Genomic DNA, 72,089 nt, shown 5'->3' with positions numbered 1-72,089 from the left:
CATTGGTCTTCTGACTCCATGGTGTGTAAATTATGTCAGTTGTAGGCTCCCTACGACTTCATTGTGTTGGCATAAAACATCAAAATGAATCTGCCTGGGGCATTCTTCTGCTCACAGGATATAAACAGTTGGCAGTGACTGATCTGCCTCTTGTCAATGCACTCTCCTAGCCTGATCCTGCAAAATAAACTGCATTAGCCTAAGCTACCTCAAAGGTGCAGTAAAGCCATCCCTGGAGTTAGCTTGTTCTTCTCAATGAAACTTGAACTGCCTTAGATCTTATTTAGCAAACAACTTAAATACACAGCAACACCAGTGCAACTACACTTAACTCAGTCCTAGATGTTGGTTCATGCTGTGGATACAGGTTATGATGGAGATCCTTGTCCTTCCTGAGCTAGCTGAGAGTTTAACCACAAGATGCTCATTGGCACCTCCCTAGAGAGGCTGCCACCCCACAAACCCGCTGCTGGATGTAATCTTTTCAAGCTGAGGTGGACAAGAACCAATTGGTTGTGGGTATGGTAACATTTCAGCTATCACAGCTGCTTACATTGTGAACACCTATCCAAAGATTTGCAGTTACTACCAGCACCACCTACAGCAGTTTTAAATAAATTTTGAGATGCCTATCCAAGAACTTGTACTATATTAGTTTAAAAATACTTTAGTGGTTTTTTACACATTTGTGTATAGATCAGGATATAAAGGTGTCTAAGAACTCACAAGTTCTACCTCCCCCAGGCCTTGTCACTTTTAGTACAGACTTCTACATAAGCAGAGTTTAAGCTTTTACTTATGTGCAGGTGTCAGTCAGCAATCTGGCTATGCCAGTGTAGCAGTGCTGGTTTAATCCGGCTGAGATTCTGGTCCTGCACTCAGGTATGCCATGAGTTGCTGAGCCTGGACAAAGATTCCAGACAACAGAAATTAATTCCTGATTAAGCTGACTCCTTGAAGCATTTTTCCCATTTGACTGCCTCCACACTCAGCTTTCAATTGCTGTGCAGTGATCTACTACAGAAAAAAAACAATAATATCCTAGTATTTACTTCACTCCCCACATCTGGAGTTGTCCAAACTGGGAACAACTCTATCTTCAATTTTGCTATTGTGGCTTAGCAAATGGAGTCACTCAGGGCTTTTCTATCTTTCCAAAATTTTCCTATCTCTTTCCTGAACCCTCTCCAGCATTTTGGTGCTTTTACTCATCACAGCAGCACTGCCATGAGGAGGAAATACATTAGAGACACTCTATGCTCTTTCTACTTCCAAGTGTCCTCCTGCTCAGTTACAGCTCAGCACCAAGAACATCCAGTCAACCGATTTTGGCTGGTGAAAAACTTTTCAAAAAAAAAAAAAAAAACAAACAAAAAACCAAAAAACCAAACCAAAACAAAACTTCCCAAAAGCTTCTTCAGGCTCCTTCTTCCTGGAGTTCACTGTCTTAAAAACACAGCTTTTATTCTTTGTTCTTGCATTCACCTGCATCACCATATTTGTTGTTTGCTTGGGCCTGGCTCCCCAAGTGCACTGTATTCCTCCCTATCAGTGACCTCTCCTTTCCATTATTTACTCTTTCCGTCTCATCACACCATCAACAGACTACATCAGTGGTGATTTTACCTTTTCTTCCATGTCATTGATAAAGATATTAAAACCAAGAATACTGGAGGGACTTTGCTACAAACACAGCTGGCAGATGATTTACAGTTACATTTGGAGACTTGTCAGGGAGCCAGGTTTTAATCCATTTAATGCACACCCTCTTGATTTTATACTGCTCTAGATCCTTAATCAAAATGTCATGTGGTACCCAGTCAAATGTCTCACAGAAGTCTTGTATGTTACTATCACTTTTATCAACTAAACTAAAGAGAGGCATCCCATTCTATTTTCCATTAACTCATGCTGATTGGCATTAATTACAATTTTCATCCTTTAATTGTTCATGGACTCCCATGAATAAGGGCTAACTTGCACCACCCAGTGCACCACTAACAGCATCTGTCTGACTCATCCTTGGCACAGCCCATGTGTATTTTGGGAACAGCAATCCTGTAAAATCTGAAGCTGGACCTGGGCACAAGCAAAGCTGGGCACTGTCGGAAGCGGCACAACAGGGGACCATGGAAACAATCATGGCTTTGCTGATGGCTTTGCCTCTTCCAGAGGGCTGGAAGGGCAGGTGAGCTGCTCATTTTGGACACTAAAGAAAGGATATGAGGAATGCCTCTGTCAAGTGAATCAACCAGTCTTTGAAATAGCACTGACCCACACTGGAATCACTTCCATAGGAGTGGTCAGGAGAGTCTTTTTCACGGTACAAGGGGTGATTCAAAATGATTCTCTCATTGCAAGGAGACCAAAGCTGTTTATTCAGCACACACATGAGACTGGAACATACTTCTAACAATAACATAGCACGTGTTACCTTATCATCACAACTATTTGGTTTTTTCCTTGAAGGCTGGATGTAATTCATTAGCTTACCACTGAGTCACTGCCTTGGTTCTTTCAATTCTGCTAGTGAAATACAGGAAGAAGTCCCACAGCACCTAGCCACAATACTGACACATCTATGACCCTGGACTCTTCTCTTTTTATCCTTTAACTCTGAAAATCATTGTCTAAATAACCCAAGTGGAAGTAATTCCTTACCAAGAAACTACAGAGAATAAAAGGAAACAAGAATTTTGCTTCAAACATCCAAGTCATGTTGGTTTTCATTTTGATGCAGTTGGCATTTAAAAAAAAATGGAGCAGAACAAAAGTACTGGCTTAACTTTAAACTTTTTTCTTTTTTTTTTGAGTGAGGTATTTTTAAAAATTGATTTAAATAGAAGGTTCTAGGAATAAATGTCTCATGTTTTGCAGGAGAGGACAGAATATAAAAGCTGAAGTCCTCCCAACACAATAGTGTAGGCACATCAAAGTGAAGTCACTAAATATTTCAGCATCATTAAAACAGAATTTGTTTATTTCCTATAAATATCTTAGCTAAGGGATTTTTCCAATCATCAGTCTTGGTCAGTTACTACCAGAATTCAACTGCAGCCTGTCTCCATTTCAAGTGAGCAAGCCCTAGTAAAGGGTAGAGATGAAAATCTCATACTACCACAAAAAGTAATTCCCATAACAAGACCTGCTTGGATGGAAATGAAGCATCTTGTGTAAATACCTAGAAAGCCCTTCTGAAACTTGAGTTTGGGAGCCCCATAAATCCAAGCACCAGAAGCAGAGGAGGATGGGAGATGTAAGATTGCAACTCCCCAGACAGGACCATTCTCAGTGGCTTTTTTCCTTTTTCCACTTGTCCAACACCAAAGAAAATGACTGTGCTGGACAGTAGGAATGTTTCCCTGCTCAGTGGTGATTATACACAGGCTCTTCTCTGTCCCAGGGAACAACACACAAGACAGCAGTTTTCAGCTGTGAGACACTCTAGTTTTCATCTTTTCTCTGCTTAAGGCAAAATCTTGGCAGAACATGCTGGAAAAACACAAAGGATATTGCAGTCTTGGGGTTAATGGCTGTGCTGCTGAAAACTTTGCAGAGCCTTTGACTTATCTCATTAGCAAGCCAGAGATCTGCTTTGGCATTAGATGTCACCTATGCATTTGGAACAATCCCCAGCATCAATAAATCTCAGCAAACATCCCCTCACTGCAACCCAAGTGCCTGCAAGGGTGCTAATCCTCAGCCAACATTCACTTGGCTAAATTATTTTTAAAAGATGATGCAGCTAATACTCCTTATTCCAGAGAATCCTGCATTGTTTTCCTTGTAAATTGCTCCTCCAAAAGGATAAAGGCTACAGCTTCTCGCTTTTCACTCCAAAATAACCCTTCTCCGCTGGAGCAGCAGCCTGTGAACTTGCCCAGGAAAAGTGAGATGCATCTGGTGAGTCAGAGCCCAGTCCCCAGCCCCAGCCAGAGTGATGGTCAGGGGCCGTGGCTGTGTTTTATCAAGCCTTGCTCTTTGTGCTGTGCCTGGCGTTTCTGTCTGTTTCCCTCCTGGATTTGGACGTCCCTCCCGCCGGTGGGGCTGGGGGGCAGGAGCAAGGCCATGCAGGAGTCAGCGGCATTGAAGGGCTCTGTGCTGGCAGAACAATGGGTTTGCTCCAGGCACAGCTACTGACTTTTAACAGCTCTTTGCCAGTAACCCCATACGGGATTGCATCATGGAAAATCCTAGTGGAAAGCTAGGAACAAAGGAAAGATGTCAGGCTGCTTTTAAAAGGGACTTGTTCTCAGAGCAGAGGAAGCCCTTTGGTGGCCAGAGTGGGAGGCTCAACCAGAGGAACCTGAGCTCTCTTAAAGACTGGAGGCAAATCTGGAGACATACACCAGACGGGAGAGATGAGAAAAGGGCAATGCTCAGGAGGCGACAGCTTTGCCTCACTTTGCAGCGTTCCTGCATTGTCTAGGGATGAAGTGTGTGTGTCTGTGTGGAAAAAATTCCTACGCAGATGTTATGTCCCTTTATTGAATTGTCCCCACGGTCGCTGAAGAGTCCAGAGTGCCGGTCAGGACAGACGATGCAACAATGCCCACGGGCTACTGTGCTCTCTTCTCTGATCCAGCATCCCCAGAAAGGGAGCCAGGCAAGAGACATGTCCCTGAAAAACAGGGCTTGGGACACTGCCTGGACTCTGTCCAGACTCGGGTAGCTGAAAAGCACCCAGAGCTGATTGTACAATGTATGACAAAAGATTTTGGTCAAGAGAGGCTCTGTTCTTCAATAGAGAAGCACAGTGAAAGGTACAAACAGGATCACCACTCCATTTCTGAAGGGATCACAGCTCTAAGTGGTATCACATTGCAAGCCCAATGAGAAACCTTTTGATGGGGGGTTAGAAAAAACAACACTTCGTAAGTATGGAAGAAACTGCTCATGAGAAGAAGGAAAACTCCCAAGGAGAACCCAGCAAAGACACTCTACAGTGCCCAACCATGGGCTCACTGAAGTCCATATACCGTGTGACTGTCTCTGATGTGATATCTAACTTACAAAGACGGACCTTCTTGTCTGCCTTTCTTATTCTAAACTGGTCTTTCTTTAACTCTCCAGGGACAGCATGTGGAAGGATAGTGCACAGCAGGTGCTTGAGAGGCTCTGCTTCCTACTTTGTCATTCCACTCAAAACACTCCATTTCTCATTGGCAACACAAGGACAACCCCAGCAGCCAGTGTGATGTACTTAGATCACATGGCTAAAGGAAGGACACTTGGGTACCATCCACAGAAAGGAAGCAGCAGAGGCTGTAAGCAAGCCTGGAAAACGAGCACATTTGCATTCTCATTAGCTATATGGAAAACAGCTAGGAAGATTTTTTTTGGCAATACAGCTAGCCATTGACTTGCTTACTTGGCTGAAAGACTGATGCCAAGGAGCAGCAAAGCAAAGCAAGAGAGCTGGCCTTGAACCAAGGGATTTTGCAGAGCTCTCATTTTGCATTCATTCCCCTTAGTCTAGGGGTCTTAAGTGTTGTCAATTTTAGGGCCTGATTTGGAAACTGGATTGCAGAAGGAGCTCTTCCCTATTTGTGTATGGGTGTCTCTGCCTTTCCTTTTCACTCCATCCTTGGCCAAACAGTCCAGATTTTGGACAGAAACTCCCACCCAAACTCCAATGCTCCCATGCCTGTGATTGTACAGGGCTGGCTGACTGGAGCAGGGCGTGGGGCAGGGCTGGCCCTGCTCTGGCAGCACAGTCAGTCTGCAGTGCCTGGCCAGTTCCCCTGCTGCTGGCTGGGGATGGCTCTGCTGCCACTCCTTGTCACTAAAGACACGCTCTTTGCTCAGCCAGCAGTGCTGGACACCACTCTGGGCTGTCTCAGTCCCAGTAATACTGGCAGTGCTGCTGGATGATAAATAACTGAGGGCACAGCACCTTGCCTGAGAGCCCCAGCACGGACTGGATATCTCAATCACCTTGTCCCAGTCGTCTCCAGAAACAGCAGCCACAGCAGGAACAGCACACCTCTCTCCTGCCTGTGCCAAACACCACCAGCAGGGACAGGACAGCCCCATGCAAACACCATGGAGAAGCCTATCCCAGAGTGCCTGAAGATTGGAAATGTTCCTGGTTTTCCATTACTGTGGCATTATGTGGGACTTTGCTTGGAAATGTTTGCTGCTCTGGGTTGCCCTCAGAAATCCTTACAAGAAGATGGAAAAGAGTGAAGCAGATATCAGCTGTGAAGAGAAACCCTTCTCCCACCAACTTCTTTTAAGGTTGGAGGTGGTTATATGTTTCAAACCTTTCCCCCACCATCATTTCAAATAAATGGTTCAAATTTGGTCTGCCTGCATTCACAGGCTTTTATGTTTGTTTACCAATAATATTCAAACAATGGCATTTACTTTCAGGAACATTTACTGAAATGGCAAATAATAGAAAGCTCATAAACACAGCAATTCAGACCAGAATCTGGTTCTGAAAGTCACGTACCAGTATTTCAGAGAAGAAACAATGCCGTGTGAATATTCACCTAAGCCAAAGTCACCAGCACAGCTGAGATTTCAACCATTCACTAGTAACACGTTCATTATCAAGATATATTGCCTGAATTATTCTTAGATGCTATTCAGAGAATTATTTCAAATAATTAATATATGTAAGAAAATTACTGGCTCTGAACAGAAGAATTGAACTTGTCATATTAGAGCTGAATAAATGCCCTGCAACTATTCACTCCTCTCTTTTGGATACACTAATTTAATCAGATTCAATCTTTAACCCTATTGGGGCTGAAGGAGAAGTTCTATAGCTCTGCTTGCTGTGGTTTGGGACACAATCCCCAGGAACTCCATCCCTCTTTGTAGGGGGACTGTGGCCTTGTCTCACGGGCTCTCCATTGTATTTCAGGAAATAGAGTCATAGTTTTACCTTTCACTTACCTCAGGATAATTTCTGTGGTCTTCAGCAGAGCTGTGGTTACACGTCCATGCGCAGGACAAGAATTGCACCAGGTTTAATCTTGTCCACAGTTCATTGTTTCAGCATCTCAGAGGAGGTGCTGGCAAGAGCTGGCAGGACCTGGTGGTCCATGGCCAGATGGTGGGGACAGCCAAACCAGGGCAGGCTGGAACCTGTACTTGGATCTCCAAGAAACAAAAGAGTCCTGACGCTATTTGGGCTGGTCTCAGGTAGAGAAAAGTGAGTGCCACCAATTTGTCCAGACATAGACATGAGAGGAGTCAGATCCAGAAGCTGAAATTGCCGATTTGTGCTGTTACAGAAAAATGCGGTGTCACGAACCACAGATCCTCAGCAGTCATGCATTTTGCTAACACCTTCAACAAGTGTTGTGGGGTTTTTTCATTGGTTTGTTTGGGGTTTTGTGCTGGTGGTGCTTTCCAGACACCAGAAACTCCTGTAGCCCTCTGTAGCCCACAGAGCAACACAACCCAACCAACCTGCACTTGCACCATAGGTGACTCCTCTCCCACAGCTTTTGTCTTTCACACTCACACAATGAACTCCTGTTACCTGTAAGAACAGCCTTGTCCCTAGAATCGCTCCAGCACATGTGGTGGAGCTTCAGGATTAAGGATGCAGGATCAGGCTTCACGTGGAGAAGAAATAAAAATATAGAGAGACATGTAAGACAAGTAGAATAACTAAGGGAAGAGGCATATTTACATGAAAGTTGCTAAATAGGTGTCTTGTTAACTGCATTGTGGCATTGTTCCCTGTCCTGTTATTCCCAAGGGCTTAATCCCTTCTCATGCAAGCCCAGGACAGGCTTAACTTGACTGAGGGCAGGGTCTAGGTTTTACCGGGCAACAGAGGTCAGTGTGGGGAAAAAGAGTCTGCCTAGCAGGGTTTGAAGAGGGATTTGGGTGAGGAAGGGGCCCAGGGGTCACAATGGGATCTCTTGCAAGACCTCAATGCTGCAGCTCATGGCATCCTGGCTAACCCAAAAACATACAGAGCCTCAAGACCCAGGAGAACTTTTCTGCATCAACAATCAGCACAAAAAGTAGTAGCAATAACTGGGAGTATCTGAAAGGGGTTCTTTGCTATTCTCTCCCCCCTAACTCCCCCTTTTTTTATTTGCCTGACTGACAGAGGATTTAAATGCAAAGTGGATCTAATGCACACCCTGAAGTCGGCTGGCAGTATGCAAATGACCTGTCAGATTAAAATCTGAATGAAAGAGATAACAAGCTTATCTTCATAACAAAAGACTCTTAGGGCAAACTATTTGACGCAGTGTTGATGTTTGTTTTAACCCGTAGACTTTGGACAGTGCAATATTTCAGGGGCTTCACTCTCCTCACTCCCCGGTGCTTGCACGCCTGTGTGTGGTGTGTGTGTGTGTATTTGTATTTGCACTGGCAACAAAAGGCAAGTGCTGTGATAATAAAAAAAAAAGAAGCCTACTGAGGGCTCTAACAGTTGATTTTGAAGTCTTTTTTGGGGGATGGCTCTGCAGAGCCAGTGCCAAACAAACCAGCAATAGGTCAACTCACGCTTGCGACCAGCACTACAGCTGCAGTGAGAAATAAGCAAACACAGCAGCAGGGGAAAGAATTAAAGGAGGGGGCTGGGGGTGAGGCGGGCGATTTATTCTTCTGGCACGTGCAGAGGGGCTGGAGATGGATCAGCTGTATTTATTCTGTGAAAAGGGGAAAGAAAAGGTGGCAAAAAAGCAAAGCAAGTTTCACTGCATCAGAGAAAACAAAGATTTTCAATAAACTCCCCATTGCCACCCGCTCCCTGGAAAAAGGGGGAGAGGAAGGAAAAAAAAAAGCTGCAGGTGTTTGCGAGGGGTCTGTATAGAAGCCATGCAGGGAATTAGCAACTGAGGCAAGTTGCCTTTGGAAAAGGAATCTGCCCTGAATAGATTTGCATTTCTTAATTTAGGGATCATCAGCAAACAAGAGCCAGAGAAAGCACCCCTCTGCAGCACCAAGGGCTTCAAAGTGAGCAGGGCCATGTGCTGGGCGGCCCAGGAGGCGGCTGGGCCCAAGACTGAGGCCTGCAAACTCCCACTGGGGCCATGCTCCTGGGCTGGCCATTGAGGCTGGGAGCTCCTGCTGGGGCCGGGCTCCTTGGGCCAGCCATTGAGGCTGCGAGCTCCCACTGGAGCCACGCTCCTTGGGCCGGCCATTGAGGCTGGGGGCTCCCACTGGGGCCATGCTCCTGGGCTGGCCATTGAGGCTGGGAGCTCCCACTGGGGCCATGCTCCTGGGCTGGCCATTGAGGCTGGGAGCTCCCACTGGGGCTGTGCTCCTCAGGCCGGCCATTGAGGCCTTCCAGCTCCCACTGGGGCCGCGCTCCTTGAGCCGCACCCTGAGTCCGGCTCCCTCCGGCCACCCCAACTTATCCTCCCCACACAATAGGGCTGTGCGAGCATTGAGGAAGTGCCAACAAATCCTCCCCTTTCAGCTCCTTCCCAATCCTCTAAAGCCCCTCAGTTAATGCCCTGCTGCTCTGCTCTCTTCCTGCTGGCCTCAAACCACCAAGCAATGTTGACAAGCTTTTCCCCAGGTTGCAATTCACCCTGGTGCTGACCCCTTTGCTGCACGGAACAGCAGAGGTGTGCCCATGCCAAAGGGACAGTGGCAAGAGTAGAGTCCTGAGATAGAGCCTGGACCTGCACCACCAAGCCAAGGCAATGGTCTCTGCTCCTTGCAGTGACAATGAATCCCAACTGCATCCCACACCCAAACCATTTCCTATTATTCATACATGTTCTTGTGTAAGGGCACTCTTTGCACAGGACACCTTCCCATGCATGGTTTTTAGTACTCCCCAGTCCTGCACTACAGAAATGTACCTACTCCAAATTACTCGGTGGGAAATAGGCTGGAAGAGAAATCCCAAATGCAGTTGTCTTGGATGAGACTGCAGAGCATGAAACCACAGGCCAGGGAGAGCCCTCCAGGGCAGGTCACTGCACTCCATGAAAAGGCCTTTCAATTCTGGAAGGGAAAAGCAAAAAGAAATGTTACATAGATGTTAAATGAGGAGCAATTTGAGCACTGTGAAACTTTGCCATTACTCCCCTCCCAGCTCTGGCAGAACATGAGATGGGACTGCAGCAGATAAACCAGGAGATGCAAAAGAATAGATGGAGTAGAATATGTCAGAGATACAGAGCCACAGAATTGTTTAGGATGGAAAAGTCTTTTCAGAACATAGAACTCAACTGTTTACCCAGCACTGCCAAGGTCACCACTAACCCATGTCCCTCAGTGCCACCTCTACATGTCTTCTAAATTCCTCCAAGGGTTCCCTTAAACCAGGAACTTCTTGAGAAAGGGCAGTCGTGACTCCACTCAAATCTACAACAAAGCTCCATCTGGCTTAATTATATTCAGCATTTCATGCCATCATGTCTGTTAAATGCCTTAGAGTGCTCTACTCAACCTCAGTACTGTATAGACAGTAAAAAGCCATGAACAGAACATTTATGCCCTTGTCCTTTGCATCATTTGTCTGTTAGTGATTTTGGTTTTAAGAACTAGCAATGAACAAAAATCTGTATATTAATTAAGCCTATGAGGCACATAAGGCAAAACCTCCCTTGTGCTGGGCATTCACTTTTGGTCTTTTCTCAGCAATAAATCCAAGCAGCAGGATCCTCAGCTGGCATGACTCAACACAGCTCATTTGAACTCACACAGTGACACGCTGCTCCTCTGCAGCACAGATCCTGGCTCCATCTACATAAGCAAGAGTCTGTGTTTGCTCCAGAAAGGTAAGATAGGATCTAGAGAGATGACACTACCAAAATGAGGGTAGGAGGGTAAAGCCAGACAGCTGAGACAAGGCAGACAGTCCACGAAAAGCTGGAATTAATATATTAATTTTTAAATCTCCTCTTTTCTTTTCTTTTCTTTTCTTTTCTTTTCTTTTCTTTTCTTTTCTTTTCTTTTCTTTTCTTTTCTTTTCTTTTCTTTTCTTTTCTTTTCTTTTCTTTTCTTTTCTTTTCTTTTCTTTTCTTTTCCTTTTCCTTTTCCTTTTCCTTTTCCTTTTCCTTTTCCTTTTTCCTTTTCACTGATGGGACACTGATGTGTAGTTGAGACTGTGCTCACCCCAAAAGATTTTTAAGATGAGTTGCTTCTAACAGTTTTTTTCGGATCCATATCTGGAGCATCCTGCTCCATCAGAGACCAAGCTACAAAACCTTAAACTCACGAGGCACACTCTCTTCCTGCCCTTACCTCCTGCGTGTGGGCAAACTCCCTCAAGTGAAGAACTTTTGGGCTGCTCTCCTGTTATCCTTGTGCACAGGGAACATCTGCCAGTGCCATGACGTGGGAGCCCTGGGCTCTGTTTCCAAATCCTCCACTGCTTCACAGGCTTTCTTCAGTCACAAACCTCCAGGACCTCTCTGTGCCTCAGTTTCCCTGACACAAAAAAGAAACTCCCACTTCCCCGTGCTTTTTCTTTAAATTATTATACCTTCCTTTTACAATGGCAGTGAACAGATGCAGCCAAAATAAAAATCACAGAGTAAAAATATACAAGAAAAGACAGTCCTGCTCCAGACATGGCTTTGAACACAGACTGCACTCAATTTGAACTGGCTCTGCTCATGTTATTTGCCAAAACATCAGCACTTTGTAAATAATACTGTGATTCCCTGCCTCATAGGGTTGTTTTAAACCCTCTGTCATCCTGTGTGGAAGAGCAGTGTGAGCATCAGCCTTTCCCATGTGAGGTAGTTTATACTGGTAAATCAGGGCACGTGGGAATAGACTCACAAGGATTTTACCTGTAGCTTCCATGGATTGCCCTGTTTCCAGTCGATGCCTGTTTTCCCCCTTTGCTTACAGAAGGATAGTGGTCAGGGGGAGTGCACTGCACTGCTGGCAGTGTAGAAGTAGCTAATATACAAAGCCAGAGATAAAGAGCTTTATGAAATAAAAAAACAATACAGAAAATCCCCTTGCATTCCTGAATCATCAGGAATTGACTGGCTTATACTCTTAGCTGTACAAGTATGAAATAAATAAAGACGATGTTGTTCATTTTGTGCGTGTGTCTAATCCTATATTCTCAATAAAATGCATTTAACCTTGTTCCTTTAAAAGAGCTCTGGACAATCAGAATCATCTTTACAGAAGACTGCGTCTGCTTCTAAATTAGCTTTTTAAAACGCAGCCATTCTCTCTTTCTCCTTTTCCAATTCCCATTCACACTTGGCACAGATAAACACAGGCAGGCCAGAGCTAGGAGCTCTCTGAATGTTTAAATGGAAGCCCTACTCCAGAAGAGCAGTGCTTTTCCTCCACAGCAAGGACACAGTTTGCTGTCTGCCCAAGCCATAAGAGATTCAAAAGTTTTGTTTGTCAGCAGCCCCTCAAATACCAAAAGTTGAGATAAACAAGGTTGCAAAACGACTACACCAGTCCATGTGACCACTCGTTACACACCTGGGAGATGGTTTTACATTCCAGTAATACCACAGAAAGCACCTCTCTCCCTCAGAAACATTCCTATCAGGTGCAGGTCAAATCTATTTAACCTAATTTTTGCCTATCCTTGCTTTACATCCAAAAGTCAAGTCCAGCTCCCAGCCTCATGGGGAGTCGTTCACAAAACTGACCTCCGTGTCAAGCACAAACTTGGGAACTGGTGTGGAATTTGACCTCTAGCATTTGTTAATAACCTCCTTATTAATCATCTTTGTCACCTCTCCTGTGCCTCCCCTCTGTAGATGCAGCAGCACCTTGTGAGCCACGGTGAACTAAAGTGATGGTGTGGATTAAGAAGGGTATCTTCCTTTTCCACATGGGAACAGAGGAGCACATGGGGCTGTGTAATTAATGCTCAGGAGATGGGGGCTGCTGGCATTTTCCCAGCTGCAGATAACTCCTGCCAACACTCAAAACCTGCTCCCACTGTGATCCTGAATGCACAGGGATGTCCTCCCATGGCAGGGCTGCAGTGTGGGAGGGGAGCCACAGTGCTGCTGTGCTGGGGGGATGGAAATGATAGAGGAAAATGAGCACATTTATGGTTGAGGATGGCATGTGTGCTGGGTGGGGGAATCACAACACAGAAACCATCAGGGAGAAAGTTTCCATCCTGCAAATGCTGGAATTGAACCACCCTTATCATCACCGGGGCTGCGTAACGGCGCGCTTGAACGATCAAATTACTGTTCTGTCTGTGAGCTCAGGTTAAAATCCCAGCAGAGATGAAGTCTGGCTTTAGCACAGGGCTTTGCACTACTTACAGGTGGGTCAGCTCAGGCACTGCTGTGCAGCTCTGCTGCCGGTGACACTGGCACAGCTGATGGGACTGATGTGGGAGGATGTGCCTCGGTGACGTGAGCAGGAGCCAGCAGGCAGGACCTCAGTGTCCAGGGCCCCTCCTGGGCTCTGTCTCTGAAACCCTTGAACCAGCAGGTTTGAGTCAGAGCCCTAGACAGACCCAGGGAAAAGGTAATGTTATATCCAAGTCTGTAATCCCAATTTTACCACAGTGAGATCCCGTCCTTACCCCTTTCAGTCCCTTACAGCTTTGAAAAATAAGTATTATTCACTTGACGTATTTCATCCTCACATTCAGCAGCAAAGCAAATCCACAGGGTGAGGTTTTCCCTTTTATTAGACCAGCTGGAAGCACTGGAGGGGAAAAGACAGACAAGTTATCAATGTCTAAGCTCCTCTTCAAACAGTGTGTGTAAGAATATTCCAAACTGTGGTCTACAACTGAAATTTCTGCTGATTTAATAATATCCTAGACAGATTTCTTACATTCTTAGTTGAGTATTTGTAGATCAGTACTGTTTTGCATGTCTCAGGAAAACAGCCCCACACGTTAGCCATGGGGAAAGTGCAGAAGCATCTCCCTGGGTGGTCACACATTACATTGCACAAAACCATACTGGGAGTGAGAATAAAAGAACTCCTTACCTCACAAAATCAGCTTTTCACATAAAAATGCTTTTTGAATAAAAAGTTTTGAGTTTTTTTTTTTCTTTTCAAGCAAAAAAAAAAAAAGTAATTGTTTTCTCAGTACTAATTCTGGTTTTTAATCAGTAACTGTTTTATAATACTAAAAAGTGCTTTGCCTTCTTGTGAACCTCTAAAAAAATAAACACCCCTTTAAATTTTAAGGCAAACAGTATTCCCCCCCCTGCTCCTGGCCAGCAGTTTTCAGTACAATACATTTCTTAAATGCAGGGGGAAGCATCAGCATACTAACATACATAGAATACAGCAATGTGTATTTTCAGTAACACTGGCTTTATAACTCACCTTGGAAGCCTCAGATTGCTGCTCAGGGCAGCTCAGATGGCAGAGCACCAACAGCAGAGGTGCCACTGGGTACAGACAGGCTGGATCATATATCCACAAATTGCTCTAAGTGTTCAGATTGAAACACTTGTACTATAAAACATGGCAGGGAGGAAAAGAACTCCTGCTAGCCCCAAGCATTTAAGAAAGGGCAGATGATTTTGCAGAGGAGATGAGGCAGTGCATAGGCAGGGCTCTCTGATTCAAACTCACGCATTTCTGGGCTCTTGCACCGTGTACTCAATGAGCTCCTGCTTAGCGCTGCTTTAAGGTGGAATTAACCAGGAGTTTTTCCACCCTGAAAGGTAGTTTTAGTACAGCAGGGTTTGCACAAACCCATGCTTTGGTAAATGGGAACAGTTGTCTGTTTTTAAGGGTTGTTAGGGCAAAACTTGGGCAACTGGATGAGTTTGATGAGCAGGGTGCCAGGAAGGTGTTTGGGGACCTGGATTTTGTGGCTGACTGCACGCGCAGCTGGGGGATCCCAGTCAAGTGCACACACTATCTCTGTATCTCACTGAAGCAGTAAAACTAGAGCATTTCTCAAGAGCATTAGGAGGCTAAATTCACAAATATTTGAAATTTGGCTTGAGAGTTCTGAGGGACAGGACTGTGGCGTGCCAAACTATGGCAGTACTGTGCACATTGGAGGCATGGTGAACATTAGCCAATTAACTGCAGATTATTATGTTTAGAGGAATTAAAATAAACCCCTCGATTCTGACTTGGTACAGCCAGGAGAGTGTAACAGCCCGTCTGCTGTGTCAATATCATCCCCAGGTCCATTAGTGCAGGGTCTCTGGTACAGAAAAGCCGAGCCCCACACCAACACCATTCAACAATTGGTCGTGGACAAAAACTGTCCCTACCAGAGGCTGTCTGGGGAGAGCTGGAGGCATTTGGTTTTTATCTGACCTGATTCTGAGGCTCTCATTTCTTCTCACCGCCCAGTATTTCCCTTCAATATTCCCTTCAGTATTTTGGGAGAGGTGAATATAGCAAACAGCACATCTGATCAAGAACTCTGTCACCCCTAAGTATTTGCTTTCCAGTCTGCCTGGCCACAGTGGGAGCAGTGGTCAGTTCCCGAAGGACTGGATATCTCTGACTCCGGGAGCAGGAATCAGAGCCATGCAGATAAGGCTGTCATCAGAGATAACAGCAGTCAACAACCCTCAGCATCATTATCTCAGCAATGGGAAAAAGCAGGCAGCCTCCCTTAATATACAAAGTACCGTGGTTATATATGTCTCCTTTACAATGATAGATGGAAAGGGATAAAGGGAGAAATCTAAGAGAAAGCCTTCAAAGCCAGCCTGCTTCACATCCTCGCTCTCCCAAACTGGAGCATGTTTCCATAAAAGCAGTAAACAGCCTCCCCCCAGCCCACACCCACGCTCGCCCAGCAAAGTGGCTCCAGCAAAACAATTTAACCGGCATGGATCTGAGTGAGGGCCGTTTTCCCCTCCTTTGGTTAGTGGAATTTCTTAAGAAGGAATAATGAAGCAGTGATTGCCAAACACACCTTACTGGAAGGCAAACAAATTGGCTGGATCAGGCCTTTTTAATTTGAAAAAATAAATAGAATAAACCTGAATTTATTTGCAATGGTTTGATTGCAGTCCAAAGCCATTGCACTGTTGAGCTCCTTTTCACCTTATAATCAAACTCCAGGAGCATGACACGATCCAGCCTGTCACTGTGCTGTGTGAGCTGCCCCAGGATTTACCCAGCTGCATCCTCCCCATGGCACACACAGACATGTGCAGTACAGGACCCAGCAGTTCCCTGCCACAGCTGGCTGCTGCCAGACAGGGACCTGTGTGTCACCATCACCAAAACCCCAACACCAGCGTGACACTCTGCACTGCCCCTTTCAAACATGCAGGCCAGTTTGCAAAGCCCCAGACAAGCTGATCCTCAAAGAAACACCTTAATCAAAGCCGAAGAGGAAGCAGGGCAAATTAATAAGCAAAGATGTAAGGAAAAGGAAAAGTGGCAAAATCCTAAATAAAACGTCTGGGTCTGATTTCTTTATGTGCATTTCTGAAGTGAGAAGAAGCACACAGAAGGGCATTTAATTAAATCAAAGGGTAAAGGAAGGGGTTGCCATGCAGCTTGCTATTATGTTACAGTTCACTAAAATGAAAACTTATTTTTAAACCTCTGGTATTAATTTGAGATTATTCAGATACTTAATTAAAAGTGCAGCATGTGTTAAATATTATTTCAACAAAGATTATCATCAAAACCCTATGTAATAAGATCCTTCAATGCTTAGAGCGATATTTTATGCAAATTTTCTATGCCACCAAATGAAGGTCTCTTCAATTTTTTCCCCCCTTCTTCATTTGCTGCAGCAAAATGTTCCAGGCAGTGGAAAAAAAAAAAAAGGTTTCTAGAATAACAAGGATACTACAGATAATGTAGTGCAACAAATAGCAGCTCGGTGGTAGTCACGTTTCTGTGCTCAGCTCCCTTCCTGATACCACTCGGCAATAAAGGACGAGATCAAACAGGCTCCCATTAGAGCTAAAGGGCTGAATTTTGCTCCCACTGAGGTTACAGATGGTGTAAGCCAGGAGTAAATTTGCCCTGGCAAAACCCTGTCGGGGTAAGAAAGGCAGGAATTCACTCCTCATGCATCAGGAATGAACCAACAGTTCATACCTGGAACACATAAGATAACAAGGTTTCCAGGGCAAAGAATATGTTTTCCTGTGTGGGATTTCTCCTGTGAATGAACTCAGTGAAGTTGATGGGAACTAATCCTGTAAGACCAAGGTTCAGTGCTAAGTTTTCAGTGTCTTTTGCAGTTTGATTTCTTTTAGAGAAAAAAAGATTAAATACTTGCTCTAAGTGACACTATCCTGCCTGAAAACCAGCAAATGAAACCCTTAAGAAAATAATCAAATACTTAAATGGATTTCCCTCTTATATAATGGCTGTGTTAGTCCTGCCACAAGCAAACTTCATTTATTGATTAGGGCCAGCATTGCACTGATTCCCTAACAAACCCAGGACTATTCCTGAGCAAAGACCTCATTGTTTAGAGCGAACGTACCAGTCGTGAGGAATTGCACACACTGGTTGGAACATACGAAACACTGCTATTCCACAATGCAGAACAACTTCAAAAATAGTTTGTTCTTACTATTCAGCATGCACTCAATATATTGATTTTCTAAAGTCTGGGAAGGACTTCCATTTGTTAGAGGCTGCTGTCAAAAGATAGGAAAAGGAACTACTTTCAGTTTGGGGAATAGTTCATTCCATCATCAAAAAACAGAACAAAAATCTTCCAGGAACCAAAAATGAAAAATAATATTTTCAGTGTATTAAAGAGTATGTCTATATCCTACACCCCCAGCACCACACACACACACTCAGCTTCTCTCACAGATTCTTCACTTTCACGGCTGCCACGCTGTTTGAAAGCCCCCACTGAAACAACAAACCATGTATTCTGCTGAAATCACAGCCCTAAAAATCTAGGGATAGGAAATGCTGAAGGTATGTTATAGCAACTGTTAGCCAGCCTCGGATTGTGGTTGGAGGTAAACTGCACCAGCAACACGAGCAAGAGATAATATGGAAGAATAATTAAAAATTATCCAAGTCAACATATCAGAGTAGCAGAATGCCAGCCGCGGCTTCAATCTGAGAGCCAGGAGGGGAATTCCTCTGCCCTGGATAAGGATTATCAGTGTGGCTGTCCTCAGAACAAACTGCGGGAAAGGTGCAATAAAGTGCATTTAAGGCAAAGAGAAAAATGTGGAGCCGAGGAGCAGTGCTCGTTTGTAACCATTTGCTCAGTCCTTCCTGCGCCTCGGTGGCTGCTGCGGCAGCTGCAGCGGGTCTGGCTGCAAACTCACACGGGCAAGCAGCTCGCCCTTGTACTTGCCAGAAAAGTTCAGAACTGGCCACTGATGCTACCAACAAATCCACATGGCATCTAAAAGGATTTTGGTTTAGTTTGGTTTTTAAAGGATGTTGTTAACAGGCAAAGAGAGAGTTAGAAAAAGTAATAATCACGGGATTTTAGTACTGAGTGTGCATGTTCTGAAAACAGAAAAGTTAGAAGTGATTAAACAAGAGGTAAAAGATGTTCCATCATGAAATCTACTTATAGCTGTATCTTGAAACAAAGATCTGAGCATAACATGATATATCATCTTGGGTTTCATACAGACCTGCATGCAAACAAAAAGCTGCTTTTACAGCAACTTATATATTCTATACACGCATTTACTCAGATGTTCTTTGGGGTGCATTTTTGCACAAGCAACACAATATTATTTCCAGGCATTTAAGTGGTTGCAGGTTTTGTTTTCTTTTTAGTAGGTCCTTAGGTTTGGTTTTGTTTTTTTCCATTAGGGGTAAGTTACCTAGGAGAGCACATCAGAGCCTCCTCACTCCTCACTGCAATCATGCACACGCAAACAGAGAAAAAGCAAAAACCGGCAAAAACAAAAAAGCCCCGATGGCTGCAGGGGGCTGTTGCTGTGAGGAGCAGGGGTGCGCGGGGCTGGGGGTGGCTGTGCGGTTTGCGCGGTGCGGGTTTGGTGCGGGCTCGGTGCGGGCTTTGCGCGGCACGGGCGGAGCGCGGCCCGAGCGCAGGCGGCTGCTGCCCCCTATGGGCCGCGGCGCGCAGTGCCCCGGCGGGCGCGGAGCGCCGTGCGCGGGGCCGGCCCGCACAGAACAGCGCAGCACAGCGCGGCCGCGGCTCCGCGCACACACACCGCTCGGAAAGGCCGCTGAACCACCGCCCAATTCCCGCTATTGGACACGCCAGGCCGGACAAAGCCAGGCTGGCAGGAGCAGCTCTGCTCAGGGCATCGCTTTCCCAGAGCCGCTCCCGCCAACTTTCACTATCGGAAGTGTTCGAGAAAAGCCCGGCTTTATCGCGGGCTCTTTGTGCTTTAGCTCACTGCTTTATGGTTGCAAAAAGGGATCGACACAATGTGGGAAAAGAAGAGGGAGTGCAAGTTTTCCACTAGAGCAGATGACTAGGTATTAAGAATAATTAAAAAATTAGGAAACAAAAAGGGGGGATGGGACTTTTTTCCCCAAAGTAGTGGGAAAAAAAAAAAAAAAGAGCATAGCAATGTACAGATATTGACGTGTGAAGCCCCACACTTTGGTGCACTCATTTCTCAGATGGGCTAAAGCAGTGCCCTTACCCAGTCCCTTACACAAGTGTGTCCACGCGAGCGCTCACCTTCAAGGAGCACAAGTGTTCCTCTCAATCCTGTCCTCACTTCCACTGGTTTTGAAAATCTGGAGAAAAGCCACAAAGTTAAGTTAAACCAGCAAGAGTTTAGAATCAGATTTCCAAATATAGTCATTTTAAAGGATGAACTTGCTCCTCCTAATAATGCATAAAATGTTGGTGTCAGTCCTGTTTCCATTTAAGCCCTTATAAATACGCATATACAAATTGTGTATAATATGATGTGTAAGTAGGAAGAGAATCATGTATGTGTGTATCCAGACTGTATTAAAGACAATTAATAAGCATGTTCTCTCTGACCAAAATGCATATTGGGATAAACACTGAAGCATAGAAGAAAATATATTTTTTTTTTCCAGGCACTTAAAGTAGCTAGTGAGACCAGGCGTTGAAAACTTACAGAGAATTTAAGATCATAATTAAAAGCAACTAAGATTAGATTAATCTTTTCAAAAAATAAGTCAGACATCAGGCCCCAGATGTCAACATATGCTGTCTCTCAGGTAATAGCTGAGACAAATAAACCAAACTGTGAGGCTTGTACTAATCTGAATGTGTGCGGGTGCTTCTCTGATGGGGGCACAAACAGCCTCAGTCACAGAACAGAGGCAGTTCAGGATGAACTGTGAGGCCGGTCAGAGCTGAGCACCCATCCTCTACCCAACACTGTATTTCACAAAAACCAACCCAAATTTATTCCCTTCCTTAAGGTCTTTCAGCCTTACCTGCACCAGCCTGTTAGTTCATAACCGCTGCATGGGTAAAGGCTGCTCTCAATTCCTGCATCTGGTGTGAGGCAGAGGACAGAGCTGGTTTTGAAAAGCAAGTCATGGTGAGAGCGTGCATTGTGATGAAAACTGAACAGGCCAGTAACACTGTGATGTGCTCTGCAAATTCTATCCTGTCTTTTTATTCTATTGCAATTAGAAATAAATTACCTTGCACAGAAAGCAGACAGTGATGTGCAGCTGGCCTAGGTGGCATGGTGAAATTTATTACCAAGTGGCACAAGTGAAGATTTCCGTCACACGGAGGTCAGTGTGCAGTGCACAGACATTCTGTGAGTGTGTTTTGTGGGTCATGTTTTTATCTTCCCAAACGAGCGCGTCTCTACAGTAACTGAACGTTTGTTTGCTTGTATGGGGCTCATTACAGCTGGGTCATACTTGAAATCCCAGAGTTTATGGCATGTACAGGGGAAATAATTATTTTTCACATGATCTCTGGTCCTGCTTCTCTGCAGAGCCACCCACATAGCCCACATCCCACTGCCAGCCCAGCTGCCTAACACTGATCAGTTGGTGTTTTAAAACTACCTGTGTCCATAAGCAGCTTCCCATTGACCAAAATGATGGCTGTTAGTCTTCATTAAACTTAAAGGGATACCAACACATCTAAAATACATTAATTTTTTTTTTTGTCTGAAAAAAAGCAAGGAAAAGTCACAACTATGTTCAGAAAAAAAGCAAAACCCTGAAAGAGCAGTATGCTTGTTATTGACTGACTGCACAGTGTGACACCAGGTATCTGAACCTGCTCTTCAAAACCTTCTGTGTTCCTACCATGTTATTAATTGCACTGAAAACTCCTTCAGTTATTTGAAGCCCTCAGTTATCCAAAATTCTCCCCTTCTCCACCATTATGTTCAGATAATTGAGGCTGTGTGGAGCACACTTGCAGCCAGCTAGAAGAGCGAGCATTATCTTTCAGCTGATACAACTATCAATAGCAAGTGTACAGCATATACTACAAAGGCTTTATTGTGCATATGTAGGGAGATAGAGATGAGATACGGCTCCGGGAGGCAGTTTGTCTAGTGGTTACAGTACAGAGTTGGGTGTCATGAGACCAAAGTTTTAATTACTACCTCTGCTACCGACTCTGTTACTCAGATAAACTGCTCGCTGTCTCTGCATGCCAGCATCTCACCCAGCAAAAAAAGGGCACTGTGAGAATTACCCACCTTTGTCAAGCACTGTGATACCCTTAGATAAACAGCTTTTTATGTATAACTGCTGAGTCTTACTGTCCATTTAATTGCTAAACTCTTTGGAAAGAAAGGACTGAAAAAAAATAGCTGAAAACATTTGAGAAGCATAACTTTAGTTGTCAGAGACTGGCACAAAGTTCAGCAGAGCTGTGCTGACTTAAATCAGGGCAGACCTGACCCTTGAAACATAGTTTGGTGGATGCGACGTGACCAGTGTGAACAAGCTGTACCTGTGCTAGGTACAAACTACCAAACCCAGATTCATATGTATTGCTGCAAAAGTCTTTATGTCTTACCACAAACTAGCACCAGTACTTGGTATTTGAACAAGAATAATTCAGCATTCATTAAAGCAATCATCTTTGTGTTCAGTGTGCTCTGAACAAAGTAATTTTGTTTAGAGAGTCCCGAAACTTTCCGCACAGAAGGATCGGCACCAGTGTGTGTCCTCCCCTCGAAGGGAGCCAAGCGATGCGCAGCACATCGCACGCTGGCACCAGGAAAGGTGCCAGCCTCAAAGAGCACATCTTAAACCCTGGTGCCATTAATGCCTCCAGCACACAAAATGCACAAAGATAATAGAAAACAAAGGTCTTTGAATAGTGATAAACCTCCTGATTGCAGGTGAGGGACTGCACAAGCTCCTTGTAACTGCACGTACAGTACACCCGGATACGGTGCAGACGTATTTGTAATCACCATCCACCAAACTCCTTAAGAGCAGGCAGAACACGGCCCTGTGAGGTAAGGAGAAGGCACCTGCCGCTCTGCTATCTTTCTGCTTTGTCTTATAAGCATCTGAAATTCTGTTTTAAGGCTTTTCCATGTGGCGATTTCTATAAATCGCCCTTATCGGCTGGAGTGCTGAGGTGAGGGGAAAAAAATCCCGCGCTCACTTAAAGCCTTTTATTTCTCTTGTGACATGGACATCTTGGAGAGCAGATTAGCCAAGGGAGGAAAAAAAAAAAGGCAAAGAGAATACCGTGACCTAATCCTTCCTCTCAGAAAAAGAAAGGGGAAAGAAAGCCTCTTGTGATCTCCAAGGAGTAACTTGCCTTGTAAACTAGTCTCCTGTTTGAAACGGAAACAAGAATGTGAATCCTGATACAGAGAGGCTACCAAAGACAGGGAACAGCTTAACAGACCAGAGATTTTCCCTTTCAGTGCAATGCTGGGTATTACACTGGTCCTGCCTACATTAGAAGTACAGGCAGCAAAAACTTAACAGGCTACAAGATCCTTAGGCCACAAAGATATCGAAATGCGGTTATTTTTATACACTAGGCAGGAGCATAATCTGTGTCCAAGTTTATAAACTGTGGGCTTGTAGTTTATTAAAAGGATTCTATTACTGGCTCCCCTCTCTTCAGTTATTGCATCCAACCCCCGTGACATGCAGTTAAAGCCCTCTCAAGCCTGCCCCTCTATAAAACCAGGAATGCTGCCCCTGCCCCCTTACTCCCCTTAGGGAATAGGGGCAATCAGCATTAGAGTAACTAAATATTTGAAGAAGATATCCACTTTTACTGGCAAACATTATTTGGAATAAAAGTTTGTAGTTCCTCAAGTGCTTAGATAAAAGGGCACAAAGGCAGATACATTGGCTGCCATTGTCCTTTTTTATCAGGTAAGAAAGATGAGATCTGGGGTAAGCTCATAGCAAAATTGAGAAGAGCCCCTCAAAACTCCCCAGACCCCTTTGCAGCACCAAAGTGGACAATTGGCCCACTGAGCCTAGTTTCCTCTCCAGCTCCAGCCAGCCAGATTATTCCTAACAGCCAATTCTTGAGACAAATTTAATTTCCCCTCCTGCATGCACATGCCCATGACTAGGCTACTTACACCTTCCATTTTTCATTGTCCAGAAATACTTGCAGTGGTGAGGTTTTTTGCAGCTTCTTTGAACATCTCACTCCATTCTCAAGAAGCACTATGAATATGCTCTGAGCACTGTGGTGGCATCACTTCTGTTCCCTCTGAGCAGAGGATCTGATCATCACTGGCTCTGACACACAAACACAACTGGCATGAAAAGCTTCCAGGAATACTCACATGGTTATGCTTTTGTTTTACTCTGCAGCAGCACAAACACTTGTGAAAACCTGAATGGTGAGGAACATACGCAAACAGAACTTCATCGTGGCAACAGCTAATTCATTTTTTAAATTCCAGGTGTTATCTTCAGACTTCTTTTTTGGCATCCTTCCCCAGTTCCTATCCAAGTATCCAATGTCCACGGCTTCCTAAAACATGGTGGCAGATGCCATTCTGATAGGAAACCAGAAATTCCTTCCTGATCCAGCAGATTACATCATGCCTCTGAAATGCAAGATCAAATCCAATCCAGCTACCTGTCCATCTCTAGAGTGCCTATCAATTAGCATTAGACACTAATTTGATTAAATTGGTATGTTGAAATTTTATTTGATTCCACCTAAGGAGTGTAATTCCCCTTGCGTGTTCTCTGTAACCCACTAATTTTCCAATGGAATGGGAAACACAGGTTGGGATTTGGAGACTAGTTCTTCTACTTGTTAACATATGAGCTTAAAACCACAGTAAAAAATAAATCCATGCAACTGGGTATAGAATGAGGCTTGCCAGTTTAAGAGAAAACGGCTTTCCACAGAATAACCCAGATGGGGGGAGAAAAAAGTATACTTTTAACTCTGAAACCTGAAGTGTTCTTTGAGGGAAAACGAATACATTTTAGCCTTAAAGGGATCACAGACTGCAATTATATAATTCTTGTCAACTGATGTTAAAGATAGGCTGGAAAGAATGTATGCTGAGGCCCTGCAATAAAACGAGCTCCTTTACTCCTTTCAAATGTTTGCAAGCCTTGGAGGTTATCCAAAGGTCGGATACAGGAAAAGTCTTGGTGAACAGAAAACATAATCATGGGCTTTTTTAATACGGGCTCTTTTTGTAATAAAATAAAATTATGGTAAGGGAAGGGAGGGCGGGCTCTGTCTCCTCAGATCTAAGGCCAGAGGGGCTGAGTTTTAATCAGAGGCTGCTGTTCTCCCCTCCTCTCTCCTCCCCAGCCTGTCACTGCACACACAGAGAAGCCAGCAGAGGTGCACAGGCACCGGGTGCGCTGCAGAGGGGCAAAGGGAAAGCCTGCACTGAAACCCCTTGGCTTTGCTGCAGTGCAAGGACACGTTTCCCCAGAGGGAGGTGGATCTCTGTGGTCAGCCAGCTTGCACAGGGAAGCAGCAGATCCTCCTCAACACCCTCCTCGCCTGGGGTCTCTTGGAGAACAGCTCCGTACAATGCTGGAACTAATGCGCTGCCCCTTGTGGGGTGCACCAGAACAAATGGCAAGTTTCCCACAGAAACTCCCCTGGAAGCTGGAAGTCAGGTATATGGAGAATATCACATCCAGCTGCAGCTACACAGGAGTTGTCAATACACTCATGGATTTTGGGGTGAAATCCAGGGCTGCATCTTTTACTCTTTCCCTAAGTGACATGGCTTTAGTTGTGACCACCTGCAGTCAGGGACCTGCTTTCTGTTTTACCTGGAGTACCTGGAGACACTGCCTGGTTACCCCACCTGGGCTATGGCCACAAGTCACACACAAGCACTTGTGTCACCTCCTGCATTTGGTTCAGAAATTTCCTATCCAATTACAGATTTGACCCCATCCCCTCAGTCTGCTGAACACAAACCTGGAGCAGCAAACCCATGAAGTATCAGGAGGGAATTAATGAAGTGGACATTTGCTGAAGGCATCAGGCACTTCTGAGTTCTGATCATACTTCATGAAAGAACCTGTGAGACACCCACCAAGAATGGCTTTGTTCTAATGCCACACTCTGTAACACTTTATCACCATTTATCTCTTATGGTGACTGCTCCATCATCCAACTGTACTACAAACCTGACTTACCTGTACCTCACAGGCTGAGAAAACAATCTTACAACAAATAATACATTTCCTCTCAAAAATTAGAAATCTGTTTTAATGATCCATCTGGGGAATGTCATTCATGCTGACCACCACTGTTTTGAAGCTGTTTTTTCCTGTTTCTTGAATTTCTTCTGGACTTCCTCTCGCATCACACCATTATCAATCTGGATGGAGACACCTTTCCCATCCCATGCTTCATATGAATAAATAGAATTAGGAAAAAAAGAAAAAAGAACATAGCAACTATTCCCATCTAGGCAAGAAACCCACTTGAGAGCTGGAGAGAGTTGGAGCAGTGTGAATTGACTGGTAAATGCACCTGCTCTGTTAGGATTTGAAACTATTTCACATTAGCAGTGCTCCCATGGACCGTCTCTCATCCTACAGACATGAAAACTTGACTGCATATTTAATGTAAATTTAAGCCTTGGGGGTGTCCTGTGCAGGGCCAGGAGGTGACTTTGATGATCTTAGTGGGTCACTTGCAACTCAGGATATTCTAAGATTCTATGAAAGTATTTCTTTTTTATGTAATTTCATGCCTGTAGTATGTTTTCTGTTATTAACAGCACATTTTGTTCTCCCTCATCTTTGAGGAACAGATGCAGAGCTGCCTTTCATAAAACCAGAAGACAAAGACCTTTGACAGACCCTCAACATTACTGCATGCAGAATATGCCATATATTTATTTTTAACAGTATAATGAGTCACAAAAGAGATGTGATTGGCAGCCCTATTGCATTCCAGGAGTGATGGTACAAGCCATTAGGAGGTATGACCCAGAACATCACCTCTCCATTTCATTTCACCTCTCCCTCTTTCATCCAATCCTCTTCCTGCTGAGTGGCGTTCCTTGGCTTTATCCACACGTCCTTCCTCTTTCCTTTGAGCTGCAAGAGAAGAAATATATGAGCACTGGAAAAGCACTGGAAAAGCCACTATAAAGCAAACTGCTGATTTTAAAAATAAAGGTACCTATTCACAGGCTGATTCAGACAATTGTTTTGGCATGTACCTAAATGCAGCTGATCACCACAAGATGTAAAAATGCACTAAAACTCAGACACCAAAACTCAAACAGACATTGAGAAGCCCTTCCTGAGTGAAGCCACTTGCCCAAGCTGAAGGATAAGTTAAGACATCCCATAGAAATTCCATGTACTCAGGACAGCTCTTGAGCCCAAGAAACTGTGATAGCAGTAAGCTGACCCTGCACACCAGAATGAAATCAGAGCCCGGGGAGATGAGATCCAGATTTTCCTGAGAGCAGGAGGTGGATGCTCAGTGGTGCTGCAGGCAGGCAGCTCTTCAAACGAGCTCCACACATGGGAACAAACATGTCCAAAGGCCTCACACCCAACGGGAAGCTGCTGGGTGCCGAGCACAGCTGAAAATCTGGCGCTCAGAGTGGGCACTGAGCCCTGGCAAATCCAACTCCCATCCCTGCTGAAAATCTGTCACCACATCGTCAATGTTAAAAGACAGGTTTTCCAAATGGGAAAAGTGCGTTTATCACCCTCAGCAAACTCACGATCAACACAAGGCATAATTGCTCAAATGTCAAATAAAAATTCTCGGCTGAGCAAACACCACGCGTGGACCTTTTTTGATCCCCAAATATGAATGCTTTAGAACAGGATGAGCATGTGGCCAGCGGGGCTGGAATGGAGAGTGCTTTGTAACCTTAACTATACCAGGCGTGATAAAGTGCCCGCTATCATGAAAAAAAAGCTCATCTAAAAGACAGAGGGAAACCAGATGGGAAAAGAACACAAACTCTCAGCAGGAATTACAGGGATTTTTTTTTTTTTGGACATTGCTTTCAATTTTTCCAAAATAAAAATCTCATCCCAATGCGTGATGTTTAGTATAAATATGGTCTGATCCACCTGAGGCATTCTGAGGGTAAGGCTGAGAGGTCAGGGTTAGCTCTGGAGCTGGAGCTGCAGCCTCCCATGCCATTGGGATCTGTGAGCACTGCCAGCCCCTCCACCCCATCAGGCACCTGGGGCTGCAGGAGTGCCTACCTCAGCTATTGCTGACTGCAGCACCTTGGCTACTTCTGCTCCTGCAATTCTCTCTGCTGCCCTGGCAAACGCTTCAGCCACTCTTTCTGCTGCTGGGTTTTCTGATGCTCCCACCACAGGTGCTGCTGCTCCTTCAGAAGTGATAACCTTCCCTTCTAGGCTCTCTGCCTCTGGCATTGCAGCTGCTTCTTCTGCTCCTTCCACCTCGGGTTGTGATGCTGTTGCATCCTTCCCTGCTTCCTCTGGGGCTGTGACAGCCAGCAGCTCCATGTCCCCTGCCAGGTCACCAGGACCCTTCCTTCCCTGGGGAAAAGCTGGAACCTGCTGGTAGAAACAGAGAGGGTGAAGCAGCACAGCTGTAAAGAAATGTGTTTTCTGGGTTCACTATAAATGAACCAGTGAAGGTCCTGGAGCCAGCAAGGACTGCTTTCCCACAGCCCGCCTTGTCCACAGAGTCCAGAGCAAGTGGCACAGCTTTGACTGTCTTGTCCCAGCCCCATGTTCTTCTGTGGGCAGCAGCCACTTTTGCAGTCTTGAACTGAGGCCAAGCTCATGCTATATCCCAAAACATCTCAAAGCCTCATATCAAGAGGTTTGTGCAGCAAAAAGGAGAAACAAAGGAAGGCTGACTCTTTCCCGAGATACATTTTTGATTAATGTTCCGGGGAAAAAACCAACATTCTCTACAGAGAAAAAAGCATAAAATCCAGGGAACATGCAAGTCAAAGTGTTTTTTCAAATTGTCATATTCTCCTATGAAAAGAAAGGGTCATGTCCACAGGTCAGGAATAGCAGGCTTGAGTCAGACAGACATGGTGTGTCTTGTCCCAGAGTTTCTGCTATTGCATCTCACTTCTGGCCTGCACCAGCTTCCCTGCTGCAGTCTGTGCTCCCCATACACACCTTGGCTGTTGAGCTTCAAAATCTCTGCAGTCTCATAAATTTCAACTGGTATGTTTGTCCTGATGCTATGAGAGGTATGGGTGAAATTTTGACAATCCAGTTATCTTTTCTGGTAAGTACACAAGGGAAACTGGTAGAAGAGATCCATAACTACCTAATATATATGTACTAATCAACTCTTGTATTAGAAAGATATTCTACCAAGTGTTGCTGTTATCAGGTCAAAATATACCTTGCAGTGAAGTAAATGAGTAATTCCCATAACAATCTGTGAGAGGTGTTGTACTGTAGATGCTGCTACTCCTCCCTAGTGATACCTACTCCAGTCTAGAAGTCAGGACAAATCTGAGAGGTGATGCTGGATGGACTAAATTGCATAAATTCAGAGTACAAGTTTAGGACTCAGAAAGAGCCATTGAATCTGCTTATATCCACTGACTTGGGCAGAAAAAAATCCAAACCACCATTTGATTAATTCCTGCATGTTCTGTCCCATCTCTCTTACAGAGACCAACACAGGAACTGGATTAACACACAAGTAACTTTTTGGCTTTGCCTACACAGCAATACACAGATTCCTGCAGCATGGAGACATCCTGAGGCTGGCTGTAACCCTGCCAGCACCACACCAGGGCTTGGCACAGCTCACAGCCCCCTGCACACCTCCATGGGCAGTCCCCAGAAAAGGACAAGTAACACTTGACAGATGTGCTGAGAAACTGACATCAGCAGGGGACCGTGATGAGGCACATGGGGGATACTGGCCCTTCCCAAGCTCACACGTGCTCCATAAACCACTGGCAGGAGCTAGGGCAGGCCTGATGAAATAGTGATGACACCACTGTTCAATGCTGCTCAGCATCGGTAATTAAAAAAAGAGAGGAGGAAAAATAAGGTGGAGAGCCATGAAAGGTCAGGATGGAATACACAAGAAGTGCTAGGGGTGAAAAAAAGACAATAGTAGAGAAAAAAAGGTAAAAGGAGAGCGGAGAAGGTACAGGGGGAAAACTGGAGAAGAGGGAAATGGGATACAGATTGTCACTGCTGAGAGTTGTGCCCAAATGCACTCAGAGAGAAGGCAGGGGCTGAAAGCCACCTGAAGTGTCCTGTCACACACACCTACATCCCTGTGGACACAAGTCAGTCACTTGCTCACTGAACGAGTTACCTGCATATCTGCTTCATTAAATAGTAACCCTGTAGGTCTGCTGACAAGAACATACTTCTCTCTCCTTTGGTAATTAGCCCTGAAGGCTGGTCATGCTCACTGGCCATGAAACGCTGCAACAAGCAGCCTTTTCATGCCTGGAGCTTACCTTTGTCCCTGTCTGTTCCCGTCAGGCTGGGAAGGCAGGCACCATGCCCACCTGACAGGCTGCTCGGGGCTGCAGTCAGGCTCCCAGCCCGCCCGGTGTCTCTCAGCAGGGCAGAAATGAGCTCGTGGGACAGCTGTGAAACCGGGAACTTTCAGCCTTTTCCTTCTGCTTGGAAAAAAACCAAGGGCAGGCTCGGGAGCAGCGATTTGCTGCCAGTCAGCTTGAGACAGCTGCAATTTGATATGCTGGGAAGAGGAAGGGTCTTACAAGGCTCCAAAGATAGAGGAGAGGAAGGACAGGGCTGTGTGTTGGGAGCTGGACAGGAGCTGGAGGCTCAGCCCTTCTGCCCAAGCTGGGCACGCTGCGTGCTCAGCAAACCTGCAACTGGGGCTGAGCAGCTTGCTCTCACTTCTGCCACCAAGGACAGGATTTTGCTGGCCCCAGTCAGTGACACAGCCATAAGAGCAGTAAGAGACTCAAACCTATTTTAGCAAACATAAAATGCCTCCTGAAGTTCCTGCAATGTGGGTTGAGTTAAGCTAAAGCTGACATGAACTCGGTGTAAGGAATTAAAATGGTTTTGGGCTTTTTGTTTTTCTAAATTACTTTTCTTGTCAAAAAACAAAGGAGGCAGGTTACTAACACTTACCCCTCTCAAACCTGTTAGGAGCCTGAAAAGAAGCATGCATAGCCCAAAGCTTTAGCTTTATGATCACATTTCCCCTCCAAAATATTTTGGAGATAAATTCCAGGCGCTTCAGCCTGGAGAACTTCACTGGAGAACAGTGCAAAGATTGAAACCAAACACATTGCCAGTAATTCCTGGCAGCCTGTTCCAGCAGTGAGACCATGAACCTGGGAATGAACCTTCAGCTGTGCTCTGACTCAAGATAAGACCTTGAGTAAGTCCCACCTGCCACTCTGGCCTGCACTACTCTGCAGGGGCAGTGGCTGAGAATTAGCAAAGGTTATTCCTTATTTTATGGTGTCTGAGCTCTGGTCACTGCAAGTCTGTTTTTTCAAGAAGCTTGCAGCCTGCCTGCACTGTTTTTGTATATGTACATATTAGCATTTTGACCCATTTTCATGGAGGCCAATTTCACCTCCTAACCTCCAGTTTAACCTCATAAATTGCCTCTAAGCCACCAGGGCATTGCCCTGCGGCTCCCCCAGGAGAGCAGGCTGGCAGGATTTTGGATCAAGCCTCCACTCAGCTGCACCACACAGTCAAAGTCCAACACCCTGTGCCCAGCTCACTCTGATGCCACACCTGCACTGGTCCCAACCTGACCTCCTTTTCCCAAGCACTTGCACACCTGGCTCAAGGCTGCTGTGCAGGTGAACTCCCTTGTGCTACACAAGCCCTGTTCCTTCCACCAGAGACCACTTCAAGGTCTGTTTTCTGCTCTGCAACAATTCTGTTCATGCAGGGACACAGTTTGCAAAGCCCCGTTTTTAAAATCTCTCCTGCCATTTGGCACTCATCTAATCTGCCCCCAGCCCAATTGTTTATGTCTGACTAATGTCCATTGCTTCAAAATGAGTTTGGAGCTAATGCTGTGTCTACCAGTTAAATGTTTGATGGAATGACATCAAGATCAAAACAGACAGAAAAAAGCATTTCTCTTTGATATGCTGACCACATTGTACAAAACTCACTATTATAAGACTCAGGTTGCTTAGAATTTTGCCAGACTGTAATCTTTTGAATTAAAGGTTTTGATGCTGGTTGTTTGCCCTGCTGGAATTCAGGGTGAAAATTTCAGCTAATGAAGGAAAAGGAAAGCTTTTTGCCCCAGTTAAAAAAAGAGAAAAACAACAAACAACTGATATCTCGTGCAAGCTTTTGGTTGAATAGTCTCAGTGCTATCATTTGGAGCTCTGCTTTAAATTTTGGCAGGAAGGTCACAATGGTGTCAGGGAATAATTTTTTACAGGAAGAGTAATGCACCTTTGTCCAAGCTGTAAGCCCCTGAAAAATCAGTTTGCATATGCTCTGTAGTGATTTGTGATATGCAGAAAAATATTTTTCAAAGTCCTGATTTCACAATCTCAATATTCTTTTTGTGCAGTTTTGGTTTCTTTTAATGTAATCTATAAAAATAGCCAGCGACCTTTAGTGACATCTAAACAGGCTCCCAGTTTCCTTCCATGGTTTGAAGCCTTAAACAATAGCCCCAAAGAAATGACTCAATACCACACACACATGTACTTGATGCCTGGGAAATTGCTGGTTGCTGGTCAGCAAGAACAAGGAGATTCACACAGCTCCAAGGCATGGCAGGTTCAGGGAATTTGGGGAACTCAAGGCATCAAAGGCCTGAGATGCAGGAAGGCAACGTCCTCCCAGCCACCACTGTGAGCTCCAAGAAGTGTGAGGGTGCCCATGAGTTTTGAGTGAAAGATAATGAGGGTAAAAATCCTTTTGGGATTCCATGGGATGTTGTGGCCTCACTCACTGAGCTTCTGGCTCAACACTTTCTATGTGCTGAGCTCCCAAGTTCTTAGCACAGGCTGCTGAAGCCTCTCAGTGTGGCAGAGTGGAGGATTTGTGCTCCCAAATCAGTGTATTCTTGTATTAGGGCAGGAGCATTAAATTACCCTTGTTCTTAAAGGAGGAGGAAATTTCAGAATCCTATTAGGCAAAATTCACCTGACACCAGCTTTTAATATGTGTATGTATAACCTCAGACAGAAAGAAACCTCTGACAGCTCAGCTGGTGGAACTGTTGCCTTCAGACCACAAGCAATGTGTGTGAAACCTGAGAGAGGAAATCTGCAGGTTTCTGAATAAATGAGGATTCTGGAAGTGGGGTCAGCCTTCTGGCTGACAGTCACAATATGGCAACCACCAGTGTCCAAGGACAGTGGGCAGTTTGCAACGAATTATGTGTCCCAAGGACTTCTTTTCTCTATTCCTGCCCAAGTTGCTATTTACCCAGCATAGCCATAGCATTGGGTCATTAAACAATACTGATGGCAATGCCCAGAGAATTCCAAGCACCTATTGTACTATCACTGAATTCCTCCTTTGATCACCATGGTCAGAAATATCTGATTTTTATCACTCTTTAATAGCTCCCAATCAACTTAAGAAGTTACCACAATGCTCATGGCAGAACCTTTGTCAGACCAGGCTAATAATTGACAAACCCAGAACAGCAGATCTCACTGGCTCTGCATTGTCAGTCATATATGACCTTCTCCATGGGCTTGAAACCCCAGGGACAGGGTTTGAGCTTCCATGTTGAAGAATACTCTGCCTCTGTCAGAGCAACAAGAGCTGTGGATGTAGAAGCCTTTTTTCCCAGCTTCCTGCAAAAGCACACAGAGATTAACAGGAAAGAAAATTTGAAGTGCATTTGAGCAATCTCAGAAGGACACACACTCCTAAGCATGAAATAGGAACTTTCCTGTTTGTGTTGTTACTAGATCACTCAAGAGAAACACATCTTGCCCATACTAAAGGCACAACAAGGCTCTTCCTTGTACAATTCTGCCACCCTTCACCTGGGTACCAGACCATGCTTACAAATAACCTGGCAGCACTTCCCAGTGGCTGTTATGACCTAGAGATGATACCTACTCTCAGCACCTTCCCCTCTCTGAGATGGTCTAATTCACACAGATCTAACCCCAAGGTGCTGCTTATTCAGCCTAAGCTCAGCACTGACAGCTTCTGTTCAGATTTGGAGGGTTGGTGTGCCTCAAAGTTTGCCTGAGCTCTCCAACCACGCTGCTCCATCTAATAAAAGACACTATCTCTACCTACAAGCCTTGTCCAGCAGTAATCAGAGAAATGTATCTTGTCTGATTCCAAAATTTGTCAGTTAAAAGGAAATTAAAAGCCCGTGCTCTAATGAATGCTTCTGAAAACAAAATGGTCAAAAGAAAGGAATCTGAAATCAAGCTTATAAATTATAGTAGTTAATATTGTTTTACCAATTCCTGTTTTCTGTATGCTGCTAATATTGCTCTTGAGAGGCTTATTCTTGAAACCTAGGAAACCCTCAAGAATCAGAAACACTGAAAGTGAGTTTAGGAGAAAACTTCTCTTGGTGAAGGAGACATATCAACACCCACAACTGCTTAAGTGAAAACAAAAGGGTTATCCTTGGTTTTGGATTTATTCTGTGAAACTAATGAAGATTATAACCCAGTTGCAACATATTTAATGAATCACGATGAGCAGATGACAAATTTGCAACAGCCATTTGACGAGGGAATATTTTTAGGTAATCATAAGTTATGTAATTACATGATTAATGCTCTAGCTTGTAGGTAGTCAAAACATGGCAATAAAACATACAACAACATGTTTAATCCAGCTCAATAATGTGCAGTTGTAAGCCCATGTTCAGATAATAATTTCTCTCTTGATTACCTACCTGGTGATGTACAACCTGGAAATTCCTGGACTGACACTGAAGGACCAGGCATTATCTAGAGGCAATACAGTGGACTCAAGGGACAGCTGTACAGTGCATTTGGGTGAGTTTCTAAGGGGTTAAACAATAATAGGAGCATACAAGACTTGCATGTTCCTGAGGAGTCAGAAAAAAAGGGAAAAATCGCATATGTCTAAAGGAAACTTTTAGAGTAGGCATTTTAGGCATGTTGGTGTAAGCTACCTGGGGAAGATGAAATAAAGACCACAGATTGCATTCACCTCACCCAAGAAGCAGCTGCATGTTTTGGTGGAAGTGTTATTTTCCTGCCTCTAACATGTGCACACATTCATGTCCCCCAGTTGCAGATCACAAGCCCATCAGTCCAGTTACTTGATTTGTAAAGTTTAGGAAATCATAAGGATTTTCACTCTGGTGTATTTTGGGAATTCTGCAGACTTTCAGTGCACCTACTCAAGTCAGCCACACAACCAGATGATTAAGCTAAAATCAGTTGAAATAAAATCCTTATTTGATACTTAAACAAAACCATTGAAAACACTCTAAAACACTGAAGTGTTATTTAATGACCACTAGGGCAGTGTGACAGCTGGATGCACAGCCAGGGAGAACGTCCATCTCCTCTGTCTCTGGGTGGGACAGAGAGCTGAGCTCCCCTTCACAGCAGCCTGATGTTACATTATCTCTAAACTGTGTGCATCTCTCTGCAGTGGCTCACAGAGCTGCTCTTGGGCTCTGCCTCTTCCCACTGAAGCACTAGGCACCTTGTAAGGACAAAATGGGAAAAGGCCTTGGACTGTGCTTGTGCTGTAGGGCCACACAGTCCATATAGAGCATGCCCATAGAATAACGGAGCCTTTGCCACAAAGCAGCTGTCTCAGCCTTAGAAACAAATGTCTCTTTACTAGCTAGCCAATAAAAAGATTTAGGGTTACTAAAGAATAAACACCCATTCTCTCAGGGAAACCTTTATAGAATATTTGGACGTACCAAGCTTTTCCTTTGGTGAGCTCTAAGTACTGAAACCCCACAGGTGCAAGGGGCCAGACCGTGCTCAGACTCTCAGAGGGACACTTGAAAAGTTCTCCTCTAATCACCACACTGCGTCTGAGAAGCAGAATTAGAAAAATTCAAGCAAATCTCTTCTGGATTCTCAAAGGAAGCTCTTATCCAATCCTACCATCTACTGAGAAATTCTGTTTTTGAAGGAAAAGGACCTGTCTCCCATCATGAAAATTTCCTCCAGCATCTGAGCTGAGCCAAGTGCAAATGAAACTTTGAACCAGTGCCCAGAATGATCATCAGGAACTGAAACTTTTGAATTAGGACAATATAAAATATGCCAATAAAAATTTCTTAGCTGCAAGTCCTGTTCTGATGGATAAGTCTTGCCTCATGTCCCTCCCAGCCCAGCTAAAACCTGGGCTGTGCAAAAACCCCAGGGAGACCCCACTCACAGTATTTCTGACACAAGCCAGGGAGCAGTTGAAATTACAAAAGACAGTTCTCAGATCAAAGAAACCCACCTCAATTTGCATGAACTGTTAGATAAACACCAAAAAAAAAGTTAAAAGTTCACTGAGGGACTGACTCTTTCCTGCAGTCACCCTCACACAAATCCTTTATTTGCCCTTTGTCTTGATGGGTGGTAAGGTCTTAGGGCAGGCACCACGACTTCCTCTGCATTAGTGAAATACCGGCAGCATCAGCTTCTGGTTCTAAATGGAGTCTGAGAGACCTGCCACAGTATAAATAAAATTCATAACCTATCCAAGCCCTAACATGCCTTCATGAGGACCCTCCCCTCCTCTATTTATGCTGCTCTAAGTCACTGAGGTCAGATTTAGTGAGGTTTACCTTGTGAAATTGACTCATGCATGGTATGTCCAAATGATCAGAGACTGGGAAACAAGACACATGATCAGGTCATGTCAGAGCAAAACTGAAAAACTTATACCAGCATTCATCTCTCTCTCATTCCTCCTTTGCTTTAATCACCAGATGTTCTCCATTCCACTACCTGCTACCTTCTCTGAGATTTAAATTAGGCACATAGTACTCCCAGGGACGTGATCACAGCGCAGAAAGGTTATAGGAGAAATACATTTTTGCCTTGGCATCCTACAACTGGTAAGAGATATGAAAAGAGCTGAAAATCCTGTGATGACAAGCTAGCTTTGGGCACCCTACCTAAGAGCTCAGAAATCTCACTCTCTCCCTTGTATTAGAGCAAGCAGCTTCACAAAGACTCAAACCCTAGATTATCTTCAGGGTTATTGTGAGGTGACTGCGAAGCTTTCTCGTCAGGCTGCCAGTGGGGGGGAGAGAAAAAAGCTTTCAGAATCAGGCCCTTATCATTTATACCACATTACAATCCAAAATGAAAAATGACTTGCTCCAGATTTGATAGAATAAAGCATCTTGAGATGCCACAGAAATATCTAATTTTCAATAAAGACATTAAACCTAAGCTTCAAAAAAAGGAAATAATTACATCGCTTTTGCTTTGAGTTCTAATGTTAAAAGTGTCAATTTATGAAACTAGGTAAACAACCACAATTCCTAAGCAGACTGCAACTAATTAGACCCCTTTTGATCTTTTATTTTGCCTAGAAGCTTATTTAACAACTTTACACAAAACTCAAGGTTTTGACACACTAGTGGACTGGGGGAGGGAGGAGACCACAGAAAAGAAAATTCTTTTCTGCTGCTTGCTAAGGTGGGAGGCTGCTCTCTTCCTGGAGCACACTCACTAACAGCAAGCCTGGGAAACTTTCTAGCCATGAGAACAATTGATTCTTATTTGAGCTGTCTTGATGGAGACAAAAACTAAATCAAAGCACAAATCAAATGTTCCAGCTCTACACACACTATTTGTGTGTGTGAGTTACTGGTTTAGATGGAGGATCACAACACAGAGCAGACAGCATGACTGCAAACCTGCTACTGCAAGTAAACTGGGCTCTGGCATTGCAGTATTCCCAAAAGGGCTGCACAGGGCAGAGAAAGGAGGGAGCTGCAGTTCTTATGAGCAGCAATGCCCTGCACTGCAGAGGAGGAGTCCAACAGGGTCTGGGGCCAGTAGGACAGGCAGTGCTGGTCACAGCAGCAGAGCCCATCCTGTGCTAGGCTGCACCAAAACAAATCTTGGAGCAAGCTGACTCCATCCTGGAGCAGCAGAGAGCACTAGACAATATCTCCATGTCCCTTCCAGCCCTCCTTCCCACAAAGAACTAACATTTAAATAACCATGAGGGCTGGGTGGCACAGAAGCTGCTAGGACTTGGGCACTTGACACTTCTGTGACCACATCACATCCACCTCCCTTCTGTAACCGGGGAGACAGACATCCCCATCTGCCAGGAACTCACCACAGCAGCAAAGTCAGGAGTGTTAAGGGCAAAAAGCTCCTTGTCCTGTCCTGAAATAAAACAGGATAATTAGACTTGAAGGACTCAGGTCACTGGGCTCATGCACACAGACAAAAGCCAAAGACACAAACATACGTTCCTTTCCCCTCCATACAACGGGGAGACCATTCCCCTGGGACCATCCCCTCCCTGCCTGGGCACACCAGAGGGTGTCTGTGCAATCTTGCCCAGAGGATCACAGCTTCACAGCCTCCACCTGTACTGCAGCAGCCTTCCCACTGCCCTGGGCTGAGGGTCAGCCCTTACAGCAGGGAGCCAGGCATGGAGCGGGAAGGGAGAGGGGGAGTGAGCAGCTCCAAGCACTGTCTGCAATGACATGCCCCTGTCTGCAAGCAGATCCCATCAAACAAGTATCTGGATAAATCTGAAACAACCACAACCATCTTGATTACTGCTTCAGCTGTGTTAATCCTCTAACAAGCAAACCTGAGGCCCAGTGCAATCCTCAGACTGATGTTAGTAACAGACCTCCAATGTTTCCCTGTCACCACTGCACTGTCTTCAGCCTTGAGGTAAGAAAATCTGAGCTTACCTGATAGCTGAATTTACCTAAGATTCTTTGTTCAAGCAGGAATAAAATGCTGATGGCAGCTCTCAGCCTCCACTGAGCTGTTAGAGCCTCCCCACACCCCCAGCCAGGTACCACCCAGAGGATTCAGACACAGCCCTTGACTGTGTGCCAATTCTCCCCCCCCTAGGCTCACAACCACTAAGAAAATTTTTCATTGCCAATTTATTGAAAAATTGGTCTTCCTCACCCAGTTCCAAGGCTGTCCTGGCGTGCAAATTCACTTCCTTTCCTGCTCACTCTGCTGCAGGTGCATCAGCTGGATGATGGTCCAACAAAGGAAGGGAAGAAGGAAGTGATCAGAGGTGGTACCTGCAGAGTAGCAGAGCTGTTTCACCCTCATGCTGCACATGACAATGTTAATGATTTTAAAGAAAACCATTTGCAAAGCTAAAAGCTTAATGTAGGAACAAAAATCAATACTGTGCTCACTGAAGTCCCCTGATGCTGGAGACTCCAAAGCATCATTCAGGGAGACAGCACTGGGCATTCCCTCCTTAACAACTGCCTGCAGACCAGAGAGACAGGACAGTGCTTTAATTTATTCTCTTTGTCATTCTAATATAGATCTTCCCTTTTAAAATGGTGTTTGTACTTTATACTGCAGTCTGGGTCCAGAAATAGAACAAGTCCTAAAAGCTGGGATCAATACACCCCACGTTACCTTTCAGAAGGGAGGCAGCACAGCAAAGGGGAGAGGGCCAAATGCTCTACTGGTAGAAATAGTGAGTTCCTAGATGCTGCTGTTTAAAATATGAGTCAAAGTATGGACTCAAACTTAACTAACTAAATTTTTTAAAAAAAAAGGTAATTAGGAAAAAAGCCAACCCCAAAACACCAAGCTAAAACCAATAAAAAGCCAATACAAACAAAAAATCGACTCACCGTTCTTTTACCCAGAACAACTCTCTACAAATAAATCCAAGCCTCTTCCAAATATTAATAATTTATAATGTGTCACTACTAATAACACTGGCAAACAGTACTGCTGGGATGCAGAAACTGGGCAGAAAGTCTGACCCCTCCAAGGCAACTACCCAAAGAGATGAGCCAGCTCATTGCCTGCTGCCCCTGCTGCTCTGGCACAGAAGAATCTCTTCTCCTTTTCCAATATTCCATGCTATACAGACACCTGAGAATTTTAAGTAATTTATCTGGAACTATGCACAGTGAAACACTAAACATAAGGCTCCTTTTGCCTGCAAGGGCAAAGGCTGTTTTAAGGTACAAAACATCAAGGTTCTGTAAATCCACAGAAATTGCAATCCCTGGTTCCAGAAAACTTCCAGTGTTGTGAGTCTGGTCTGTCTCTTTTTAAGAAAGGATTATTCCCAAGGTTTTGTTGTTTGTTTTTGTATGCCAGACTCCTGCCCTCTGAGCAGAGGTGGAGCATGAGAAGGCATTTCCCTGTGTTGACCACAGTGGGCTTGAAAATCTTCCTAAAGGAAGCAAGCTTAATAAACAACAGCAATCAGTCCAACAAGCCTCCTCCTTGACTCCCAATAAACAAGGAGCAGAAGGAAGTAGATTGAAAAAAAACCATGACCCCCCCCCCCCAAAAAAAAAATAGCGGAGGGAAGATTTTTGAAAAAGTGGACTGTCAAAATTGCTCTGTACATCAATGAAATTTCTAAGAATTTACATGTTGTGGGGTAATTCCAGAATGAAAACTGAGGGATGTGTGCAAGTCTCATGCAGCTGTAACAGTTAAACAAGAACTAGCTCTAGACAGTTTATATATGAACACTGAAATGATGATCAGGTATGGAAGATGATCTCCAAAAGGTGCAGAGTTAGTACAAGTGCCTCTCTCCAAAGGAGATAGGTTAGTTCACAGTGTTTTGATGTACATAGGTCACCCCAGGTGCTCTGAGGTGTCCCTGTAATCCAAAATCATTCATGCATCCTTAGAGGAGAGTGTGCAACAGGCACAGAAACTTAACTAAAGTTTGTTTTTTTCGCATCTAATTGATGTAGGTTTCTCAATCTGACATTGCCCTAAGGGTCAGAGATACTCTCTACTTTTATTACATACAGATGCCAGATCCATATAGCTCTGTTCCACAAGAAAGAAATCCCCAAAGATTCCAATTGTTTTAAATAAAAAACCTAAGCAAATGAAAAACAAACCCTCTCCTGCCACCTACTCAAAAAGCACATGCAACCCTACCCAAACACTTCTGCTAATGCTTTGCAGTAACACTTGCTCAACACCAAACAAAAGCACCTAGAAGTCACCAAGTCAGTTGGTAAAATCAGATCTAATATGTCAAAATATTTCAGTTTCACCCAAACACTCTTGGTTAGTTAGTGCTAAATATTAATTCCTTCTCTTAATCCTTCTGCTAGGCAAGCCAGATTTCCTGCTAGCAAACAAAGTCAAGCAACATGTCTAAGATCACAGAGGAATGTTGCCTGGACCAAAATAATAACCAACATCTCATCCCTCAGTCTGCCTCCTCCAAAAAACAAGGGTCCACTCCTTCCACTTCAGCACTTTGCACCTTGGCTTTTATCCACTGCTTATTCATCTTATTTCCTCTCTCCTAGAATCCAAATAAATCTGCATAGTGTTAACTGAGCCCCTACAAACCAAAGGGTGGAAGAAAGGCATCTCAGCCCCCTAATTCACTGCACAGCTCAGGCAGCCCAGGAGAAGGAGCTGCCTGGGTCCCCTGGGGCCATGCATGGCCCTGAGGTGCCTTTTTTGGGGGAGCAGCTCCCATTTCCCCAAGGAACCCACTGCAGCTCACTCACTGTCCCTGCCCGAGCCCTGGGGCTGGAGCCTTCAGCTTGCTGGAGCCTTTGGCTTGCTGTCCCCTGGGTTTGATCCAGCCCCTGGATCCTTCCACCCATCCTTGGGAGCTGAGGCTCACCAGGGAGCATCAGGACACCTTTAAAAAGCAATAGCTGAAGAGCATCCTGAAAGCTCAATGAGGGGTTTTGTTTCCACAGGAGAAATGTGTACAGGGCTGCATTTAGGGAAAGGGCAAAGAAACATCTGTGTGCTCCCAGCAGCAGCCGCACAGGCACAAGCTGCAGCTGCAAACCCCTCCAAGCTCGGCTGATGCTCTCTGCTAACTGCTGGCATAAATATAGTAACAGGGTTGCACATATGGCAGGCTGTTTAATTTTAGAAATCAGAACTATTGAGTGATTAAGTTAGTCATCCTTCCTCAATTTGGGACCAATACAACACTACCAGAGGCAGTGGTCATAACCACTGTGGTTTGCCAGAGAGGAGGAGAGCGCACGTGCTCCTGAGGCAGCAGGGAACACCAGAAACCCCGTCCTGCTCTGCCCAGCCTGGCTTCTCAAAGCTGAACCAGACAAAAGGAAGAAAATCCAATTTAAACCAACTTTCAGATTAAAACTGAAGCCTGCAGATTTGCACACATGAGCATGCACAGCCTGCAACATGTTCTGGAAGGAGTGTGGCAGAAACACTGTCCTGAGCACAGTGCTTTCAAAAAGGGAGATGAAAATCCCACTGTGCCAATTGGCCTCTGGAAGTGACATCCATTCAGGTCTCAGCCAGGGATTGGAATTTCCCAAAGGAAACTAATGAAGAGGGAAATGGGAGGGCAGTCCAGCCAGCACGGCTGTGTGGGTGCAAACACCCCTGGGTCAGGAGTAAGAGCAAGCTGTGTGCTGGGACACTGCAGAGCCTCTTGTCACCAGCTGTGGGTCCTGCTGTGCTCAGCCTGTGCCAACATAAACCCACCCATGGCCAGGAGGGGCCTGATGCACCCCAAAAGCAGCTGCTCCCTCTGTAGAGCCCGTGGCTTATCCTCAGCTGCAGCATCAGTGGCACCAGGAGGATGCAGCCCTGCAAAGCCAGCCAGTATCTTTCCCTTCCAGTGAAAACCCACAAACGGGGAAAGCAAACGCCATGGAGGGATTTTCTGTTTCTCCAGACAAACACTCTAAGAACAGTTCAAAAGAGGCTAATTAAATTCCAAAATCCCTGTGCAAATACATTAATAATGATTTTGAAATTAGCAGTTAACCAAGGAAGTTTTCAAGGTGGGAAGTGTTTGATACAGAAGAGCGTGTGAGACAGAGCTGCCCAGCCTAGTTAGAGACAATCTCTCTGGCTAGCACATGTTCAGGGGAGTGGGCATAGCAAATGCTCCTGGGCCCAGGAACAGCAATGTCCCCAGGCTGCAGGGGACAGGCAAGCCAATCCCCTTTCATTCCAAATCACCAGGAAGCCAAGCAAACACTAAATGACATGGCCATGAGTCTGAACTCTCGCTGCATAGCCTCACCAAAGAGCTCCTCTTAACCATTTCCTGGATGAAGGAAAAGCAAAAGACTTTTTTTCTCTCTTGTCGTCATTTCCAAACACCAGATAAATTTTTTTTCTTCCCACAAAGGCAAATCAAGAGTTTGCTCACCCTGTGCATGAAGCATGAAAGTATGAAAAATGGATAACTTTTTATAATTGCTCATATGGCAGTGGAAAAATCTGATATTGTTGCATGGTCTGCACTCCCACGGTTCATGGAAACTCTCAATGTTAAAAGCCATCATTCTCACAAGCAGGAAGGACAAGAGTACCATTTTTCATTTAATGATGGCAAACCAAGAAAAGAAGTGATGTGAAAAAAACACAGAAAGTGATGTGCCCTTGCAAAGTCTGTGGCAGCGAGGACTTAAAGCCACTGGCTGAGGCCCTGAGCACGAGGTAACCCCATCTTAGTCAAACCTCCAACCCCAGTCACAAGATTCTTCTCCAACTCTTTTCCTTTTATTCTTTCCATGTCTTTTCCCAGCAAAATACAAAGATGTTTTTTTCAGGTAAGATCTCATGAGATACTGAATAATATGCTTGTTAAAACCCAGATCCATTATACCTCCTTTTGCTTTCATTCACTAATTTTATTGTCCTATAAAAGAAAAGATTTTCTGGTGAGATATATTTACTGTGCCGCCACTACTGCTAAAGGCACAGAGCTTGCCATCGTCTTCCGGAAGCAGCTTTGGTTATTTCATAAATCCTGGCCTCAGTGTTTTGCTAAATACAGAAATTACACATAGGATAATAAATTCCAGGATCATTCTTCCTTTGAATTTGACAAATAGAACTGCAGTTCTTTCCCCAGCCCTGAAGTGCCTCTTTAAAAGAGCAGTCAGCAGTTTGATAACTTTAGATAAACCATTTAATTTCCAGAAGGAGCCTTGTCTGTATACACAGAGTCTGCTGGGTGTTCTCCTTTCTCCCTGACTGCTCCCTGTTGGGAAGCAGAAGCTTTGGTTGAGCAACTGGCAGTCTCAGCTTTCTGCATCACAAAGCTGTCTCATTCAAAATTTAAGAATCACTTTCATGAACCATAAGAAACTGTGTTATTTACCTCAGCAGCAATCCAAGTATGCTCTCCTACAGTTTCACAGCTTAGGAGAAGAGGTTTGACAATTTTTTTGGTTTTTTTTTTTATTTGTATTAAACTGTGGGGAAAAGTAGGAAATAAAGATAGAATAAAAAATGACCAAGAATTATGAGGCAATGGCTTAGGAGGGAAAACAATGAAAGAGTAGAAAAGCTGTGCAGTTTTCTTCTGTTTAAATGCTGCAAGAAAGGAGATTAACTTAGAGGTAAATCCAGTCTGTAGAACTAGAAGAGAAGGAAGGAAGTTAACTGCCAAATTCAACTAGATCACCAGAAAAAGCCTCCAAGCAGTTTGACTCATTATGCCATGGCTAATCCTGCTTAGGGAGAGATTTCACATCTAAAAGCAGCTCAGATAAAAGAAACCAGAGGTGTGCTCACCATATATGAACACACATTAGCTACCTTGAGCTAAACCTTGCACACTGATAACAGCAAAGCAGGACAGCTCTGTGCAAACTGGTCATCACCAGGCACCTGGAGAAGGGTTTGCAGCATTTGGGTTTGCACTGGGGCCCTTTGCAGGGCACACAGAGAGCCTCCATAGACAGCAGCTCACTGCCGGCGTGGGAGGGTGGGCCGCAGAATTTCTGACTGTGGTAATCTCTTGTAATGGCAAAAACATGTTTTGCCCATGTTAATGCTTCTTTTTGTCCACCTGAAAATGTCGAGGAATAGCCAGTGTTTAAAAGTGCAGAATAAGACCCCATAAAACCTCCTGTCTGGAATCTGGACACTATTAATCAAGAACATCAGTGCTTTTGCATGAGACTCTTGTTAGATTTTGTTGTCTGTACTTTTTCATGCATCCTCGGGTAAGGATTTCCCCCCACTGTTCTCACAGCAGCTAACAGTACTGAACCCCTGAGAAGGTGTGGTTACAGAGTGGAGATCCTCACTGCAGAGATTTTACAGCCTTTTCCAAATCAATAGCTAAAAACATACCAGGTTAATCCTGATCAGTAACAAACACCTTTGCTGTGATTATATTGGTAATAACTACTTACATCTTCTTGTGTCAGATGGATTTCATTTCATTCTCACAGCTGTGTTTGGTATTTCAGCCACCTCTCCATCATTTCGCTCACTCGTCCATTTTCCCACATTCTGCAATAATTGAGGAAAAGAAAACAGAGTTAGGAGTGATTATCAGAATAGAAGGCTCCCACTCCCACTGCTTCTCCCTCCAGCTGAGGATTGTGTTCCTGTTGGCTCTCCCTTTCCCTAGCTGAGCTTGGGAGTGCTAAGCCACCCTTCAAATCCTCCTTGTTAGAACAGGTCCATCACATTGTCTGGGATATAATAGAGTGGGGAAAAAAAATCACAAACCAGCAAGGCTGAGTTGCTGGGAGAACTGTGCTAGGCAAACATTTCAGTACCTGCACTGCACAGGTATTCATAGACCTTATGGGCTACTCCTGGAGACAGCAACCCAGGCTAAGTGCCACTACACAAGGGCTGGGATGACAGCTCGACATTGTGGGAAGAGCTGGCACATGCAGAGCATCAGTTATTTGGGAGCAGAGACAGCTCCTTGGCTGTGCTAAAGGTTGCCATACCTCAGCCCATTTGCAAGGTAGCTTTCATCATATGCAGTGCAGCAATGTCAAATCCCAAAAACCCACTCCACTTGTCTGCAACACACTGTAATATGAAAGAACTCAGAGGTTACTTGCAACAGACACCAGGCACAAAGAAGAAGCTGCTTTAACCAGCTGTTCTTTTTGTCAGAAGAGGTCTGATGTCGTGGCTGAGTGCCTGAAGGTCAGCAGCACTGGTCAGTGGGCCAGAGCAGGGCATCCTGGCTCCTGCCCCCTGCTTGGAACAGTGCTTTGTCTCTTAGTCATAAAGCAGGTGAACCAAGATCAAGATTTTGTTCCTCATTCAACACTGACTCGCTCTGTAACCTTGAACAAGATCCCACACCACACCTTCCCACGTGGAGTGGCACAATTTATCCATTTCCCTGTGCTTGTGTGCCTGCTGCAGCTGGTGCCCATGGGGTGCTTTCAGGTCACTGGCTCCAGGGTGGAGGCAAGGACAGAGCTTGGCTGTGTTAATACATCCTGGGCTTATTCCACACAATGTTAGAGCCTGGGTCAATGTATGTGAATTTTTTCCAGCACTCCACAAGTTCTTCTGTATAGCAAAGTTAAAGCAAGCAAGAGAGAGAGAGAGGTTCCCATTTGATTGGCTGTGACTAGCTGCAATTAAAAACTATAATTTATTACCCTGGATTATGAGTATAATTTCAATGCAGAGAATTAAGGTTTTCTTCTGAGATGGAAATAAAGATTAATTTTTAATTTCCTTTCTCACTGCACATTTAAGAGCAATGGACTCCATAGAAAACTACAGGTCAAAGTAGTTTTATGGAGGAATGACAATGTTCCATTGCAGAATAATTTAATGCTCTTGCTGCCTTTTTAATATTTGACTGCAGCTCCCTCATGCGAAACAGCGGCAGCAGATGCTGTACACGTTTGCTGCAGCACTCAGGTCAAAGTGACTTTGAAACAACAAAGTTTCACTGCTCAGGACGTGGACAGCTTTGGGAGCTCCCTGATGCAGGCAGCTGGTCTGGGGATGGGGAGAGCAAGGTGAGATTAAAGGCTGAGGAAAGAGAAGGACACTGAAGCCTGGATGGAATAGGCACCAGCAGGTGCATGCCAGCTCAGACAGGGACAGGTACATCCAGATAAGGCAAGAGAAGTGTTTCCACCCTGGAAGTGCAGCTGCAGGACAGCAGGACTCTGTGGTTTGCCTGCACACAGACTGTGTTATTCCAGTCTGCACAGCACACCAGCAGAACACGGGGGAAAACTGGGAACCATAAAGACCTGTAAAGGAGAATCCAGTGCAACACCAGAAAGGAGAGGGGGGCTGTGTGCATCCATTCCTCCAAGATCAAGCACCTCTCAGGGCAGGATTTTCTGTTGCTGTTCACAGCAGGCTGATACCAGAATATGCCATAGGCCTAATATTTACTTTGAGCAACTGGCAGTGAACAAAAACGTCCCTGAAATTCAGGAACACTTTAAATTCTTGCTCTGGTGGTAGAAATAAACAAAAAAAACCAAACAAAACAAAAAATCAAAACACAAACAAACAAAACAAAAAAACCCCACCCAAACTAAAGAATAAAATGCTGTCATATTAATTGCTTGGATCCCAGTTAATTGAATAACTCTGTGCTGATGGAGCTGCATCCTCAAAGGCCTGGTAATATATAGCATAACCTGTCCATTCCAGGGGTTTTAAAATTTATTGGCATCTTATACCTGGCATCTTGGGTTATAAAAGCAATTAGATGCCTAAGTGATGCAACTGCTGAGCACTGTGCAGGGTCACCAGGAGGAGCATCCCCCAGGGACACAGTGGGGACAGTGATTTCAATGTGAACCAGATCCCCTGAGTGCCAAAGATCCCCAGCTCTCTCAGTGGCCTTCAGATGAAGTCTGCTTAAAGAGGGGAGAGAAGACTTTTTGAAAAAATCTTTTCCCTATGTGAAATCCGTTCACATAGAGCTCTTAGGGGAGATTTGGACAGAATAATGAAACAAGTTCTCAAAGTTTTGGCAATCCCTCTCCCTCCAGGACTTCCAGGAGGCATGTAAAGTAGATTAATTTTTTTAGTGCAGAACCACAGCAGAGCTAGGAGCCCAGTTTAGGACAAGTCAACACCTGTCTGCTACTCACATCTCAGCTTATAAACTGATCCTGTGTACAATAGCAGTTTCATGAGGCATCTCGTCAAAAAAGAGGACAAAAAATCAAATGGTCCTGTCATTCACCCAGAAGTCTCTACACAAACTATATCTCAACCTTTTCATGTTAAGTCTCAAAACAGAAGATATAACGCCCACAGACAGCCTCCCATGACCCCCACTGCCCTGGCAGCAGGACTGCTCTGAGTCTGCTGCTCCTGCAGGGACAGCTCCAGCCATCTGATGCACTTCTGCTCATCAGCCCAGGAAAGGCTCCTCTGAGCTCTCAGGGAAAATCAAGATGAGCAGTTGTTTGGAAGCACTCTAGAGGAAGCATAGAAGCTGGAAAAATTAAGGTAACTGAATGGGGAGTGCTTCTTCCTTCTGGTCAGGACTGCTTCCCAAACAAACCTCTTGCTTTGTGTGAGAGTTTGGAAAACAACTCCAGCCAACTTCAGTGACTGGAGCTGCCCCAGTACTTCTTGCAGCAAGGGTGCTGAGCAACACCTGAATGATTTCCACCTTGGGCATTTATCACATCCTGACACTTTACAGAATTCCCTGCAGATTTCCAGTTGCCTACATTATTTTCTTGTATTGTCTGTCCTAACAATTGTGTCTAGACATTGTTCTCTTGAATCAATCATGTTTCTATTCCCCCATGGCTGCCTTTCAGCAGCAACTGAAGCACTCACTAACTACAAGTTTTCTTCTGATGGCTGATGACTCACAAATCCTGAAAAGGGGATACACACCAGTCTGGATGTGACCAGACTTTGGGAGTGTCCACCCTTGCTCAGCCCAAAGCACATGGAATTTTGGTGAATTTTTCAGAAGTATTTCCCCCTCCGCTGCAGGGATGCTTACAGTCACCTTTGCCAAATACCACAGATATTGGGCCATTTGGCACTACAGTTTTGGAGATTTGGGGAAGCAAAGGAGACACAGAACCACCAGCTACAATGGAGCATCTTGCTCAGGAGCATTCATCATCAGCCCTGTCTCCAGCAGCCCACCCTAGTATAACCATTGCCTGCGTGCAAACACTGGTGTGTGTCTCCGGAAATGGAGTTTAGATGTTTGTCTTATCTGAACAAATTCAGTGACTGAACATGCTGCACAAAGAGTGTGAGTAACCCTGACAAAGCAACTGCCTCTCCTTATCACGGTCTCCAAAAGACTAAAAGAATCAAGCATCAGAGGCTTATCTCTCAAGAGATGTTCAGTGCCCATGCCTGGCTTACCAATCAGCCCTAACTCCCTTTTTCACTAGGGTTCTTTGCCTTGTTTTTGGTCACACAGGACAGCCTTGCCACTTCCTGAGTGTGGAGGAGTCGAGGGGGGAAGTGTGGTGTGGAGGATGGGCCCCTTTGCCCATGCTGTTTTCTTTCCATCTCTGTATTTCTGGACATGGGATGGTAGACAACGTTACCATTGTGATAACCATGACAAACGGCCATCCTGGGAGCACAGAAAGGGTCTGAAGATGACAAAGAAACAGAAGCTGAGGACAGGTTTTCTTGAAGCCACATTAACCTGGGGTCCTTCTGACAGCCTACCCATGCCCTCAGAGCTCAGCATGCCAGCTATCTGAAGGACAAGTGCTCACCCTGAGATGGGAAAGGGCACCTGGCTGTGGCTCACTCCCAGCTCATTATGAGCCTTTTGGGCTACTCAACAAGAAGACAGTCATCACAAGGGTCACTCCAGAATAGTGGGACACTTCTGCGAACTGGCAGTTTTATTTTTGTGCCTGGCTCAACTCCTTATGTCAGTACCTGCCTGAAAGAAACAGGTTAGGGTTGCTCCCACAGCAGCCCCATGGGTAACTCTGTTGTGATGGTCATAACCCTCGACTGATCTCCTACATTCACAATGTTCAAGGTCGTAGAAATTGAAATGCAGAAAATATCAGCCGTAGAGAAGGAGGATTCTGATTTTCATTCACACCCAAATCTTAACCAAATTCTGCTAAACCAGATCAGAACAGCCTACATCTACACTCAAAATGTTATTTGATCTCATTTCACTGCCTCATCCCAAGTTCTCAAATTTCTACAAGCAAATGTGTGGATTTATTTAGACCTAATATACACTCTTGAGATCACTCTGAGTTTTGATATTTCTTAAACTTGAACATTTTTCTTATTGCCTCTTCATTCTGAATGCAGTAAAGGTGTAAAACTAGCATCATGCTTTATCCTTGAGATTGCCAGTGTCTCTTTCCCCGAAAATTCAGTGTGTAAAGCAGACATCATGAGAAGGATGGTGACAACACCACATTGAGAGAGATAGCAATATTACCACTAATTTACAGGGCCATTCTTATTTGCCCACACAGGCCTGGAGGCACAGCAGTGTTTGAGGACTGGGCAGAGCCACGGGAGCTGCAGCCTGGCCCAGTTTTGTTCTTGCACGCAGCCCTGAGCAGGTCACCTTACCCCTCGCTGGCCCTCCCTCTGCCCAGCTGTGTGCCACGGCTGGGACTGTCTCAGGCTATTGCAGCAAGGTGTATCTCCTCAGGCATATTCTGTACCTTGTTCAGTGGAGCCCTACTCTGACCTAAGGTCTCTGAGCACTTCTCTGAGACGTATATTCAACAGTAACATGAAACGGATGCTAACCGGTTGTGCAAATACCTCCATTCATTTCCATATTTTAAAATCTTTCCTCCAGAAAACCCACATAATCAACACAGATGCCTGCCTGCAATCATGCAAGGCTGAATTCATAACAGATGATGTTTATGGAGAAGTCTCACTGAAGGAGCTTTGCACAGCTAAGGTTCTTTTATCAGGCACTCCCCAAGCAGCCCTCTCTCATGCTGTGCTCAGCTAAACAGATACAACAGGGGTTGGAGGGGAATTTCAGCTGGCAGATAATAACCAACACTTGAACTCTTTTTTCCAAATCTGCAGATTTCAACAGGGGTTGGAGGGGGATTTTCAGCTGGCAGATAATAATCAACATTGAACCCTTTTTTACAAATCTGTGGATTTCAGAGGTTTGGCACACTGGTCACCAGGAGCTCAGCTTAGCTCCTGACTTCACATCAATCCATACAGGACACAGTGGAGCTCCACAAGAGTTGCTCAGACTTCTCCAACAGCTGTACCAGAACATGAACTATAATAGAAACTTCTCAGCTATTTGTCATTAGGCTTTTTCTCTAGGAGGATATGGACCAGGCAAGACAATGCTCCTCTCCATCTCCAAAGCCATTAGGACTGCCCATTTCAATCACAGTTTGCCACTTCTCACATTTACCAAAAACAGAGTCACTTAAGGAATGAGTCCAGACCCTTGCCCACAGGGCCTATGCCACAGGGCATGGTTCAACATAAAATGTCCCTCTGACAGCCTTTGCTGCATAGTGCTGAATTAAGCTTTAGAGATTGGATAACATAATTTCTACCAAATTAAAAAAAAAGAGAATTCAGCAGAGGCTGTAGGGAGGACTGGCTGGCCACTGCCTATGGGGCAGCCATGTTCCTTGGAAATCAACAAGAGAAAACACTCTGACAGCTCAGACCTACCAAACAGAGCTCTGAAGAAAAACACATCTTGTTTTCAAAGATTTTCCTTTAACAGGCATTGGATGAAGAGAGGAGAAAACCCAACAAAACCCCCAAGCTGTGTTGAGAAAGATAAATTCTCAAAAACAGCGACAGACGCGCGGAGCAGATACCAGAGGGAAAATGCCACCAAGATGCGATTAGCCCAGTGAATCAGCACTGGGGACAGTATCTCTGAAACAAACTGCCCTTCTCTTCTGCCCTCCCACACTCTTCTTCCCACCATTGCCAAGTCCTGCCAGCCCACAGCCTGCCAGGGCTCTGGTGCTGTCACTACTGGCTCTGCTGAGGCCAATGGAGTCTGGGGCAGGCACTGGGCCTTTGGCCTGGGACAGCTTCCCTCTCCACACAGTTGCTGACACCTGCTTCCAACTTACTTCTGACTGCATTTGAGACAATTTCTGAGCTCACGCAATTGGAAGGGATTGGGTTGGCATGTAGGGAGAATATATCTTCATGTGAAAGGTGAGAAATGTCTTTATCAAAGGAAGATACCGTGGTTAGGTGATATCCTCATGCATTTTCAGGGTGCACTGCCTATACCAACACAGGTCTCCTCCAGGGGCCCCTGGAAGTGTCTTAAGAAGAAGGAAATGGACTTTCTAGAAGGTTTGTTGACTTCATGACCTTAGGGTGTGGAGGCTTGTGTGAATTAATGTCCTACTGTCTACTCCAGGGATCGGGCCCTGAGCACTGGTCAATGATGGCAACTGAAGTCTCACCAAGGTATCTTGAAGCCATCCAGTGTGCCATGGGTTGTGGTTGTTGGCTGGATGAGGAACCTGCACCAGGCTCTCTGAAGCCATAAGTGTACCAGCAGATTAGCTCAGAAAAGTTGTGTGATTCAGCCACAGCCAAGGCAGATCTGCCTCAAGCGCTTTCCATCAGCTGAAGCAAGAGGACAGCAGCATCCAAGTCAAGCAGCACAGGACAGGCAGCTCTCAGCCTTTCCCTGGGAAAGGAAAAAACAACAAAGGGTGTGAAGGAGACTGAGAGAATCCTGCTCTCCCACAGCACTGAGTTCCTTTTCCTAGAGGGAACAAATAACACAGTGAGCCATAGCAGTGATTGGAGCAGAAGCTGTGAGAGAAAAATTATCTCCAGAATAACTAATTGTAGTCAAAGAGGGAAGAAACAGGAAGAGGAGTGGCAGGAGGATCCTGTCCTGAGCTGACAGAGGAATTCAGTCAGGTTTTAGCTATTTACAGTCCCCTGCTAATTAACTAGCAGACCTTTCAGTGACTTTTCCCAGCAGTGAGACAGTTCCCATCCTGTGAGCTGCGTCACATCACTCCTGTGCTGGTCAGATCAAGTCACAGTTTCCAGACCAAAGGGGTACCATTTTGGTCTCTCCAAACTCAAGACACAAACCCAGGAACAAAGCCTGGAGCAGAAAAATACTGCAGCTTTGCCAAACCACTGGCAGCAGCTTTACCCTGTGAACATGAAGCTGGCCTCTATTTGCCAGACTGCAAGGGGGCTGCTCGAGCCCCTGGCAGTGAGTGAGCCCAGTGCCACTAAACACAGCAGCTCTCCCAGGCCTCCTTCTGCTCTGTTCTGGGGCCAGGATCAGCAATATTTCAATGGAAATAAGCCCTAAGAGTTGCTCTGGGTCCAGCAGGAGGAGCTGGCTAAACGCACATTTTTGTCTTAATGTAGGGCCTAAATAAACAATCAAATAAGACCTCAGTTTAAAAAATCCTGTAGTTTAAAGGATTCCCTTAATTCTCAGTATTCCTTTATTCTCATGGCAACTGATGTGAGTCTGATCTGCAGCCCAAATATTTTCTCCTGCCTCCTTTTCTAGTGTAACTAGAAACATACACAAATTTAATGTTGGCTTGTACAGTCCTTGCAAATACTGTAACACATTTATTCTAAGTAATTGGTGGAAGCATATTGCATTTTTTTAAAAAAACACATCAACTGCACTGATGCACAAGCAGAACATCTACGTAACTGAGAGACCCAGAGCTTCTCAAAGGTTTCCTATCCACCCATCTGAAGGCTGCTGTGCTAGGACTCATTTAACTCTTACCTTCAGGCCATGGCAGAGGCCATTCAGGCAGGCAGGGCTGCACAGACCAGCCCTTGGTTGCCCACACCAAGCCAGCAGTAGTCCCGTTACTTCTGCACAATGTCTGCAGAGCCTGCAGAGTTCAGCCAAATGCCATCAACCCCAGGTTTCCTAAAAATCATCCTCCTTTCAGGCCCTGCTGGCACTGCCATGTCATTTTGTCCTTGGTGCCATGGTCTGGTTGACAAGGCGGTGATCAGCCAAAGGTTGGACTCAAATATTAGAGGTTGTTACCAACTTAAATGATTCAGTGATTTGGCAGGAACAGCAGTTTCTGGTTCCTCTGGTCAGTGAAGGCCAAGTTCAGCCACAATTCTCTTGCCATGCAGGAGCTGGAATCAAATGGAAAGACCTTCACTTTAACTATGTGGTTTAAACAGAGATGTAGAAAACCACTATCTCAGCCTTCAGGTCATCTTCTGGCCAAACTGCCATGCTGAATCCTCTTAAATTCCTATCCCATGGTAATGAGGAGCTTGCAGGACTGGCTTTTTATTTGGCACATCTACCAATATTTATTTAGCAGAGTTTGGATCACTTTTCAAAGGGTCCATGCTCCTGTCACCAAAATATACATTTCCTGAGACCCTTTAAAAGCTTTGTAAAATATCTTGCTCAGCACCTCCACCCCTTGTGAGAGTTCCACATCCCTTAAACAACAATGGAACAGCTTGTTCCCAAGCTGGGAGCAGCCTCTTCCAGGCACTAGGAGGGAAGTACTGAGGACTTTGCAAAATTGTCAGATATGTGCACCTGCTTATGAGTGGATATTTTGTCCCATATTTTTGTAGTAGAAAAAGAAACCAGAGGTTTTACCTGACAGCTTCTTACAATCCAGCCAGTGTAAGGTATAATACAGTCTTTTTTTCCCTTGCTTCTCAGATCTCAGGAGCGTGTGCCAAAAGACTGTCAACTTGTTAAAAGTACATTAATGCAAATTCCAGAGCTTTCAGTTATGTTTATGCTAATAGAAAGCCTCCCTCTCTGTGACAGGCCCAAGTGAAGAGTCAGTAACAGGAAAATTAATTCCAGCTGTTGAAATTGATTTAAAACTAGCTTATTCATAATAATAATAATAAGGGAGAAAAAAAAGAATTCCTGAAATAAAAATAAAAAGGGAAATACAGAAAGCACAAAATCATGTTTACTGCATGAAAGCAGAAAGGGTTCTCCTGTTGGGAAGAAATCTTCCAAATTTAATCAAGCCTGGTTAGAAGAAAGCTCTAGCTTGTTATCGGGTTGTAAGTGTAGATTAACATGAAAAGAATTAGCTATGTGCACAGCCTGATTTTGCAAAGGAAACACAAGGGTTTTGTGCATGTATTTTGTTTTATATTCCTTATGTCTAATCCACAGGCAAGGAGACCAAATCCAGGCTGCAGCAGGACAGGTAATATTTTAGATGACAATGGTTGCATACTGAGAACTGCAGAGCTCTGCGTGGGGAGATTAGCTCCCCAGGACTGCTGCATTTATTCAGTGCCTTTACATACATTCATACATTTCTGCTGACTGGAGTTCTGAGTGATTTCCGTGTTTAGACAACCCCAGTCTTGGGATCACAAACCCCAACTTTGCTGGGGTTTCAGAGTTCAAACCAAGATCTGGTGCTGAAACTGCTGGCCAGCCTGCCATTTCCAAAATGGTCTCAAGTGTCCAAATCCTTGATATAAATATCCACACTATTTTTATCTGAATTTTTCTTTTTAATTTCCCATCAGTGATCCTCGTAAGTCCTTGACTGTGTGTATGTGTAGCCCTAAAAGCAACAGAACACCTTGCAAAATTCAGTTTAGGTGTCGAAGGGGAGGCAGTCTTCAAAAATTTGTTCAGAAATTGACTTTCATTCATTCAACACCTACAGCTGGAACCAGATTTGAAAATCCAAGGCATTCTCATTTAGCCAAGAAAAGAGAGTTTCCAAAGCACTGGCCTCAGACCATTACAATTCTCCCTGAGCATAGGATCTGCCCTTTCCTAAGGAGCACTTCTGAAAGAGATGAGGCCTTATTTCAGGTCCTGCATGGGTGCTAAGCCTTATCTTTGCCATGGGGGCATTATCTGGTCAGGTCCATACTCCTTGTGCTTTTGAAGGGACTGACCCAGAGCTCACTGAAATCAATACAAGCCTCTCTACTGGCTCAGCAGTGTTCACATCCAGCTTTAAGGGACAGACTTCAGCATTGAAACAGCCAAATAAACCCCACAGACCCTGTTTTCACTGCCCTCCCCTCTCAGTTCCATTTCCCCACCTCATGTCTATCTGCATTTGCCTCCATTTCAAACACCACACATTCTTCACAGGGGTGGATGAAGGGGCAGAGCCAAAGAGATGCCAGGACTTCCATGGATCCTAACCAACTTGTGACACTGAGAAATTTAAACGTGTGGGTGGATGTGAGGATAAAGTGTTGGAGCAATTTCAGCAGGAACGTTTAGAGAAGCCAAGTCAAACCCATAGTTATGCAGGAAGTTAGCAAGGGATGCCAGCCCTAGTCCTATAAGGACAGAAATGGGCTGATGAGTTTGCAGGAGGTTGCTTTATTTCAAGGCAGGGGGAAGTGGGAAGGAAATTTCTCTGGAAATTCTCCTAGAATTTCAGAAATTTGCCTCTCTTTGTCAGCTTCAGAGAATTTAGACAAATCCTACAGCATGCCACACCTCAGTCAAACAATGAAACAGGCAGATTGATTGCTGAAAAGGAGACACTACTGCTTCAGAGACTGACAGTGCCCCTGACTCATGCCACCAGAGGAAGGAAAAAGCAACAAAAGGAAAGCAGGGGCTATTTCTCAGAGTGCACTCCATGACTTCTCCCAGCTCATGCCAGGAAAAAAGGACACTGTACATTTTCAACTGAAGTGTGGGCAGCTAGAACCATAATTTGAACTTAAAAGGGTCATTCAATATTTACCAAATACAGTTAATCATGTGGGGAAACAAAGCATTGCAGTTTAAATTAAAATCTGATTAAGAAAGGAGAAGGAGGGGATATCATGCCTTGCGGGACTGAAAAGTGAGGGAAGTGTGTGGAAGCAGGAAGGATTTTCTCTAAGGGCTGGTATTTCCTTCCACGGCACTCAGTCCTTGCTCACACCACTTTGTGGCACTTGCACACCAGGCTTAGCAGGCTCAGGCCATTTGCAAGCAAAACCACCGGGTTCTTGCTTCTCTGTTCTAATGCAAATCAGACTTCTACCTGCCTTCAGTTCCTTTGGCCCAAAACCAGTAATGCAAACACAGGAATTCAAATACCATCAGTTTGGGGAGGGGATGGTGGCGTTTGTTTTTAATAACAATCAGCTTTGGTTGTTTTTCTCTGTCTTCTGGCTCCTGACTCTTTCAAGCATAACCAAATCACACTTTCAAATTACATGGGGAGGTGTGTGGGGGGGTGGAGTCCACACAAACATAAGGACTAGAAACATGCCTTTGAAGTGAAGTTAAAATTATCAAGCAGTTATTTAATTCCCAAAGACCAGACACTAAACAATAAAAAATATCCCTATCCTCACTAGAAAGTCTGGTGCTGCAAATCCCTTCCTCCTACATATTTCTTATCCACATAAAGGGAGTTTGATGTGAGACCTGAGGAAAGACAATCAGGATTTAGCCCTATGACTTAAAGAAACTGTTATGATCCAAAATCTGTAATACAGAGCAGAACCACAACTCTCTTTTCCCCAAATAAATGGGGTTTGCTTGAAGCAGGCAAGAATCCTGCCCTGAAAATGTTCAGGAAAAAATGTGGATAAAAGCCCAGAAGGAATACACACACAAGGAATGTTAGGAGGGCTTCTCTGCCTTGCTTTTGGATGGCTTTTGAGCCCACTGCTCTGGTCAGGATTATGATGATGATGGAACAAAGGGATTGGAATACAGAGAGAAAAGTAACCATCACCTCAGCAGCTGGACCAGTCTGAAGTGATTCCTGCACCTGCTGGGAAGACCAGAACGCTCTGGATCCCCCATGCTCCAGGCTGGAATCTAATTCCCTGTGTGCTGCCCTGCTCCATGTCCTCCTGCAGAAGGCCAGGCTGGCCAAAAAGCTGGAGCATTTCAAACAGCCCTTACACTGATCAGCTGCTTCCCCAAAGCCTCCCGGGCTGTGCAGCACAAATACACCTCCTGCTGGACCCACTCAAAAAGCCGCAGCTACGGGAGAAAGGAGCTGAGCTCTTTTACAAGGCATTAAGTTTCATTTGCAATTACTGGGGATTTTATTGCACTACTGAATATAACAGGTTCCTTAACTGGGCCAGCAGCATTGTACCCATATGCCTTTTTAACAGAGCTTTTCTGTTATTGTTTCCTTATTGGTCTTTTCCCTTTTGCTGCACACAACTGGATTTTACTGGCGTCCAGCTTGTGCAATAGGCCCCAGGTGGCTCCTCCAAGAGCATTATTTGTTAATTTGATGGCTGATCCAGTGCATGAGGAATGAAAAATTCTGAAATGCAATGCCCAAGATGCTGCTTCACAGCAGTGGCAACAACCCAGGAAATGTTCCCCAGAGTAAGGCTGCTGGGTGAGGCAGCTCCTTGTCCAGGCCATCCTTGGAAGCAAGACATCCTTGATGAAACACCTGTTTTTTCCTGCAACTGACTGTGACTCCAGGAGGATGGAAAAGAGCTGTAACAGATCACCCTACAAGACCTACAATGGGCTGCGCAGGGATGGAGCCACATGGAGAGACAGCAGGGCAAATAAAAGCTTCAGAACACCTGCAAGACTTCAGTGCACCTTTGAGACAGACAAATGCAAAAAATGCATTTGCAGAAAATGCAAAAAACCACAGTATTTCCATAGAGAATGCCATTTTTGAGCAAAGATTCAGAAAAAAAATTTTGGTTCAGTCCAACAACTTCCATTCAGAATGCAATGACCAGGTTTACAAAGGAAGTCAGCACCCACCACAAGTTCTAAGTGAATTCAAGAACTCCAGCTCCTTTGAAAACCTGGTTTCATGAACAAGATACCAGCAGCTAATGGCAGAGCACAAGGGGTTCTACCATCAGAGTTCACTTGCTCTTCCCTTGTTAAATAATGCATTTCTTTCTACAGTGGGTAAGAACTGAAAAGCCTTGTGGAAGGAATACATCTGAAGGAGGGATTAGAACAGAGATAAGCCAATGGTGGAGAAGGAGTTCTACTTGCAGAATTCCATGTCAAGACACTTTTTTTCTAGAAAAACACCCCACCCCTCAATAGAAATCTCAAATTATCATGTATGTAATGAAGGACTAATTATATTTCCTGACTTGGGGGAAAATTGGGGAAAGGTTTCTGGTTTTTGTTTGCCATGACTCTTAAATTGAATGTCTTCATTTACACTGGGAGAAGACTTGAAATAAAAATAGAAAAACCTAAAATTAGATGTTTCAGTTGTTCAGGTCATATGTTACCTGAGCTTTTATGTTTTATGGTGGGGAGGGCTTGTTTTCATTTTAAGATTTTTGGGTAGAGAACATCCCTGTCCTGATTTTGGAAATTGCTTGGTTCTGGCTATGTTTCTTGTGCTGAAAAATTCTCCTAAGATGGGAAATCATGGTGAGCTCTGCTTTAGACCCAAATACAAGGAACAATATCAAAAGGCATCAGCACCCGAGAGTACTGCCTTCTGCTGAAATAGAATCCCAAAACATTTGCTTTGCCAAGAATAAGAGAAAGAATAGAAACAGGATGCTCTTGCTGGGGTTACAAGCCACCATTAACAAATGCAACCTCCTCAAAAAGAGAGCATCTTGTTCAGCTTTACTGACTCAGGGCTGCTTGAGTTGAGCAGAAGATGCATTCCTGTTAAACCACAGCAGAGACAAGAAAACTTAACTTCTCTTTAGCACTTCCCCTACCTCACCTCCTCAAGTTTTCCCTCATGTTATGTCACAGGTAACAGTGAAACACAGGAAAGGCTGGATCCAGGGAAAACCTGCCCTGATTCATCCCTTCCCCACAAAACCCCTGATGTAACTCCTCACCTCTCCCCCTTCCCAGAGCCCTGCCAGCATCTCCTCCACTGGCACCCTGGACACTTGAGGCACTGAAAGGTATCTCCACATGCAATTCCACACCAAATCTGAACCCTTCAGTGCTTTCTGGAACACCCAGAGCTATCTGCAGAATCCCTAACAAATACATTAATTGCTTTCAATTTATCAGCCTCAAATCATTCAGTCTAATTACCATTCATCTGGAGTTTGTGTTTTTAATGGTTTATGGGTATTGTTGGTAATCTTTTAATTTCTCATTAAAAACAATATCTTGTACCCACTATGTGTGAAAAGCCCTAATCCGATAAATCAAGCAAGAGTAACACAGTTAAAAGGAAATCAGTGGAACAATATTTGGGTTTATATATTTCTGCCAGTCAATTTGTAATTAAAAGTTGCTACTTTAAAAAACACAGTTGTTGCTGTGAAAGCCATTATCAGTCGGCATTTTCATATGAATACTGCTTTAATTAATTAGCAAAAGTAAATACATTATATATCAAAAACCGCTTTCCCACTGAACCCATGCGTTCCAGAACAAAAGGCTTAATAAACCATACAAAAGAGGGACAAATTAGCTGATCCCACCCTCCCTTTTCAGGTTTAGAGTCTTTTAAAGTTCTCCAAGGTTTTTTTTCACCCCACACTTGCTTTTTTTTTTTTAATATATTGTTTGTTTTTCTTTAGAAGTGGGGGAGAAGATGCTACACAAACACAAAACATGCCATTCAAACTAAATTATTTGGAAATCAGTTTAGCTGGTTCTTAGAAAACAGGAGTGTTTATGATTATTAAAACCCAAATGTAATTACGATCACATACAACACAGTCTCTTTGGAACACATTATTTGCCGAACATTAAGGGGCTGGAGTTTGATTCACAAAAGGAAAAGATGTGTCTGAAAAATTCTTTTGTCTGGGGGCATTCCAGAGACTGAAAACAGCAGAAGAAAATTCTCCATTTTCATCAACAAGCTGGACAGAAAGTGTGGGTGAGTAGTGTTGTTCCAGACTGAAGCCTATGATAAGAACACCTTGAAACATCAATGGCATCTCTTATCTCACAGGCCTTTAACAAGAACAAGGGTCCTGCCATCTGACTAGCAATGAAATCATTCACCTCATCCTGTCCCTCTCCTGCTGCCAACAGGCTCCATCTGTGGAAGGGAGCAGAGAGGGACAAGGGGCTCAGCTGGGAGGTGACTGTGGCAAGGGCTGGGTTTCCTGAGACAACAGACTGGGAAAAGGCAACCCAGGCTGGGACCACTCACACAGGTGCAGAGCCTGACCTGAGCAGAGAACTCACTAAGGCTCTGTCTGATGGATGAGAGAGAAAAAAATTAATTACACTTACCTACAGAGCTGGAGTTCACAGCACAGTGATGAACAGCAGCCTCAGTGGGCTGATCCTCACCCCCATTTTAACAGCATAAACAAACAGTGGTGAGCAGGTGATGCCAATTGCCAGGCCAAAAGTGTTCAAGGGCAGGTTGGGTGGGGCTCTGAGCAACCCAGTCTAGTGCAAGGTGTAACATGGCAGGGCCTTGGGACTAGATGACCTTTAAGGTCCCTTTCAACCCAAATTCTGTGATTCCATGAAGTCCAAAAGGATTTAGTAGAAAAAAGGAATTCCTCAAGGGACAATTTTTTCCATGACAGTACTGGAGGTTTTCCACCAAAGCATGCCTCCAAAAACAAAAACCAGCGCTATGGAAATGAGACTATTGGACTGGCTAATGGCATGGCTGTGTAACAACCCATGCAAACATCCAACATTTCCCTAACATAGGAAAACCAGGGGTGCACTCATGCAAAAGCAGTTTGCAGTCACCAAGTCCACCCCTCTCCCAAATTTCCTCTCTCATCAGATATTTCAACACTCCACTCAGTCCTGACTCCTGGTCATCTTCCCACTTGCTCAGCATGCTTCCTTGCAAAGTAGATGGCAAGCAATCTTCCTTCTTGAAGGAATTACTGAATCCTCTTCCTCTAATCTTGGATGCATGAAAGATCTAACAGCCAGTCCCAAACTGCTTTCTTATGCTTTCTCTTCCCTTGTATGCTTAGACTTCAAGTCTTTGGAGAATGGAAGTTTTTCACTCTGGCTCACAGTTTTCAGTGATACACACCCCAACAGGACTGAGAATTAATGCTTCAGGATGCCTCAAGCACTCAGATGATTTTGAAGATTGTCCTGCTGCTCACTCAGTTCCTTTACACCATCACACTGTCACAGCAAATTTCTTCAGCCTTTTCTGACAGGAAATCTTCACCTTTACATCTGGCTTCTCATCCAAGGGCTTCTGTGCAGCCCTGTGTCCCAACCTCCATCCCTGACACACCAGCTCTGAGGCACAGTTTGGTGAGACACATACCCACACATCTGCTTCTTTGGAGTCCCAGCATCACCTGAACATCAGAATACTGTCACCTTTCCAGAGAGATGAAAGTCACTCTCAAATCCATTGCTGGCCTCTTGCAAGGGCTGACAGACCAGCCCTGCTATAATCCCATTGCAATGGCATGACTTCTTGTTGCATTTTGGGTGACATTACTCACCTGGACATGTTTCTAGTAGGACTTGTGCCTCAATCAGTGTGAAGTCTCATTAGGAAGGGACCAATAAATCGATTTGTCAGTGAATTTGTCAATAAATCAAGCCAGAATTCCCCCAGCAAAGGGCACATTTGGGCAGAGCCAGGGGGATGAGGCAGCCTGGGGTGGAGTGCCCAGAACAGCACCAGTGCTGAGGGATGTTTCAGCACAGAGAAGCGTGTGCCTCATGCACAGGCATTCTTTTCCCTGCACATAACTCCATTGATTTTTATCATTGTTTTATTTGGTTTAGCCACCCATCTGGAGAGTTCTTGCCTGCCCCGGCCCCCATAAATAACCAAACCCGGCTCTAACCAAAGGCAGTTGACAGAATCAGCCCCATTGCCCTTTGGCAGTTCTTCCAGGAATTTTTAGGGTTTTTACCAGTCAGGAAAAGGCTTTGATGCTTTGGAATCAGGATTTTATGAAGATCACTTTGTAGGGTTCAGCCAACTCATGAAGTGTCAAATGTGGGGCACTCTTTCATCTCATCGCTGGATGGAGAAAAGATCCTCCCTCTCACCAGAATGAGGACTGGAGAGGGGGGAAACAGAGACATGAAGGTTCATCCATGGAGGGGAGGGTTTCTTTTCTCTTGATAGAGTCCACCCACCACATTCCCATCATACTGATTGCTGCAGTCCTATCTGTCTGCTCTCCAGGCTACATCAGATAAGAGGAGAACTGCTTGTTCGCTGTGGTTCTGATCCTGGCTCAGGGGCCTCCCAGGCTCCTCCTCACCCTCCTTCTCCAGCTGCTGCTTCCAATGGCTGCTGCATCGGGAGGGATGCTCTCAGGAAACCTGCCACATGCAAAGAATGAGACAGTAATTGAGAACAGACTAAGGAAATTTCATCTTCCACTTCACACTCATAAACACCCATCCACAAAAGAGAGCAAGAAAATCCCTGTTCTCTCTCAAAATTTATGTGCAAATTCCTATCCAGCCCTGCCTGGGCTGTTGAGGGCTTGGCTGCCACTTCCCCCTGAACCAGTCCCACTATGGATGGCACTCACACACTGATGGGCTGTTTCTGGAGCTTGCAGCTCCACTGCCTCAATAATTGTTCAGAAGCTGCAGACACCAACCAATGTCTATTTGGCAGAACTTAAGGCTTCTGCAATGCTGCAAGCTACACAGGTCCTCCTCATCTAGCAGCTGATATCATCCCACCTGGTTCAGAGCAGCTGAAGTTGCACAATTGCTTACATCCTCTCCCATGGATGGGCATGGCTGCATTGTCCCAGTTCATCCCAGAGCAAACACAGCTTCTTTGTTTGGGTGCTCTGCTCAGAAAGTATTCCTGTGCTGGCTGTCTGGCAAACACACAAACACCAGATCCATGTACTGGAAGAAGAGTGAAAACAGCAAGTGGGGCATCCTACACCCAGAGCTTCCACTCCTCTTCTGCAAAATAGAAGCCCAAGGCAATGTCAGCAACAGTCCCAAGGGAAATGACAGCAAAAGTAACCCTGATGATCTCCTTCATCTTGCTTCACTCATGTTCACAAACAGAGGCCAGTCCAGGGTTCATCAAACTCCCGATGCAATGCAGGGCACACAGACAGCCTGAACACTGCTGGCCAGGGGGCTTCTGCTGTATCTACTGTATTCTACAGTGCTGCTGAGGTGTAAGTGGGGACACCTGGCAGAAAACATTTTACAATGGTCACATGCCTCCAACATGCTGCTTCCCAGGGGCACAACCTCCACCACACCAGAGAACATGAAAGAGCTACAAAAACAGCCAAGCAGCCTCACAGCCATTTCCCAGCCAACAAAATACCAGTGAGAATCAGTGTGAAATTGCCCTTTGGTGCTGTTGCAAAAAACAGGCTTCTATCTATTATTATGTCTTTTGGGTCTATTATTAAAGGTAGAAGACTCAGGTACTTACAGTGCTGGAGTAGATCTGCCTCCAGTTCCCAGCTCTGTCTATATGACCTTGGAAAAGTCATTCAACTTTTCAATGGCTGAGCTGTTCAAGTGCAAAACAAGGCTTTTTCAGCTTTTGGCTGTCTTGTCTGTTTAGACTGTAAGCTCTTCAGGGCAGGGACTGTCTCCTATTAAACAATCGTAATTCTCAATTAGGGTCTTCTACACATCCAGGGCCCTCACAAAAATGTCATAAAACAAAAGCTTTCTAATAAATTCTGGGGGATTCCAGATTGGGATCCAAAACTGCTCAGTGGTTTTCCCTGCTGAATATGATGCCGAATCCCTTGTTAGTTTGTGTGTGTGAGGGGGGAGGAGGGAGACTATAATTTAAAGAGATTGCATAAAAGACCATTTAAGTCCTTGTGGCTGTATATTTCTTTTAATTAGTTTATGCACAGTGCATTTGCATGGGAAGCTGCACAGCGTGTGGACAGACTTAATTAGGAGAACAATACGTTCCCTCTTAAGATAATGACTTGAGGATTATGAAAATTATTATTCCAGATCCATCCATGGGTCATTCGAGGTTCAGTATCCAACGAACTTTTAAAATGCATTGAGGTCAGCAGTTTGGATACTGTCAGTAAAGTCACTTGATTTTGTTGCTTAAATGATTAATTATGAGCAGCAGCTGCAGGCATCCCCCAAGTTACACAATAGCCCAAGGAGTCACTGCATTTCACATGTGCCATCAGCTTCTCTGGAGAGACAGATGTGCTGGATGGGGCTGAGATCCACTGCAGAGCACTGCCAGCAAAGGCTCCTTGTGAGCTCTCCCCACTCCCTTGCATCCATCCCTTTGCCTTTATATTCCTGGCTGGAGAGCCAAGAAATTTCCATCTCCTCTCATGAATCTCTGCAGCTGGAGAACCAAGACAATTAGGTGAGAGTTTCAGGACACAGGTCAGTAGCCCACATGAGATGTCACCTGTCCCATTTCAGAGCAGAGCACCATAGGCAGCTGAAGACATCACCTGAGTGCACCTCAGCTTTAGCCCACAGCTTGGTGGATCTTAAAAAAGGCTTTTTTTCTTTTCTGCCTCTCTCCAGACTCCAATCAATTTTCCTTTCTCATAGGAAAATTTGTCATGATCATCATGACAAAGCATAGGAACATTTCTCTTTGAAAGAGTTTCCACATGTACCATGTTTCAGAGCCAAATCAGTTCAAATAATCTGAGCACCCATCCTGCTCCCCCTCCTCAGAAATGATTGCTGTTAGGTGAACAGACTCCCCACTGCAGCAGGGAACCCTGGAGAGGGGAACACCTCTATCCCAAAACTGCAGCTCCAACTGGAAAGGTGTTGGAAACATCTACCCTCAAATCTGGAGCACCAGGTGCAGAACAGACAGCAATCCCACCTTTCACCTTAAAAAGCAAAGCCACATGTGCAGTCAAGGAGGACAAGGCAGCTCTTTCCAAACCAAAATCCATGACTCATTTAGGAATCATAGCAATCACACCTTGAGTATCCTTTCCTTCCTCTTGCCATATAATGATAACACAAGTTTTCCACGCAAATGCAATGACTGTGAATTAAGTCAGGTTCTTTAACAGCAGTGACAGCAAAACTTGCTGAAACCTTCAAGTGTGGTGTTGCTGTCAGAGCTGAGGAACAGCAGTTCTGGAAGCAGAGAGGACATCAGCTGTACTTCCTCCACTGAAAAACTTTGATTTAGGTTGATCAGAAATTGACATTTCATATCTGGAGCCGAGAGAAAAGTAGATTTGAAGGAAAAAAATAAGACAGTTAAGGAAAAGAAATTTCAAAGGATCATTTTGTGGATTTAAAACAACTCAGCCCAGTGATTAAATCTCTCACAGTCTTTGTACATCTTCTCCAAAACTTCAAATCAAGAGAAAGAATGAGATGGCATTTCTGCACTCACATTGGCAAAGGGGAAAATCCATGACTGGTCTGAACAGCTGCAAATATCCCAGTGCTTTTCCTTGCTACTTTCACTATTTTAAGGCTTCCTGAAGCCACAGTTGGTGCTTAAGGCCAAGTGTGGCGAGTGAATAGCACAGAAAACCCATGGTTTGTACAGCAGGGCACGAGGCTGTGCCCAGGAGAGGACCCAGCTCCTGTCACAGCACAGACACCAGGCCAGGGCTCAGCAGCAGCTCCATCCCAGCACATCTATGGCCAGAGGGCCAGCAAGGTCCAGTTACTGTGGAGCAGGGAGGAGAAAACAAAAGCATTATTAATAATAACTTGAGGAGAGAACAGCTTCTCAACTCTTCAGGGTCAACAGACAAGATTTGAGAGCATCACCCATTACTCAACCTCTGTTGTTGATAACACAGCACCCAAAGCATGCCAGGCACTGTGCAGGGCAAGCAGAGATGTCCCTGCCCCAAAGAGATTGCCATCTAATTCTGATTTTACAGTCATATTTCAAAAGCACAGTGAGATCAAAGCCCTTCTCTCTCCCCCAGGCACTCATTCTCTCTGGTGGAACATATCTTGATTCATAAATCACAGAAGCAGGGATCTCAGTGAGCACTGCCATTCAGGACACAAAAGGAAATGCAGAGATGCCAAAGGTAGTCCTAATATCATGCCAGTGCTCAGGAGTAATCTGGGGTGCAGGAGGAGGGGAAACACAGCAATTTTTTTTTCCATTACCAGAGCAGTTTTTTGTCTGTCTGCAGCACAGACAGCAGTAACAGCACAGGAAAATGATCCACAGCACTCCAGGACAAAAAGTGTAAAAAAAAAAAGAAATTAAATGAAACTTCAGGAGCTATCAGGTGAGATGGTCAGAAAATACCTTAAGAATGAAAACAAACATTGAGATAGGGTAACACTCATTTGGGAAAGGACACTGAATGATCCAAGCAATCCCAAAGGCAAATCCCAACATCTGCTGCTTTCTGGTTCTTCCACAGGTAGAACCAGCAGCATCAGGGCACACCTAAGCACACAGGAGGAAAGCCAGTTGTCTCCCAAGACCTATCCCCACTGCAATATTCAAGTGTTCCCCCCCTCCACCCACCACCCCCCCCCCCCCAAAAAAAATCTGCAATTCAAAAACCAAATTTGCCCCTGAACTGCTTAATCTGCAAGCTCCAGTGATCTGCCTGCAATGGGTGCACAGGCAACAGATGTTCAGACACCAGGCTGGCACCTTGCACCCCTGAAGGTGTGCCTGGGCGCCAGCCAGACAGGATGCACATTGCCTGGGAACATCTGATAAGGCCGTGCCCTTCAGAGCCTGCTCAGCAGGGAAGGGGCAGCAGAGAGGCTCAGAAATAACCAGAAGCTTTCTTCTTCTTCTTCCATGAGTCACTCCTGCTTCAAGGAGCTGCAGCTCTGATTATTAACTGGGCTAGTCAGCTAGATATTTAAATGATTCCCAAAAGTCATTAAGAGCCCAATCAGATATGCAGTGCTTGACTCTAGCACAGGAATGCAGAGAGGGAATTATTAGCATAAACTATGCTTTAGAGAAAACCTCCATGTATTTTATATTTCAGGGTACAGGGGAATCTGATTTAACTGAGTTAAAGAGAAGAAAAAGAAGCTTAAGCAATTTAAAGGAGCACATTAAACATGGAAGGGAGTAAAAAATATTAAATAAAAACATCAGGTACCTCAGGGATTAGGGATAAGAAAATATAATGTCAAAGCACTGCACTATTCCTCTGTATTCTCTAAGCAACAGGCAGCTCCTTTAGATTTCCCCTGACATTTCAGAGAGAAAATCTACACTCAAAGTCAAAGCACTGCTGAAAGTTGCCTGCCTGATGAGGAGATCTCATAACCCTGCTGTCCTCTGTCCCACACTGAGACCAGAGATGGGAGCTGATGCAAGAAGTGAGGGAAAGGGCAGACACAGAAATCTTAGCTTTATATTTACCTGGCCTCCACTCCAGAGCCATGACACAGACTCTCCATCAGCAAAATCTCAAAGTCAATCCTCTGTGGAATGGTTTTTACAGGAAATATGGTGTGGCATGAAACCCACTGGGTTTGGTACCAAAGACAATATCAGAACAGAAACAATACCAGAACAGAAACAATTCCAGAACAGAAATAACCCCAGAACAGAAATAACCCCAGAACAGGGGCCATGCCAGAGACAGGGAGATGGTCACCCCACTTGTCTGCAGCTTTTCTGCTGGTTTCTAACTCACCTCACATCTCTGCCTAGCAGGTAGCTCCTGCCACATCCTGCATGGAATCCTGGGATGGTGAAATAGCACAGGACTCTGCAGGGGTTCATTCAGAGCAATCAAGCCCAGTGTGCTGCATTCTTGCTGCTTCAGGTTAAAATCAGAGCCACGACAAGCAAATCTGCAAGACAAAACCCGATTCAGGGTGGTTGGAAAGATGGGCAAAGGCTGGACTTTATAACAAAAGAAGAAAGCAGGTAAAATGGTGCTTGCAAAATTCTGTGGGGGATCACCTCTTTAGAAGCAAAGAGCAATCAGCAGCTCACTTCCTAGCCCTGCTTTTCAGCAGAAAACAATCATTTCTCACAAAAAGTCAGTAAACAGCATAACACGAGGATGGTCACTGAAACTCTTTATCCATCAGTTCCCCCATCCTTACATTGAGACTTAAAGTTTTCACTTTCTTCTTTCCATCAAGGAATGGGAGCTGGCAGATTGAATGTGCTTGTGCCACAATACCTTTCTTGGAAAGAGACTGCCATAAAGAGGGCAAAACTGTATTGTGACTGTGATTAGAAACCAAAGTCCTCCCGTGCAGTTATTTAATTAAACCATAAATACAAACGGATAAGTGTCTAATGAGCCAGCTCTACACAGTGTATTTATATTCCTCTGAAAAAGAACAATGCTTAAACTGGTTGCAAATAATAGTCCTCTCTCCCAGCCTGGTTTTCCCTGCAATCAGGAATCAGGCTGCACAGTAGTTTGCTGACAAATTGGTTCATGTTATGAAGATAATGAAGGCATCAAATTACTGTGCACTCCTTCCCCCTGGAAGCGGCGAGGCTGTTGCAGGCAGCGACTGCCAGGGCTTTATTTGTGCCTGCATGTGTGTGTCATTTGTGAGCAGACAAGCCCCAGGGCCCCTCAGCCAAGGCAGGATGGCTCAGCCCCTGCTCCTGGCACGCTCTGGGGCTGCTCTGACCTGCTCTGTGCACTTGTCACCCTGCCAGGGAGGTGACCATGGCAAGGAGCCACAGCCTCTGAGAGGCGTTTTCTGCCTCCAGCACCCTCAGAGATGCTCCAGGTTGTTCTCTGAGGGCCTGCATGGGTACCAGAACCATTTAGTGATGCTAAGGCACCATTTCTCTAGCTCTGGTACACTCAGCATTCCAGCAACAAAGCCTAAAGCAACAGATCCAACAAAGCATTTAACCAAGGAGCTGAGCAAGATCATCTCCAGAAAAACATAATAAAGAAATAGAAATAGAATATAAATAAAATACTTTGACAGGATCACAGTCATTCTGGACACTGGCTCTGGAATTTTTCCTACCTCTCTTTCCCCTTCTTCCTGCTAAAAGGAGGTTTTAACTCCTCCTTTGTGGAGGTTCCTGGAACTGAGGTAGAGAAGGATAGCAGAGAGGAAAATATTTCCATCCTGAGCTGTTATTACTAAATATATAAATAGATTCTGAACAGGTACAATTTCACTAAACTGGATCCAAGCAGCTTTTTAAAACCCCTCCAGCCACTATGAGCACCAACAAGCCAAGAAAAGCTTTTTAGTGATCATAACAAATGTGTCAGGCTTTACCCTGCAATTGATTAGCTTTTGGTAACATAAGTTAAGCTTTAAATCTATATTTCATATATAATCAAGCAACCAAATCGGCCTTTTAATATAGAGCCCAGACCAGCCACTGTGTCTTTATCTCAGAAAGCAGCAGGGCCAACAAAGCTACAGCCAGGGAACTGACAGTTCTTCATTATTATCCTCCCTGATCGTACCCATCTTCTCATCTCCCCTATCAAATTTCTGGGCCTTTTTGATAAAAAATAATTTAAGAGTGCGCTCCACAGGAAGCATACGAAGGTTACAGATTGAGCAATGCCTGGGAACCCCTCTTTGAAAGGTGCAAAGAGAAAAAGGGCCTGGGAATGGGGGTGCACACAGGGATGCCAGGTCAGACCCTCTGGGAGAATTCTCTTCCCTTCCCAGGCACCAGCAGCACCTTCTGCTGCTGGAACCCAAATCAGCCTTTGGAGTCTCACCCTCTGGGCACTCATTGCTAGTTTTCCTTACTCTCTTCCACTCCTGCATTGCAAAGCTTCCCAAAACAGCCACGCTGCTGAGTCAGGCTGAAGAAGACTGATCTTCAATTCTTTCTTATGAAAAAGGACTTGGTTTGGGGCTTGTTCGGAGGGTTCTTTGGTTTTTTTCCCCATCAAGTACTTTCTTCAGCAAAACAGTTTTCCCTGTTGGCTGGGTCATTCTTTTTCTCTAAACTGCTCACAGAACTTTCCCCTCCTGCTTTGCTGGGAAGGAAAGTTTCATACCAGAAATTTGGTGGTAATTCCAGTTTTGGGGATCCTTTCTGAGCGCCTCTGCCTTGCAATGTGTGATCCCTCCATGTGCTGCAGCAGTGCTCCATGACACCAGCCTGGCTGGGGAGCTGATCCACTGTAACAACAAACACACAGGACACACAAACCCAGGATTTTTCTTTTCTTCTGCAGTTGGATCAATTCCCTGAGATACTTCACTGCCCTGCCTTATAAAGCCACACGGTGACCCTCACAGGGATGGCTGCTGCAGGCTGGGAATGCCCCAGGCCACGATGCCAGGGAATTCTGCAGATGAGAGCTGGGCTTGCCTTGGCTGGCTCATGCCTCCTTCATCCTCCTGCAAGCGCTTCAGTGCTGTGTCTGGATCAGCAACTATATCTAATAATAAAACACAGCCATTTTGGTGAATCCAGCTTTTTCTTCTAGATGTCTCTTCTGGGATGTCTCAGATTGAAGCTTCCCACAAGGATCAAGGAAATTTGAGGATTTGGTTTAGCTGCATTTCATAGCCAGCTACAGAAATGACAAAGGATTCCACCCACCTATGAAAGATAAAATGGATTTATGTCCAAACTCACTGTTCAGCCCTCTGTGAATGCTCCACAAATCAGCATGCTTCTCAGTAGCACAAATAACCCACAAATCAGCATGCAACAGGAAATTTAGTGTTCAGGCTGGCACCTTCATCCATAATTTGGGCTGTCAAGGGGAAGAATAGGAGGAAAAGACCTAAAGAGCATATTTTGTGTATCTGGAAAAAAATGGACAGAAGGTTCTGCCAGTCATTCACAACCTTATTCCACATGGACCACGTCTCTGTTACAGACCAGCAAACTGCAGCACTCATATTCAATGGGCTGCATTCACAAATGCCAGCCCCTGAAAGCCAGATCAGCAGAAAGGCAAGGATTTCTGAGCTTATCTCTTACCTCTTGTGCCAGGTTCCCACCACTGCAATTTGCTTCCTGGCCAGTACTTAAAATTGGGTTCCTTTACAAACTTTCTACCTTAGAATAATGAAGAATTCAGTGCTGAAGTTAACGCTTTGAGATACCAGGTGGCAACTCTATAATACCCTTTCCCTGTGCTGCAGTGTCCCACCAAAAATGCATAAGAAAAAATATTTTCCCCTCTAATGAGAAAAAGGGGTATAATTCCAGATTATTGTGTTGCAGAGGAACTTTGTTACAGTTTGAGCTTTGCCAGATTTAGCTTGGACTCTTTAGTTAAATAATTCTACAAGATCTGACAATTTCAGCACTTCCTATGCCCCAAGCAAGACCTCCTAACCTGATATTCACAGAGGAGTGGAGTTTGCTTGGCTGTTGAAGGTTTTCACAGGTTTTTGTTTTGGTTTGGTTTTTTTAAGCATATTTTTGAGCTTTGCCTGGAAGTACCTTGGAAATGGGTTGACTGGCTGATGGCTAACACCTGTGAGTCAGGGAGGTGGCTCGAAGTTTCCCAGTTCAAGCCAAATCATTCTCTAAAAGATATAAACCATGATGATCAGAAATGTATGGAGTCAATTAGCAGCGTACAATTTTCACAAGTGAGCTTGGATTTGGGAAACCTTAATTTTTAGGTTACTAATTTCAGACATTTTAAAATAACTTAGTTGCTTAAAAAGAGATATCTTATGCCACTCTCTGAGAGGCACCCAATGCTAAGAACTCAAAAAATGAGTGAGCACCCAAATCCCTAAGCATTTTTTAGAATCTTAGAACAAGTACGGAAGAGATTTTACTTTATTTTTTGAAGTAAGTCGTACTTAAGGCCCATATATTTGTATTTCCTATGGTTCTCCTCAATGCACCTTCATCCTGTGTCCCTGCAGGGTACTTTGCTTTCCCAGCTCCAGCAGCTTCTCCACACTGCACCAGGGCTGTTTTAGGCCAGGACTATTCATTAAAAGCTCTGTCAAAGTCTTGGGAGCAGCACATGGAGGGGTTTTTGCAATGTGCCTAACAGGATCTATTACATAAAAACCAATGAAATTCAATTCAGCTGAAATAAAATAAGAAAAGCTTAACCCTGAGGCTTCAACACCAAAACAGGTGGGGAGGGGATGAAAACACACACACACAAAAAACCAACAAAAAACAAAGAACAAAAACCAAACAACAAATCTAAAAGCAAAATTTACTTTCTTGGTCTTGCTGTTTACATACAACCAGCACAAGAGTGCTCACACTTTATCTGAGATTTTTGAGAGAGCTGAGCACTCAATCATCATACATTGCCTATAGTCCAGCATTAACTCCTAAGGTGGATGATTTTAAC

The 72,089-nt window shown here is 44.7% G+C and overlaps 1 long non-coding RNA gene across 1 annotated transcript; it reads right to left on the bottom strand.

Annotated features, from left to right (window-relative positions):
• Positions 1–26,116: 26,116 nt before the first annotated feature.
• LOC135453198 (uncharacterized) lies at positions 26,117–60,240 on the bottom strand. Its single transcript, XR_010441787.1, has 8 exons — positions 60,160–60,240; positions 52,777–53,147; positions 51,461–51,690; positions 44,465–44,564; positions 38,256–38,377; positions 37,438–37,487; positions 27,439–27,759; positions 26,117–26,301 (listed from the first exon to the last, which is right to left on the bottom strand). It is a non-coding gene; the product is annotated as an uncharacterized LOC135453198 (long non-coding RNA).
• Positions 60,241–72,089: the final 11,849 nt, after the last annotated feature.

This window comes from Zonotrichia leucophrys, chromosome 12, assembly GCF_028769735.1.
Source record: "Zonotrichia leucophrys gambelii isolate GWCS_2022_RI chromosome 12, RI_Zleu_2.0, whole genome shotgun sequence".
In the NCBI taxonomy this organism is placed as follows: domain Eukaryota; kingdom Metazoa; phylum Chordata; class Aves; order Passeriformes; family Passerellidae; genus Zonotrichia; species Zonotrichia leucophrys.
This window is presented reverse-complemented; position numbering and strand designations above follow the sequence as displayed.